Raw genomic sequence first — 71,192 nt, 5'->3', positions numbered from 1 at the left:
GATTGAAGGAAAAAGGTCCTTCATCTGAATATCATGTTTTTTACATACTTCATTTTCTCTTTTAATAGGAAGAAAATCTCAGGAGAGCCAAGAAGGGGGATCTGAAGGTCAGTATCCATCGAATGGAGATGGAGAGGATCCGCTATGTCCTTAGCAGCTACTTGCGGTGTCGGCTCATGAAGGTTTGACATGGAGATACCTGTAGGCATTAAGGCAATGCAGTTTGTAATATAGACTGAGTATTTTGGGGGGATGTTGGACTGGGGTTGGGAGAATCCGGGGCCTGAAGATGCCGCGAAGCCCCAATATCGGGGTAGCTAAACAATAAGGAGGGCAAGAGATTATTCTGGAGAAGCGTGGATGGAACATGTGTTGCACACCTCCGGGGACACGTTTGTAGCCTGTTTGTCTGCTGTGTGAAAGGTGCCCCCTGGAATTACAGCATGGCGGTGCCGAGGAGTCGTTTGCCTTGGTTGACTAGAGAACACTGACCAGAGGAGAACCAGTATCAGAAATTATTTTGCAACTATCATATAGCCAGTGTCAAATTGACCATGATAACTTGACATTCAGCCGTAGTGCTGAGGCCATCTAACTTACGAAAATGAAATTGCAAAGCATTCTTGTTTTATATGATGTCTATTTTAACCCAGAAAGTTCTTACTTCCTTGAAGTATCTTCCCATTAGGTTCCACTTGTCCCCTTAGTTATTACAAAATGAATACATCCTCTCTCCTACATGAGAATGCTCTCAGCTAAACATTTCAACCATTTATTTCCATTTACTCTCCTGGCCCTCGTTCTGACAAAGGTTCTAGTTTGTCGGTATCCTTAAATCATACCACCTGCAACTGAGTACAATATTCCAGTTGTAGTTTGGCCACTTTTGTGAAAAACAGGATGATCACTTCCCTTATTCTGGATATTAAACTAGGAGTAATGCCACCCAGTATCACATTAGCATATTACAGATACATCACGCTGTTCATTCTGCACTTGCCATGAACTCTAGCCTCTTTGAAGTTTTTGAGTTACTATTTTCCCATCTTGTCACTATCCTGTATTTGAATGGTTTGATTTTTCGACCTCTAAATGTGGGGTTTGATACTTACCCCTTTTTTCCTTCATCTTATTAAATTGGGCCATTTCCCTGCTCTCTGGATCCCGATCTTGTCATTTAATATATTAGCTATCTCTTAACATTTTATATCTTCACTTTATGTCAAGTTTGAGAAGTATGTCATCGAAGGTCTTATCTGATTCATTAATAGGACTGGGCCAATGACAGAATATTCTACCAGAGACTTCCCTACAGGTCAACATCTGTCTGTTGAATCAGTGTTTTTTGTTCAGCTCCTGAGTCTATACTGATCTATACTGGCACAGCCCTGGCTCTGCATTTTGCCAGCAAGGATGTCATAACAATGGTGTCACGTGTTTTGACAAAATGGAGATTTTTTTTTTTAAATATGCCTCTCCACCCCACCCTCAACTACCAGGCCACTCACTTTTTTTTTTCTTCTTAAGTTGGATAAATCCTCTTCATGTTAACCACTTAATTTTCTTTGAGTTCACAAACCATCTCTTAAGTGATCTATTCTAATATAATGCCACCTACCAATGTGAAGGACATTAATCTGTATTTGAAGGTTCCCCCGCCTTCTTTGTGTTTTTGAAAATTGGGAACCCGGCCCGTCTCCACTCTCTCAGCTCTTCTGAGCGCGGTGATTCTGAGAACACGAGACTGCCTGTGTCGGCAGCGCGCTAAGTGATGGAGGCCGTTCCCGCAGCAGTTTACGCGGGCTAGCGCAGAGCGCCTCGTGCACTGAAACTCCGTACGGATGTCCATTTATCCTGGAATGTAACCCACCCAAGCCCAAAGACGTGAACTCCTTTAAACAGATAAGTGCTCGCGTATCTTGGCCTCAGGTCCTCCTTCCCATAGTCATTTCCCTGCTTGTACTTCCTTCCACAGAGAACCCTAACAGCCCTGACTCTGAGCTAATCCCTATGCAGGTCCTGACCACATATCTTCATGTAACTTTTAGCTTTTTTTTTTTTTTTTTCTGTTTTGTTTTTGTTTTTTCCTGGTAGTTCTTATCATTTTTTCCTAGCCTTGCCTCACTGTGGACTTCATCCTTGCTGGTTATATTCTTATAATTAAGAGTCACTGTTCTCGGGTGCCTGGGTGACTCAGTTGGTTAAGCATCTGCCTTTGGCTCAGGTCATGATCCCAGGGTCCCAGGATTGAGTCCCACGTGGGGCTCCCTGCTCTGCTGGGAGTCTTCTCCCTCTCCCTCTGCCCCTGCCCCGGTTAATTCTCTCTTTCTCTCTCAAATAAATAAATAAAATACTTTTTAAAAAATGTCGCTGTTCTCTCCGCTTGTGTATTCTGTATTGCCTTCCCATCTTTTGTACACGCTTCATCTTGTAGAAGGACAACAGTAGCCTAGAAATGTTAAATGATATTTCTCTCCCTCATTAATATCACTTACAGCTGTATTTTCGTGTTTTCTTTTATGAAAGCCTCTCATCCTTGTTAAATGGTCTTCCTTTTTAGAGCCCGTATCTTTGCTCTGAATTCTTTGAAACCTGCCTTCTTGAAATCTTAGAAGTCTAGAAAGGGTCTTGACTATGAAGACTTGCCATTTTTTAAGTCAATTCTAGTTTAACCTCAACTTATTTCAGAAAATTAGTATATTTGACTCTCGAATCCTGACACATTTACACAATGCTTTTTTATTTATCCTTAGATAGAGAAGTTTTTCCCTCATATCCTTGAAAAGGAGAAAACACCCCACGAGGGGGAGCTGTCTAGCCTTTCTCCAGAGGAGCTGGTCTTTGCCAAACAGTGAGTAAGCAGCACGCATGGGGACTGCTTTTGTCCTCTGGCTTGTGAGCATGAGTTTTGGTGTTTGTCTCCATGAAGTTGATGGCTGGGCACTGTTGTGTGTCTGGGAGCCTGACCACTCCTGCCAGTCAGGTGGTCGCAGCGATTTGAATTCCTCTCTTTCAGGTACATGGCTAACACAGAGACCTACCTCAGGAATGTCGCCTTAAAGCATATGCCTCCTAACTTACAGACGGTGGACCTCCTGAGGTCAGGTGAGCAGACCTGTCTTCAGGTGCCTTAGGATAAGATCTTCATCTTTACTCTCTAACCTGGAAAAATAAATATGTAGATAAGCAGAAAAGAGAAGAGAGGAAGTCATTTGAGCTCAAAACAAAACAAAAAAAAATCATTGCGGCGCTTGGGTGGCTCAGTCGGTTAAGTGTCTGCCTTCAGCTCAGGTCATGATCTCAGGGGCCTGGGATCGAGTCCAATGTCGGGCTCTGCGCACAGCAGAGATTCTGCTTGTCCTCTGCCCACCCCTAATCCCTGCTGCTCATGCTCTCTCTCAAATAAATAAAATCTTTAAAAAATCATTAAAAGCAGGTATAAGGGTAGCCTTTTCAGCGTTACTTTTGTGGTATTTAGCTTAGGTTGAAATTCTTATGACAGCCGTTAAAAATGTAGACTCGTTCACATACGCAGTCATTCATTCCTTCAGCCGGTATCTACTGGGCATCCACCCTGGGCTAGGCCCTTCTGAGCACTGAAGAGGCAAAGTTCTCTGCTCTCAAGGGGCTAGCACGCTTTTCCTCACAGATTCCAGCCCGTGCAGGGATTGTCTAGCTATCCAGAAGGAGTTAAATCTGGGGCTAAAGAGACCCTCAGTGACTCCCAGTCACTTCCCAGCCATCTGAAGGAAGGGCTCCCAATATTTTTGTTGTGTGGGGCATCTTATGGAAAGAGGGGCAGGGCTAACTAAGAGCAGGAGGAAAAAGAAAAGGCAGTGGGGGAGGGGGGAGCAAAGCCAAAGCCACCTTTGTGCTAACCTGGCACAGTCCCCTTAACATCCTGCTGAGCCAAGGAAAGGGAGTTATGGTAGTCACTCTCAATCTCAGATTAGCCAGCTGGGGACCCCTGACATCTAGGTTAAAGTCCATACTCAGTCGTTCACAGCAAGCCCTATCCCAGCAGGACCTCATCAGGCAAAATTGCCAGATCAAGTCAAGTAGTTCTCCGGGGGACTGGGATCTACCTTGTTCACAATCTAAATGTAATGCACTGAGGGCACAAGTTCAAGTACAACTGAGCCCTGGGAATTCATCTCCCACCTACTCTGTGCTGGGGGCCACCTAGTGACCCTCCGTGGCAGGCAGAAGAGTTAGAACAGCTGGAGACGTGGTTCCCGGGTGTGTCGGGCAGCTCAGGCTGCTGTAACGAAGGCGCACAGACTGGAGGGCTTAAAGAACAAACATGTCCTTTCTGGAGGCCAGAAGTCTATGACCGAAGTGCTAGCAGGGTTGGTTTCCCCTGGGGCCTCTCCCGTGGTTGCCCCTCTGTGCACGTGCACCCCTCGTGTGTCTTCCTCTTCTTTATAAGGACACCAGTCAGATCGGACTGGGCCCTGCCCTAACAATCTCGTTTTGACTTCATTACCTCCTTAAAGGCCCTGTCTCCAAATACATTTCCATCCTGAAGTACTGGAGTTAGGGCGTCAAATACGCGTTTGTGGGGAAGGGGGCAAGTGCAGCCTGTAACACCAGGAGCAAACCCATAGCAGATTTGAGGGCCTCTGAGCTGCTCATTTTGGTGAACCTGCCCGAGGGAAACAAAGGGCCCGGTCTATGTCCAGTTCTGCCACTTTTTGTCTGCACCTCGGAAGACGAGGAATGAGGCAAGGACCGCACCCCTAATCACTGCCGCATCACCTAGTTGGTTAGAGCAGCCATGCGCACGCATCTAAACTCCTGAAGCTGAATCTAACTGAATCCCACTGATGCTGGCCGACACCTCCTAAAACACATGTCACTTGTCCCAGATCCCTTGCAAGGACTAGAGCCAAGCCCCTGGAATGGGAAGCTTGTGGAGGGGATCAACCTGACCCAGTGAAATCAGTCTTGCTTAGTTAGCCCAGGTGCCCTGAGTCCCCCTCAGGCCTCTGGAGCATTATAGACCCCGCGGGCAGAGTGAGGGAAGGCGTGTTGACATCTAAGCTGGGTTTCCTGGAATCAGCTGCCCAGCTGGGTCAACTGGCCCTGTGAGGTTGGAGGCTCTTTGGCAGGCTCCAAACCCTGAAGCGCCCAAGGGCCCCCCCTTAGACCTTTGGAACTGGTTATCTGAACCCCCACCTGTGGATGAGGGAATCAAGGGCAATAGGAATGCTGAGCTAGGCTCTTAGAACTGAGAGTTATCCAGGAGGTTCTGAGAACCTGCAGTTGATGGAGTCCTCTGGGTACACATGGAGCTCCAAGAAGTGAAGAGCTGTCGAGCAGCCCAGCCTGGGGCCCCTCCTTACATGCAGTGGTGGCTGGTGGTAGAAGAGGCAGCAGCCTCTCACCCTGGAATCAGCCAGTGAAGGACCACTTACGGTGAAAACCTGTGTTCCGTCATCTGACACTCAAGACTCTCCCCGTGTGACCCGATCTTTCTAATGCTCTCTCCTACTAGTGCTATATATAAAAACATTTTCTCACTGGATTTACACATATTTGTCCTCCCAACACGGTGTGCATATTTCTGACTTGGCCCTTGCCGTTAGCTCCCAGGCTCACTGAGTCTGCATTGACGTCTTCCTCCCCACTTCCCTGAGTGACTGTGCCACCAATGTGAGGCTTTATCAGATGCTGCCGGTAGCCCTTTTCAGAGTGACTCAGTGTCACGCTTGCTTCTCTCTTTCACAATGTGCTCCTTTCACGTACTCAGCGTCTGTTGAATGAGCCGTTGCTGTGAGACCCTAGATAGAAAGTGTGCTGTTTCTGTGAGGAGCCAGATCTCTCCTCAATTCACCCTCCCTGCAAAATACTGTCACATCAGGGGTCCTTTAGTGCTCGGGACAGTGAATCCCAGCAACTTTCCCAGATTGGTCTTGTTGGCTGAGCATTTTCTGACTGCATTATTGTTTCTCTGGCAGTTCCCAAACCAGATCTAGATTCATACGTGTTTCTGAGAGTGAAAGAACGACAGGAAAACATCCTGGTAGAACCAGAAACAGATGAGCAAAGGTGAGCGACATGTGACCTTGATGGTGGGACATACGCCTCCACTGGGGGCACCAGCTCAGCTCTGCATACATTTGTTCTTCCTTTTTCAGGGACTATGTGATTGACTTGGAGGAAGGCTCACAGCACTTGATCCGATACAAAACCATTGCACCCCTGGTCGCTTCTGGAGCAGTTCAGCTGATATAAAATCAAAAGTAAATACACAATGACGGCATGGGACCCTAAAGAAAATGTGTAAGAACGCCTTACCGCGCTGTGCCTGAGGACAGCCGGCATTCCCGGCAGTGCTGGGGGTTACTTGGGCATCGAGGAGGAGCTCAAGGCACCATTCCTAACTTGCCACACGTCTTCACTGCCTGCCATCTTAGCCACCATCAGCAGATGGCGCCATCGCTCTGTTGATTCCGCTCGCTCGCCGAGCCCTGGGAGAATCTCACTTTGTGGGCCTTTTTCCTTTGTGGTATTTCTTGAGCTAAGGGAAATGAGGCAACCGCAGTTCATAAAAAAAGCATCGCTGCCTATGATTAGGAGATGGTAGTTAGCCCTGACCTGAGAGTGACCGGGCAGTCCGTTCCCCTCCCCAGTAAGAAGACTACAAATGCAGGGGCGCCTGGGTGGAGCAGTCGTTAAGCGTCTGCCTTCGGCTCGGCGTGATCCCGGCATTCAGGGATCGAGTCCCACATCAGGCTCCTCTGCTGTGAGCCTGCTTCTTCCTCTCCCACTCCCCCTGCTTGTGTTCTCTCTCTCGCTGGCTCTGTCAAATAAATAAATAAAATCTTAAAAAAAAAAAAAAAAGTATAAATGCAGTAAAAAAACAGAAGATGAAATATCTTCTAGATTATCTCACTGGATTGTGTGAACTAACCTTCTGGAACCTCTAATATTGGACTTAAAACCGGTTTCTGCCCTGGTTAACTGAGAATCACAACTAAACCAAGAAACCATTACCGAGTTTCAGTTTTGTGCCAGATGGGGCCTCTGGCCAGTTCTCAGTTTGTAACCTCATGCGGTATGTGCTCCCTTCTGCTAACCTGCAGCCTTCCCTGAGACTCAGGCAGCTTTGCCAAGCCAACCTCCAGGCCATCTGGCCGTTCTTGGCCAGGGATCTGCTAACAGCAACATAAACTATCCTATCTTGTGACCTCAGTAACAGCGTTTCTGTTTTTAGCTCTACTTTCTCAAGGGAAGTGGATGAAGTTAACACGAGCAGAGAGTGTCACAGTGATGCCTGAAGGAAGGATGTAGACAGTGAATGAATCGTCTTTCCCTGAAACGTGGTAAAAAGGAACCTGCATTCCAGTCTTTCTTGCTGATGAGAAGGCAGCAGATTTTCGTTTATGTGATACAGGCTGTTAGAGTAATCAATGTCATATGGCCACCATTTCCAAGAGAAATCACTAAGTAAAAGCAAGGAGGGTTTATTTGTTAATAAAAGCATTTTATATTTCATGCAGTGCTTTATTTTTTCCAGTGTTTTTACCCTCTTCAGCTATTTATAAAGCAAATATGTATTGAGCATGTAGGGGACCAGGCACAGTTCAAGGCACTGAGGCTCCAACCCAGAATAAGACACAGAACTGGAACAGGGAGACTCACTGAAGAGTAACTAGAGTGGGAGTTTGAGAGATTCTCACCTCATTCAGTGAATCTCACTAAATTGGGCCAAGATCTGAATACCAAGGAGCCAGACACAGATCAAAAGGAAGGTCATTCCAGACAGAGAAGACGGCTTATACAAAGGCCCTGAAGCAGAGATGAGCTCCGCCCACAGTCATAAAACACAATGGGTGAAATGGAAAGTGGTACACAGTAGGGTCTGAGAGGCAGTCTGGGCCCAGATCACATAGGGCTTTGTTAGCAAGGATCCCATTTGGTCCCCACAGCAGTCCTGAGAAGCAGACAGGGCTGGCAGTAATAGGTGGGAAATGGGTGTTAAAGTGGACGTTTAGTGGTAAGTCTGAGACCAGAACCCACAGCTCCCTCCTAATCACGCGTATGCGAGCTCCCTCCCCAATGTCTCCCTTGTGCTGAGCAGCCCGAGGAGGGATGTGGGCTATCACACTGTTATCTAGAACAGTGCCTCCAGAGCCTTGATATGAACACTGATTGCCCAGAGATCTTGTTAAGATGCCCATTCTGATTCAGGAAGACGATGACGGGGCCCAGGATTCTGCATTTCTGAGGAGCTCCCAGGCTGTGCCGTCGCTAGTGACCCAGGAACCACACTTTGAGTGGTAGAGCTCTATGTCATCACCGGCTCCTTCCGTGTACATGCCAGGCCGCACAGAAGACTGAAAGGTCTCTACAAAAGCCACAGAGCGCATTGCTGTATTTCCTAGGCTGCCTCTTTAAAGGAAGACTAGTTTAAATCAGTCGTTTTAAGATAAAGGGGAAGTTCAATTTCAAAACCAAGTAGGAAAGGAAATGAAGTGGCTTAGTGTGACATTGACTTCAACTTTTCCAGTTTGTGGTATTTCTCTCTAACGATAAGAACTCATCATGGAAGCATGATAGATGGTTTTTCAAATAATTGCATCATACTTCATCATAAGCTTGTTGCTAGCAAGATGGCCATTCCTGAGAAGTGCTGGCAGGTCCGTATCTGGGTTTTTCCAGCCACAGCGATCATGATTCAGCTGTGACCTTCCAGCAAGGTCAGCTGTATTTACTATGTGCTCAGGCTCTGGCAGGCAACGGGACCTTAGTGCCCTCCTCGAATGCATCAGACTGCCTTCTGTGACGTGCACGAGTTAACCATAGAGCTTTCGGAGTAAACTGTCAAGCACATTATCAATTCTTAATGTAATGTTCTTGAATTTTTCATGGGAAGCTAAAATTTCAAACATTTGGAATTCTTCAAGAATTGATGTTTTTATATATTGTGGTAAAATACACATAACATAAAATCTACCATCTTAACCATTTCTAAGCGTACCGTTCGGCGTATTAGAGACATCCACATTGTGCAGCTCTCACCACCGTCCATCTCCATAACTTCTCATCTTCTGAACCTGGAACTCTATACCCCCTTAACAATAGCTCCCATTTACCTCCCTCCCTGCCCCTGGAAGCCACCATTCTACTTACAGTCTTTATGATTTTGACTACTCAAGTACCTCATGTAAGTGGAATCATACAATATTTCTCTTTTTTGTAACCAACTTATTTCACTTAGCATAGTATCCTTGAGGTTCATCCATGTTGTACCATGTGTCAAAATTTCTTTCCTTTGTTTAAAGATTTTATTAGTTTATTTGAGAGAGAGCACAAGCAGAGGGGAAGGCAGAGGGAGGGAGAGAGAAAGGGAGAAGCAGACTCTCCTCGGAGCAGGGAGCCCAACAAGGGGCTTGATCCCCGGATCATGACCTGAGCTGAAGGCAGAAGCTTAACTGACTGAGCCACCCAGGAGCCCCAGAATTTCTTTCCTTTTTAAGGCGAATAATATTCCATTGTATATGTATAGATCACATTTGCTTACTCATTCATATATCATTGAACGCTGGGTTGCCGCCACATTTCAGCTATTAAGAATAGTACTATAGGGGCACCTGGGTGGCTCAGTCAGTTAAAATCTGCCTTCAGCTCAGATCATGATCCTGGGGTCCTGGGATCGAGCCCCACATTGGGTTCCCTGCTCAGCAGGGAGCCTGCTTCTCCTTCTCTTTGCCCTTCCACCCCCTCAATGCTCTCAATAATAATAATAATAATAATAATAATAATAATAATACCAACATGGATGTACAAATATCTCTTTGAGACCCTGCTTTCAATTCTGTAGACCCAGAGGTGGAATTGCCAGATCATATGGTAATTCTGTTTAACATTTTGGAACCATTCTACTCTTTTCCACAGCCACTATACCATTTTACATTCTCACCAACAGTGCAGAAGAGTTCCAGTCTCCAGTTTCTCTACATCCTCACACTGTTTTCTATTGTTTTATAATGGCCATCCAAATGTGTGTGAGGTGGTATCTCGTGGTTTTTAGTTGCATTTCCCTAATTATTGGTGATGTTGAGCATCTTCTGTGTGTTTACTGGCCATTCCTCTATCTTCTTTGGAGAAATGTCTATTCAAGTTCTTTACACATTTTTTAATTGGGTTGTTGGTTTTTTTGTTGAGTTGTCAGAGTTCTCTATACATTCTGGTTATTAACCCCTTATCGGATTTATGATCTGCAAACATTTTCTCCCATTCTGTGGGTTGCCTTTTTACTCTGTGAATAGTGTCTTTTGATGCACACAATTTTTAAATTTTCGTGAAGTCCAATTTGTCAATTTTTTCTTTTGTTACCTGTGCCTCTGGTGTCGTAGCCAACAAATCATCATGAAAGCCAATGTCATAAGCTTTTGTTGTATGTTTTCTTCTCAGAGTTTTATTGTTTTAGGTCTTACATTCAGGTCCTTGATTCATTTTGAGTTAAATTTTATATATGGTGTTAGGTAAGGGTTCGACTTTTTTTTTTTTTTTTTTTGCATGTGGATATCCAGTTTCTCCCCCCCCCCCCCCCCAACACACACACCATTTGTTGAAAAGACTGTCCTTTTCCCATTGAATGGTCTTGGTACCCTTGTCAAAAATCATTTGACCACTTATGTCAGGGCTTATTTCTGGGCACCATATTCTGTTCATTGGTCTATATGTCTGGCTTTATGCCAATACCACACTATTTTGATTACTGTAACTTTATAGTAAGTTTATCATCAAGGAAGTGTAAATCCTTCAGTTTTGTTCTGTCTCAAGACTATTTCGGTTATTCGAGGTTTTCTTGAGATTACATATGGGTTTTAGGATATATTTTTTCTATTTTTGCAAAAAAATGTCCTTGGGATTTTGATAGAGATTGCACTGAATCCGTAGATCACTTTAGGTAGTAATGACATTTTCACAATCTTAACTATTCTATTCCATGAACACGGAGTGTGTTTTCATTTACTTATGCCTTTAATTTCTTACCGCAATACTGCATAGTTTTCATTGTACAGAACTTTCACCTCTTTGGTTAATTCCTAAGTATTTTATTCTTTACGATGCTATTGTAAATGGAACTGTCTTTATAACTTTTCATTGGTCAAGTATAGAAATGTAACTGATTTTTGTGTGTTTGACTTTGTATCCTGCTACTTTGCTGAATTTATGTATTCTAGCAGCTTTCTGGTGAAGTCTAAGGTTTTCTACTTTTAAGATCATATCATCTGCAAGCAGAGATAATTTGACTTCTTCCTTTCCGATCTTGCTACCTTTTATTTCTTTTTCTTGCCTAATTGCTCTGACCAGAACGTCCAGTACTGTGTTAAATACAAGTGGTAGACATGGGCGTCCTTGTCTAGTTCCTGATCTTAGAGAAGCTTTCAGCCTTTCACCATTGAATATGGTGTTTGCCGTGGCTTTTATTACGTGAAGGTAGTTTACTTCTCTTCCTATTTTGTTGAGTGTTTTTATCCTGAAAGGGTGTTGAATTTTGTCAGATGCTTTTTCTGCACAACTGAGATGACCTTGTGATGACCTTGTGGGTTTTTTCCGTCATTTTGTTGATGTGGCCTATTACATTGATCAAGTGTCATATTTTGACCCATCCTTGCATCCCAGGAACAAATCCCACTTGGTCACTGTGTATAATCCTTTTCGCATCAGTGTTCATAGGGGGTATTGGTCTGTACTTTTCTTGTAGTGTCTTTGTCTGGCTCTGGTATCAGGGTTATACTGGCCTCATTGAATGAGTGAGGAAGTGTTCTCTCCTCTTTCATATTTTGGAAAAATTTGAGAAGGATTGGTATCACTTCTTCTTTGATTTTTTGGTAGGATTCACCAGTGAAGCCATCAAGTTCAGGGCTTTTTTTGGGTGAAATATTTTTTATTACATATTCAGTCACCTTAGTAGTTATAAGTCTGTTCAGATTTTCTATTTCTTTGTGATTTAGCCTTGGTAGGGTTCTGTGTTTCTAAGCATGTGTCCATTTCATGTGGGTTAACCAATTTTTGTTCATGTACTTTCTTATAATCCTTTTTTCCTCTGGAATCAGTAGTAATGTCCCCACTTTTATTTCTGATTTTGGTAATCTGAGTCTTCTGTCTTTTTTTAGTCCATCTAGGCAAAGGTTTGTCAATTTTGTTGATCTTTTTGAAGCACCAACTTTTGGCTTTATTGCTTTCCTCTGTTGTTTTTCTATTCTATATTTCATTGATCTCTTCTCCAATCCTTACTATTTCCTTCCTTTTGCTAGGTTTGGGTTTTAGTTTGTTCTTTGTTTCCCTAGTTTCCGAAGTTGTAAAGTTAGGTTGTTGATTTGAGACTTTTCTTGTTTTTTTAATATAAAACATTCATGGCTATAAATTTTCCCATTAGCACCGCTCTTGCTACATCTAATAAGATTTTCGTATGTTGTGTTCTCATTTTCCTTTGCATCTGTTTTCTAATTTCCTTTGTGAATTTCTTCTTTGAGGTTGTTAAAAAGTATATTGTTTAACTTACACAATTTTGTGAATTTTTCAGCTTTTTTATGGATTTCTAACTTCATCCTGCTGTGATCAGAGAAAATGCTTTGTATGGTATCTTTTTAAATCTGTTGAGACTTAATTTGTGGCCTAAAATGTGATCTATCCTGGAAAATGTTCCATGTGCACTTGAGAAGACTGTGTATGCTGCCGTTGGATAGAGTGTTCTGTTATGTCTGTTAGATCCAGTTGCTTTACTGTGTTAAGTCCTCTGTTTCCTTACTTAACTCGTTTGTTCCATTCATTGTTATGAGGGGGTATCGAAGTCTTCAACCGTTATTGTAAAACTAGTTGTCTATTTCTTCCTTCAGTTCTGTCAGTTTTTGCTTCATATATTTTTGATGGTCTGTCATTAGATGCATAAATGTTATAATTATTATATCTTCTTGCTGTATTAAACCTTTTATTAATATATAATGTTATTCTTTGTCTCTTCTAACCTTTTTTGATTTAAAGTCTATTTTGTCTGATATTAGCATAAGCTTCCTGTGCTCTCTTTTGGTTACTGTTTACATGGAATATCTTTTTCCATCCTTATCTTTCCACCTGTTTGTGTCCTTGGACCTCAAGTGAGCTTTTGTGGACAGCATATAGTTGGGTCATATGGTTTTATCCATTCTGCTGATCTTTTGATTGAAGAGTTTATGTACAAATTTAAAGTAATTACTGATTAGGAGAGACTTAGTTCTGTCATTGTGCAGCTTGTTTTCTATATGCCCTATGGCCACTCTGTTCTGTATTTCCTGCATTTCTGTTCTTTCTTTGTGTTTAGTTGATATTTTTTTTCAGTGAAATGTTTAAATTCCTTTATTATTTCCTTTTGTGTATACTGTCTAGCTACTTTGTGGTCACTGTGTGGATTACATTTAATAAGCTAAAGTTATAACACTCTAATTTTAATTCATAGCAGCTTAACTTCAGTAACATGAAAGCTTTGCTTATTTGCAGCTCTGTCCCACCCCTTTCAGTTGTTGGTATCCCAGAATTACATCTGTATACACTGTGTTCCTAAAAACATAAACTCATGATTCATCTAAATTCATGATAGTCTCCTTAATTATGTAGAAAGCAAGATTTGTAGTTACAAACCAAAGTTACAGTAATACTAGCTTTGACATTATAAAATTGAGGGTTTTTTTTTTCTTAAAATACATGTCTATTAAATCATGTAGAAAACAAAAGGGACGGTTGCAATAATACTAGCTTTTATAATTGCCTGTGTGTTTACCTTTATTAGATTTTTATCTCTTCATATGATTTTGATTTACTGACTAGTGTAATTTCATTTCACCTTGCTGGACTCCTTTGAGCATTTCTTACGGGGCTAGGTCTAGTGGTCACGGATTCCTTAGTTTTTATTTATCTGGGAGTATCGTAATTTCTTCCTCACTTTTGAAAAACAGTTTTATTGCATAGTTTTTTTGTTGATGGTTTTTTTCTTTTAGCACTTTGAATATATCGACCCACTGTCTTCTGGCCTCCAAAGTTTCTGATGAGAAAACTACTCATAATCTTATCGAAGATCCCCTGTTATGTGATGATTCACTTCTCTCTTGCAGCTCTCAAGATTCTCTATTTTTGGCTTTTGAAAGTTTGATTATAGTGAGTCTTTGTGTGGGTCTCTTTGAATTCATCTTGAAGTTTGTTGAACTTCCTGGATATTTATATTTGTGTCTTTCATCAAATTTGGGAAGTTTTCAGCCATTATTTCTTCAAATGTTCTCTCTGTCCCTTTCTGTCTCTCTTTTCTTTCTGGGACTCCCATGATGCATACGTTAGTCCCCTCGATGGTGTTATGTCCCACAGGTCCCTTAGGTTTTGTTTGCTTTTCTTCAATTTTTTTTCTGTTCTTTGGCTTAAATAATTTCCATTGGCCTGTCTTCAATTCGCTGAATTTTTCTTCTATTGTTCAAATCTGCCTTTGAATCTGCCAGTGAATTTTTCATTTCAGTTATTGAATTTTTTGGCTCCAGAGTTTCTTTTTGGTTTCTTTTTAAGTTTTCTGTATCTTCAATATTTCCATTCTGTTCACAAATCATTTTCTTGACTTTCTACACATCTTCTTTTAGTTCTTTGAGCACCTTTAAGACAGTTCTTAAAAATCTTTGCTGGATTACTATTAGGTCTTTTTCAGGGACTGTTTCTATTGATTTATTTTTTCCTTTGAATAGGTCATAATTTCCAGTTTCTTTGTATACCTTGTGATTTTTGCATTGAACACTGGACTTTTGAAACTAATAATGTGGTAACTGTGTAAATCAGACACTCCCTTTTCCCCAGAGTTTGCTGTTTTTTGTTATTGTTTGTGTTTATTGGTTTTGGGGTTTTGTTTGTTGTAGGCTGTCTCAGTGCCAAGGAGAGACCTGAGGTCTAAACTTACTGTCTTCTCGGTCTTTTTGGAGCTTTTTCCCTGGGCATGGACTGTCACTTTCTAGTATTCCCAGCATATGCAATTATTTTTGAATGTCCTAGTCTTTAAGTCTGGCTCCTGAATAGGGAAAAAATGAAAAATAAATGGAGAAAGAAAAGGTACCAGCCCTTTAAATCCCTTGGAAGTCACCTTAACCAGAGAGAAAGGGGGTTGCAACAATGAGGGGAGGTTCAATAATGGCTGCCTGCCTCTTTGCACCTCTGAGATCAGAAGCACCAGTCGGCAATCAGAGCACAGAACCCTCTATATTTAGAGGATTGGGTTCCTTTTTGCCCACCCTAGCTCCCACAAGCTGAGTGTAAGCTGCTCCAGGAACACTTGGACAACCACCTACCACATGGCCAGGAGTGAAGGATGGGTAGCTGCTACTGAGCTAAGAGCTGAAACTGACCAAATCAACTGGGATTTACCATCCAACTCTTCCCCTAGAAGTTGAAAGCCTGCAACAGACTCCAGCATTCCAAAATAGTTACAAAAGACCGATTCTGCCAGTGTAATTATTGTCTAGGCAGAGAGACGGATTCCTGATGCTTCCTACTCTACCATCTTCCCAGAATCCTCTGAGATTTTATTTTTTTAATGTATCTAATAAACTAGCTCTGAAAATACTCTCACTTATCAAAACAACTTCATTTTTTAAAAAGCAAAATCAGTAGCCTTTATTTACAGCTTGGTTTCAAATACCATAGCTGTTTCTAAAAACTTGAACATCCCTTCCATGGCTGAAAAACAATTACTGAGTGTTGTGAAAATTAATGAAGGGAAACCTCATTGAAGTGCAGTTGGGAGGCCAGAAGAGAGGACAGTACTATGCAACATCAATTAAAAGACACCAGCGGAAGAATCATCAATTCCAAGTCCCAATAGGGAAAGATGTACATCGCATCTCCAACAAGACCTCCACTACCCCTGCAACTCACCCAATGAGAAACTGTCATCACCCTGGACTTTTACTTTTCTCCAATAGACTTTCGTTCAAAACCACCCCTCCCAGCCTTCTCCTTCTCCATAATATAACATTCCTCTCCTTCCTTTGTTGGACAGGCCTATGGTTTTACCGTAGCTTGCATGTTCCTAAATTGCAATTTTCTGTTATTCATGAGTAAACCCATTTTCACTGGTAAAATAACTGTTTCAGTTTTTTAAGATTGACAGGGTATTCAAAGGAATGTACTACAGACTCTGACGGCAATACTGTTGATCAAGTAGTTACTATGAGTCATACTATTCTATGCCTTCAGGAGGATAAACTTGTAACTCTTCACGGCAACTTTATTATTTTTTTCACAGCAACTTTATTTGCTTACAAATTCTTCTAGCTTGTTAAGGAAAACTATTCAAAATAAATTCACACAATTAATTACCTAAGCCTTGCTTTTTGTCCCAGTTCTGTTAGTTTCTATGAGAATAAAAGTAAATGACTATTTCTGCCCCCAAGGAATTTACAATGAATCCTAAGAGAACCCCCTAAGTGTAAACCTGAAAATATGAGATTGTTCAACTCAAGAAAAAGATTGTCTTAAGAGCCGGGACTATGACGTTTGAAAGGCAATGATTTGCTTGGGTTCAAAGCTTAGTATATGAGAGGATGTTTTAAGCCCCTTAGGTGGGGTATTCTTTAGGATCCAAAGTTGTTCCCAGCTCAAATGTAAATTTTTTTAACTTCAAGTTGCTGCTTCTGTTATCTCTGAAGCTGCAATTTTCCTCAAGTATAATTCTGACCATTTCATTGCTTCTCTTAAAAAGCATCAGTGGCTACCCACTCCCTACAGAAAAGGAAGGAGTAAAGGAGGTTAATACTTTTTGTGCACCTGTGTCCAGGGCAATGCACGAATTGCCCTCCACAAATTACCTTGTTTAATCCTCATACTCACATTGTCTCCCAGCTTCCTGGTTAAATCACCCTTTCTCTTTCCCTAAATGGTTACTAATCTTTTACAGTTTTAGTATTTTCTGTTCATTAAAATCCCACCAAAATTCTTTGGAGAATTAGGTAAGGTATAAATAATTTCATATTAGGAACACTGGAACAAACAAGATGATTTAAGCATGACTGCAATCTAATTTCCTGAATAGATCATGAAAAATAACATAATGAGAAATGGCATATGCCTCATCTAATTTCATTTGACAGCAAACACGGCGTGTGTGCACCCACTTGGCTGTGTTTGCAGGCATGGCTGCCATCAACCTCCAGACATGGCAGCTGGCCTTCAGTCTCAGTGAGACTGCAGTCCACCTCCATCATGTTTATAACAGATCATCAACTTTGCCATCTCCTGGTATCTAAAGCTTTCCGACTGGCAGTCACCAGCACCACATGTCTACACTTGCGTGAACTCAGTCGTGAGTAATAGACTGCCAACCATGGCGCATCAACAGTTTAATAAACAAAACAAGAGAAATACTAATACTAATACTGATACCATAGTATTAGTCTCTTTTTCCTGGTTCCACAAGTTTTATTTCTGTATCATACTTGGTCCCAGAAAGCAGTTACCCTGGGCTAATGGGAATGTATTCCTTGATTTCAGCACAGAAATAGCTGTGTGAATAACATTTCCATGTCTTCCAAAAATTATAATCAAAGTCAATTACGTTAACTTTTCTTATCTTTTTTTAAATGATTTTATTTATTTATTTGACAGAGAGAGACAGCCAGTGAAAGAGGGAACACAAGCAGGGGGAGTGGGAGAGGAAGAAGCAGGCTCCTAACGGAGAAGCCTGATGTGGGGCTCGATCCCAGAACGCTGGGATCACGCCCTGAGCCGAAGGCAGATGCTGAATGACTGCGCCACCCAGGCGCCCCACCTTTTGTTATCTTTATAAGGATCCATGTAAGAAATTTTTCTCAAAATTTAGTACAAGTAAAAATTTTTCTCTTCAAACTTCTATGATTCATTGTATCAGAGGAGTCCTACTGGTTCTCATTTTTAGCCTTCCTACCAGGGAGCTCAGAGCCAATTCCTGTGTCCATTGCCTCACCATGGCTTCCCATAACATTGCCCTGGGTCCCTCCTTAAATACTTTCTGGTCTTTTTATACCTACAATTTTACTATTTTGTCTTAATTTTAAAAGCTATGCCAAATCTTGAGGAGAATTAAGAATAAATAAGTACACAGTAGTAACTTGGACAAATATTAGTAACCTGGTCTACCCAATTTTTAAAACACGTAGGAATGAGCCATTTCATGGAATACAAATTCCTAGGCGAGGGGCATAAACAAAAGTGGTAATGAAGGCAAGAGTCGTAGTGTCCTGTCTAGAACTTTACAGAGTGACTAGATCACGTAAATGACACGATAAAAGTAGTAGTATGCTTTGTGCTTCATCTAAAATTCAATAGCAAAAAAAAAGGTGTGAAGTTGAAAAAATTAAAATTAGAAAAAAATAGTAGTATGCCAAGTATAACTCCTCTCAATTTGATAAACAAATGTAAGGTCAGACACTGTGGTGTGTAACCTGCATGTAACCTGTGCATCAGAGGAAGAAAGTGTATCACCCAGTGAGGGAGACCAGGAAGAACACAATCACAGAATAATATGATTCTGCAAAAGTTGGAATGGGCAGGAAGTGGTACAAAAGAACACAGGAAGAACTCCAAGGACAAGAAATCACACAAGGTTCCTGGAAAGGGTGCCCTAAGTCAAGACTTGAAACACTAGAGCAGTTAGCCAGGCCAAGGAAGGAAGAGGAGATGGCTATTTTGGGTAGACATACCATGAGCAAGGCACAAAGCCGTGGGGCACATACAGCACTATGGGCACTCCAAGAAGCTGGGCATGGTAATACCTTAGGATGAGAGTGGGTTGTGGGAGGAGGGCAGTCTTACAGGGTCCCATAGGAGACACCTGGGAGCTTCTGGAGGACTCGAAGGTAAGTTCTGAAATGATTAGAATTGTATTTTAAAATCTGATTTGCATTTAGAAAAATGCTTCTGGTGACTATGGAGAATGGAGGCCACACCACAGGGTTAGAAATCAGTGGCTGTAAATAAAACTTAAAAATAAAATAAAAATTAGAAAAGGGGGGGCACCTGGGTGGCTCATTCGTTAAGTGTCTGCCTTCGGCTCAGGTCATGATCTCAGGGTCCCGGGATCGAGTCCCACATCGGGCTCCCTGCTCAGCAGGGAGTCTGCTTCTCTCTCTCCCTCTCCCTCAGCTTGTGCTCTCTCTCACTCTCAAATAAATAAATAAAACTTAAAAATAAAATTAAAATTAAAAAAAAAGAAATCAGTGGCTGTGTTGGTAGTCCAAATGAGAAGAAACAAGGAGCCTATGGCACATAAATGCGGGGATGGCATGGCAGTGCACAGGCAGCTCTGCTTGCTGTAATGGTCCGAGTAAGTAATTTGGGTCAATTCACACTGAAGACAATTTAAAAATTGGATAAAATACAAAAACATTTTTCTGAAGACATCAAATTTCTAACGAACTAGTGAGGAATTGTTGCATCAAGATCTAGGATCATACAGAAGTCCGGAGAAGTGGGTTCAGCATTTGCCCAGGCCAGGTGTAAGCCAAGAGACTGAACAGCACTGCCAACAGCCAAATGCAGTGATTCTAAATCTGAGGTTCACAGACCATTCGATTCAGGGCGTCTATGACCTTGGTTAAGAAAAAAACGACATCTTTCTTTTTCTTACCCACTAAACGAAACTTAACTTTTCTTCTATTACTAATCTAGGCCACAAACCGTAGTAATAGTCACAGTACTTGTGACTTTGTCATCAATAGAAATCAGGTATTTTCATGCCACACTTACAGTTGTTGCAGATTCCTCAAAATGTCATTTACGTTCATCACTATTCTAAATTACACTTGGTATTAGACCACTGCTAGAACCTGCTATTTAGTACATTAATAGAGAAGCACATATATTACCATATCACCAATTTTTAACCAGTCTTTTGATAACTTTATTTCAATATAATAGGTTTCCTTTGTAATACTATTTATTTTATGATTTTAGGGGCACCTGGCTGGCTCAGTCAGTTAGGTGTCTGACTGTTGATATCAGGTCAGTTTTAGATCTCAGGGTCATGAGCTCAGGCCCTGTGTTGGGCTCCACACCTACTTAAAAAACTTAAAACAAAACATTATTCCAAGGAGCCATTAGCTCCATCAAATTGTCAAAAGATGAAAAAGGTTAAGCGCCTCTTACCTAGTGGAACCAGTGGCACAAAAGTTAGAGTTCAGCGCCTGCGAAGGTTGAGAGTTCTAGTAAATCACCCTCCTGTGGGATTAGGACTCAGGGAGTAAAAGAGAATTAGGAATAAACCAAGCCCTCGCACACGAGATTTTAGGTCCACTTTGAATCATGTGGATGGTCCTGAAAATTTCAAACTTGTAAATTGGATTAAAGCAATCCAGGCTGCTGGTGAACAGAACTAAAATCATCTCTGAGGAAAGAGAACATCCTAGGCCTCAAATGATTTCTATAAATAATTTTTCAAATGCAATGTCTAGCATAAGTTAACTAGGCATGTAAAGAGAAAAGATAATATGTGTGAGAACCAATAGAAGGAAAAGATAACAGAAAGTCAGGTATTCCAAATGTGGAATTACTAGACACAGGTTATAAAACAACCATATCCGTGGGGGTAAAAGATGAACTAAAAAATTTCAGTGAGGAACTAGAAGCAATACAAAATAACATTGCAGATTTGGAAAAAAAAAAAAAGGTTAGCAATGAGCAAGTCTAAAGAAGGAGATGACCATTTAGATTAGAGGTGAGTGGAAATTACAACAGAAGAGAGAGAAGTCTAGAATGACATCCAATCTGGGTAACTGTGAAAACAAAAATTACACGAATTGGTATAGGAGAATATAGAAAAATTTTGTTAGCTAGAAGTAGAATGAAGGAAATGATGATGTCATGGACATATGGAGCTTAATGTATTCATGGAACAAGAAAGTGGAAATTCCTGCAGGAATCTGACTGGCTGGAGCTCAGAAAGGAGGTCTGACATGGAATATGACATGGAAGTCATCAGTACTCAGGTGAAGTTGAAGTCCTAGGAGCAGATGAGATAACCGAAGGACAAGTAGACTAGAGGGTGTGAAGAGAGTTCCATAGATCAGAGATTCTGGTTACAAGCGATGAAACTCAACCTGAGTTAACTGCAGGAAAAGGAATTTACTGCCTCCTATAACCCAAAATGGCAGCTGGCCTCTAATGACCAACAAGGTCCACAGATTCTAACACCACTTTGAGAGGGATATGCGTGTGTGTGTGTGTGTGTGTGTGTGTGTGTGTGTGTGTGTGTACAAGTCTCTATCTCTTCTCCTGCGTCTCCATGTCTTTTGACCTTATTCTCTCCTGCAGTTGGGGTTTCTCCTGAGCAGGAAATAGAACTGCAGGCAGCTTCATCGTTACTCCACTCCAGCTTAGCAAATTCACATGTTAAAGTCCCACCCCTCCAAGGTGATGCTATTTGGAGGTGGGGTCTTTGAGAGGTAATAAGGTGTAGATGAAGTCATGAGGGTGAGGCTTCAATTATGGGATCAGTGCCCTTATAAGAAGAGGAGGAGATCAGAGATACCTCCCTTTCCACCATGGGAGGACACAGCAAGGAGGTAACCAACTACAAGCCGGGAGGTGGACTCTCACTAGAATCCATCCATGCTGCACCTTGATCTCAGACTTCCAGCCTCCACACCTATGAGAAATAGTTGTCTGTTTTTGAAGCCTTCCAGATTACGGTATTTGTTTTGGCAGCCTGAACTAAAACAGGAGGCAAAAGTTCCATGGAATTTCCATCCTCGGAGTCTCTGAGAAAGATGTAGCTTTGTCCTCCATCAGTGGGAAATTGGGATTTCCTTGCTGTTTGTGATTCACAGCCAACCAAGTTGTTTTAGACTCCGGAGACCTCCAAAATGAAACTGCTTAATAATAAACTCTTGGGACTACATCAAGATAAAAAATTTCTGCGCAGCAAAGGGAACAATCAAAACTAGAAGACAACCTACTGAATGAGAGAAGATATTTGCAAATGATATCTCCAACAAAGGGTTAGTATCCAAAATGTATAAAGAACATGTACAACTCAACACCAAAACAAACAAACAAACAAACCAAACCCAAATAATCCAATTTAAAAACGGTCAGAAGACATGAACAGATATTTTTCCAACAAAGACATAAAGATGGGCCACGGATACATGAACAGATGCTCCACATCTTCAGGGAAATGCAAATCAAAAACACAACGAGCTATGACCTCACACCTGTTACAGCAGCTAAAATCAAAACCACAAGAAACAAGTGTCGGCAAGGATGCACTGCTGGTGGGGATGCAAACTGCTGCAGCCACTGTGGAAAACAGTGTGGAGTGGAGGGTCCTCAAAAAATTAAAAATGGAACTACCATACAATCCAATAATTCCATTACTGGGTATTTTCCCAAAGAATATGAAAATGCTAATTTGAAAAGATACATGCACCTTTATGTTTATTGCAGTGTTATTTACAGTAGCCAAATTATGGAAGCAACCTAAGTGTCCATCGAAGATGAATGGATAAAGAAGATGTGGTGTATATACACACAATGGAATATTACTCAGCCATAAAAAAGAATGAAGTCTTGCCATTTGCTACAAAATGTATAGATTTACAGGGTATAATGCTGAGGGAAATGAGTGAGTCAGAGAAAGACAAGTACTGTATGCATTCACTCATATGTGGAATCTAGGAAACAAAACAAACAATGGAAAAAAAGAGACAAAGTCTCTTTATAGAGAACAAACTGTTACTTGAGGGGTAGTGGATGGGGGATGGGTGAAAGAGGTGAAGGGAATTAAGAGCACACTTAGCATGATGAGCACTGAGCAACGTATAGAATCGTTGAATCCCTATATTGTACACCTGAAACTAATATACTACCACATGCTAATTACACTGGAATTAAAATTTTTTAAAAATGAAACTGCTTAATTTTAGTGAATTAAACAGAACAGACGGGAGTCTGGACATGATGACCAATGATGAGGCCATCAATTTGTATGTGGTAATTAGAGGCATAAACTGGATCTGATGACCAATTTGATCTTGGTTTTTAAGGGATAAATTAGTTTTATGGGATAAAAAATGCAGGAAGAAATGGTTGGAAAATTATTTAATTGAAAGGAAGAAGGAAGGAATTAAGCAGCTTTTAAAAAAATGAATGCTAAAAGACCAAAATTCTCTAACATTATGATTAGCAGGAGGAAAACAATGGAAAAGAAATGGAGACTCATGAAAATCAAGCCGCTTTTCTTTTTTTTTTTAAGATTTTATTTTATTTATTTGACAGAGACAGCCAGCGAGAGAGGGAACACAAGCAGGGGGAGTGGGAGAGGAAGAAGCAGGCTCCTAGCAGAGGAGCCCGATGTGGGGCTCGATCCCAGAACGCTGAGATCACGCCCTGAGCCAAAGGCAGACGCTTAACGACTGAGCCACCCAGGCGCCCCTCAAGCTGCTTTTCTAAAGTATAAGTCGGCACAATCAGGAACATATATAAAGAACAAAAGAATCAGAAAAGTGACAAGTGACAAAGAAAGCTAAACCTAGAACTTTTTACAAAGAGGAAAGAGACCTATATGGTATCACAAAGAAAAGGTTTTTTATCATCTAGATAAAAAAAAAAACACACACTGGATTTGTCTACCAAAGAAGGCTATAGAAGCTAAGATCTTGGAGATGCAAAAAAAAAAAAAAAAAAAAAAAAAGTCATAGATACTTTTCTGTTCCTGAAAGCTCTCAACACTTGCTTGCCTACTGCTTGCAAAGGATTGGACCAGAAAATCTCCCAAGTTCCCTTCCGCTTTTCAATCTGCCTGCAGCCCAGCAGTCTTCTGCAGATCCACACCCGGAGCCACCCATGCCTCTTGCAGAAAATTAACACAAAATCCTTACATTTGCAAGGTGCTTTTTGTTTATCAAAATGTTTTCACAAGGACCAGGTTACCATGAGATGATGCTGGGATTTGGAGTCAAAACTAGGCTCAAGTCCTGAACCTGCCTTTTTACCAACTCAGGAACCTGGAGAAATCACTTCCTTACATGTAAAATAGGGAGATTAGTAACACCGACTTAGCAGGGTTGTCATAAGGAAAAAGTGAGATGAGGTGTGAAAAGGTTTTAGAAAATTCTAAAATAGTAATGCATATATAAATTGTTCATTTATTGCTGTCTTCTTCTACAATACATTGTCGTAGGCAGAGATCCCTATCCCATTCGTAGACTATCATGGCTGTTCCTAATTACCAGTAAGTGGTTTGGCCAACACCAGAACCCAGCACTTCTGACGCAGAAAACCAGTTATCTTTCCTTGACCCTACATCCCTTGTCCAACAGAAGCATGTCCTAGCCTTGTGCTCTTCAGATGGCAGTCACACAGGCAGCGCCTACCCAACTCCCCAGTTTCCGTGTTCTGTGTTAAGGAGTAAGGTTGCTTATCTTGTGGTAGATTTTTTCCACTTCTAGCTTTGGTTCACTATGTTATTCCAACCCAACATGTCTTTGTGGCTGAAAGATTTTTAAAATCTTGGAGAATTTCACATGCCTGCATGCACGTGTCTGTTTCTGTTTTTACCAGATTTGGGAAATTTAGGGGTACAGGATAGATATACAGAATCCTGATAGAAGGAGGTCTGAATAATAGCCAGAAACTCCCCGTTCAGTTCATATTAGCTCTGATAGCAGCGCTAGGAGCTCATTGAACTAGGTGCTTGGCATTAGACAATGAGGATGGAGAAAAACCCACTCTTATGCAATGCAGGTCAATTGAAAACTTAGAGCTTATTGAAAGGACCAAGAGCAAGAGGAAAAGAAGAGAAATCTAGAAAAACACAGTCCCACTATTTCTGTTCCTCCCAAACAACCTCACACTTAAAATAACCGAAAAGTGGATTTAATAAGTACTAAATACAGCTATAACAGGCTGATATTAATGAAGCAAAATAGGGGTACTGATAGAATTATGAATGTAGACTGCAAGGCAAAAAGATTAAATAAGATAAAGAGGATTCGTTGATATAACATAGACTCGCTAAGAAGGTATAATAGCGCTGAGCTTTCACGCGCCACCAAGGCGGTATTGCAATACTATAAAGCATAGTTACCAGAGTATATGAATTCGAGAAAAAACTATCATCATAGAAGATTTGAACACTCGTTTCTCAGAATTTGAATTCAAGCGAGGGAATTTTATTTTAACAAAAGAAGGAAACACTTCTTTTTTTTAAAAGAAAATTTGTTCACATTTTGGCCAACAAAGAAAATCTCAATAAATTCCCCAAAATAAAGGTAATAAAGACCACATTTTCTGAATACTGGAAATTAAACCCCATGTGGTCAGCAACCTTGCCACTTCTGTTCACCTTTGTACCTCAGCACCTAACACATCCTTACCACGTTGTAGGGATCCAGAGCCTTGGCGCATAAGAAAGAAAGGAAAGGTGACCCACAATGTAACTCAAAATCAGCATGAAAAATATAGCCTCCCCCAGGATCATCCCTTAGAAATTTCAATAACATGCTTAAGAATAATTCTCACAGGGGCGCCTGAGTAGCTCAGTTAGTTAAGCGTCTGCCTTCAGCTCAGGTCATGATCCCGGGGTCCTGGGATCCAGCCCCACTTTGGTAAGCTCCCTGCTCAGCAGGGAGTCCGCTTCTCCCTCTCCTCTCCCCTGGTGCTCTCTCTCCCTGTGTCTGTCGCTCTCTCTGTACTATCACTGTCTCTCTCAAATAAATAAATAAAATCTAAAAAAAAAAAAAGAGCCCACTGCGCCATTGTTATTTATTAACCCAAGAACTACTACTTGGTTTAAAAATATACAAATGGCTTACTATAAAACTTGGCAAAAGATTTGACTATGCATTTCACTGAGAAGAAAATGGAAATGGCAGAAAATATATGAAAACAATACTACATGCCGTTTTCATTTAAAAATATAATCAGGGTGCCTGGGTGGCTCAGTCAGTTAAGTGTCTGACTCTTGATTACGGCTCAGGTCCTGATCTCAAGGTCATGAGATTGAGCCCCACATGGGGCTCTGCTCTGGATAAGGAACCTGCTTAAGATTCTCTCTCTCCCTCTGCCCCGCCCCACACCATTCTTGCTCTCTCTAAAATAAATAAATAAAGATTTAAAAAAAGAAGCAGAATCAAAACAATTATGAGATAGTTTTTCACCTATCATATTGGAAAATATTTTAAAGTGTGATCATTCTAGTGATGGTGAAGTTATGGAAATAGGGCATCTCTTGAAGGTTATCGGTGAAATTATAAACTTACGCAGCATTTCAGGAGGCAATATGTGGGTACCCTTCGAACTAACAGTCCTCATTCTAAATATCTGTCATGGAGAAATTCTCACACGTGTGCACAAATGTATGTATGCAAGAGTTTTTTTCAGGGGGTGGTTTTTTAAAGATTTTATTCATTTATTTGACAGAGAGAGCACAAGCAGGGGGAGCTGCAGAGGGAGAAGGAGAAGCAGGCTCCCCACTGAGCAGGGACCCCCCCCCAATGTGGGGCTCAATCCCAGACCCCAGCCGAAGGCAGATGCTTAACTGACTGAATTACTCAGGCACCCCAGTAGGCAACAGTTTTAGTTGCACTATTTTATTAGCAAAAATTTGAGAATCACCTATGGGGTGCCTTGGGTGGCTCAGTCGGTTAGGCATCCAACTCTTGGTTTCAGCACAAGTCAGGATCTCAGGGTGGTGAGATCGAGCCCCATCTCAGGCTCTGCACTCAGTGGGGAGTCTGCTTCTCTCCCTCTCCCTCTGCCCCTTCCCCCGCTCGTGCTCATGCTCTCTCTCTCTAAATTAAATTAATTAATCTTTTAAAAATATTCAAAATCACCTAAATGTGTTGTAGAGTATGGTGGACCCATACGACAGACTACCATGCACCATGGGTGAAAAATGAGCCGCATTTGTAATATGAAATGAGGTTCACTGCTGCACAGATTAAGTGTAAAATACATATTGCCTTCATATATATTCATTCTGAGGCCATTCTTGTAAGAATAAAATCTTCAAACCACTATATAATTAACAGTTTTACCTCCTTGCTGGTTTTTTCTTTATTTTTTAGAAGATTTTCTTCATTTATTTGAGAGAGAGAGAGCGCAGAAGCAAGGGAGAAGGGCAGAGGGAGAGGGAGAAGCAGCCTCCCCACTAAGCAGGGAACTGGACTAGGGGTTCCATCCAGGACCCTAGGATCATGACCTGAGCAGAAGGCAGACACTTTACTGACTGAGCCACCCAGGCGCCCCTGTTTTTTTTCTTTAAATAAACCTTCGACTGATTGAAGTAAAACACACATAGAGAAAATTACACAGGGAACTCACCCGCGGTACCACCCCCCAGATCAAGAAGTAGAACCATGATCTAGGAGTCTGGAGTGCGACAAGAGAAAGGTCTAAGCTAGTTCCAGATGCGCGAGTTAGCATATGAAAGTAATTGAATAATTGTCAAATTGGATCAGGATCTTGGAGGAAAAGGTCTAAAGCAAAAAATGCAGAGGGCTGAGGACGTGGGGAGCGTTAAGCTTGAAGGGACAGAGACAGTACAGTGGTTTACAGAGGAGACTTGAGGACACCAGAGGTGAGAACACAAGGGCAGCTGTCCAGCTCCTGAGGCAGTCTGATCCTACCAGGCACAGGAGTGCCATCCCCCCACCCCGTGGGATTCCTTATGGGGGCACTTTGTAGCCTGTGACCCTGTCACTCTGGCCACAACTGACTGAACCAGAGATCCAAGCCCCAGGACCCATAGGCACGATATTGGTCAATAAGTGCCTCACCCAGTGACCCTCCTCTCTCTTTGGAGGTCGAACACACACACACACACACACACACACACACACACACACACACACGGGGTACAGAGTAATAAATCGACACAGAAACAGAAATTCAGAAAGAAGGCAGTGGTGAAATGTGATTGGGAAGAAACCGTGAGGGAGAGAGAAGCGAAGCCAAAAAGTGGGCAGCAGGTGACTGCACAGGGAAGAGCCGCAAAGCCGACTCTGTCAAGGGAGAGGCAGAGAAAAGTAATGAGCTGCAGAGCGTCGTCGGAAACCCTCTCCTCCCTGGAAGCCTGGATCTGTGTCCTTGCCCTGCCTCTCCTCGTACTCGACCACAACCACAGATAACCGCAGCGTGACCCCCGGGGCCGTCTGCTCAGGGGTGGAGTGCTGGTGGCCCAGGGCAAAGTGTCTGAGTCACACTTCTTGTCATCTCCACACTTCTTGTCATCTCCTTCCACTTCCCCAAGCGGTCCCGACGCGAAAGGCCTTTCTGATTGGCTGCCTCCAGGGGCCAGTGCCCCGCTGCGGCGGGCGGCCCGGGGTCAGCAGCACATAAATACCTCCCGCTGGGGAGCGTGGCTCAGACTCCGGGAGCTGCCGCGCGCTGCTGCCTGGAGCCGCGTGGGTTAAGTGCTCCCACCTTCAGGAATCGCCTGGCTCCCTCTTGGCGACCAGCCCGCGGCCACTGCTTGCCTGAGCTTACTTTTACCCAGTTTCACCAGACTTTTGCGGGCAGGGGACCCCAGGGAGGGAGAAGCGCAGCGATGGGGCAGGAAGGAGGGGCAGGCTGGGCTGCAGGGGAGAATTCCAGGTCCTTGTTCCCTGTCATCAGGACGTCCTTGCCCTCTCGTCGAAGGTCCCAGTGCTGCCAGCCCGTCTCCAGTGCACCGCTCCATGCACCTCTGCCTCAACCACAGCGCGGCCCCGCAGCCGCTCCTGCGGTCTGGCCGAGCCCAGCCGGGGCCCCTGCGGTCCTTACGCTCCTGCCTGGCACGACCTCCTAAACCCCAGGGCCCCAGGAAGCAGGTGGTGTTTGCAGACACGAAGGGGCTCTCGTTGACGTCTGTGCACATGTTTGAGGACGCTGTGGGCGGAGACTCTCAGAGCTGCTGGTGCCCCCTGTCCGGCTTCCCGCGCCCCGCGCCACCCCCAGCCCCCTGCGCCCCGGGCCCCCGGGCACTCGGGGCGGACTCGGGGTTTCCAGAGGCGCCTGCAGATCCGGAGCATGTGCCCAGAGCAGAGGGCGGGTCAAGGGGGCTGCCTGCGATGCACCGTGCGGGGGCGCACTCTGGCTTTCCAGAAGGCAGTGTAGATGGCACGACCTTTGATGCCGGAGACTCGTTCGAGAAGCGCCCTGTGTTTGCAGAGGAGAGACTGACAGCTTCGGCTTCCAGGTGGCAAGGCCACGAGGGTCGCCGGGTCCTGAGGACACCATCCCGTTCTGCTTCTCTTTAGGGTGTGTTCAGCAGCTTTTGGGGGACAACAATCAAGGACAAAACTGTTGCGCGGTGTTCAGTTCACAGTTCTGCTCAACAGACTGAAATTGAACTCCTTTGAGGGCTCACAGGCTGAGCCCTCTGCGATTACTTTTTCTGCACGGGCAGAGCTTGGTTTTCTTGCCCAGGCGGTGCGTGTTTCCTCTCTCTCCAGACTAATTTTGCTCGGGAATTCACAGTGGGAAAACGGGACTGAGGCCACTCCTGGCCACGCCCCGCTCCCCGGGCGCCGGGCCCTGAATGCCTTGCATTCTTCTCCCTGGAGGGCAGGCTCACTTCCTGACCGAAGGGATGAGATTTCCTTTAGGAAGATGCTGGGAATGGCACCCTTTACCCTTTGCAGGGAAGGAAACCTTTGGAATGTGGAACAGAAGAAACATAAATAAAGCTTTTACGTGTAATTTTAAAAAGCCTTGCAGAGAGTGTCTCTCAGGGCCGTGCCGGTGTGTGGGAGAGGTCAGGAGGAGTTCTTTACATTGAAGATAGAGATGCAGCCCAGAAATGTGCTCTTTTACTTTCCTCTCTATCCAGAAAGGGCTAGTCTTCTGGTAACTCAATATCGTCTTGCGTCTTCAACTTTTGCCAAAAAAAAAAAAAAAAAAAAAGTTTGTTAAAGCATCTGCAGGAGTTCATCTTGTATTGTCTACCAACACCTGACCTTTCCCCTCTTCCAGCAGAAAAAGTCTGAGAAAACTGTCTACCTCAAAATAAATGTACTTTAAAAACAAACATTTTTAACTGTTTAGCATGTTCTTTTAAGTGTAATTTCCCTAGACCCAGAAGCCAGATCTTTGTTCCTATCCGCCCCCCTCCCCGCAATTTCCCTGTTGCGCGTGTCCCCCTGTATTGAAACTGCTTATTGAATTGTTTGCTCCCGTCAGGGCCTGGGAAGGCTCGGACAGGCCCAATCATGGCTGGCCCATAGGCTGGCCACCCTGAGACACTCAAGACAAATGGGTTGAAATAATGCATGAGTATCCGTGCCAAGTATGCCCCCAGCTTCCATTTATAATGTTCTGAGATCCTTAGTCTTTGGAAGATTTTAGCCTCTTTTCAGAGATTGTTCATTCTCTAAGATTATCATTCGTAGATGATAAATTTCTAACAAAAGCGTTGATTTGTTGTTTTTTTTTTTTCTAAATCTTTATCTCTTCTGATCCTTGACTTCTTGGGCTATATTTGTTTGTGCCAGTGGCAGGCTAATACATGCAATCATAATGGTTGAGCAAGCAACATTCGCCTTATTTATTTTTGTCCCTTAGTGGGCCTGCCCCCAGCAGACTCCCTCTGTGTGTAAAACAGCCAGGTGGTCAACAGGGTAAAGATAGAAGGAGCCGAACATGAAAGCTTCCAGGGACAGGGAGAACACAGCTGCAACTTCCTTGTCTGATAAGGGGTGCCACTGTTTCCTCCAGCCCCCCACCCCAGGCTTCTAGTCTTGACTCATTAAGAGAAGATCTCGAGTAGGGTAGGCGGTCCCCACAAGCTAGGCTGTCAGGATTGGGAGTCAGTCTCTGAAATTAAAGCTGGTAAGAATCAACAGAAAAAATAAGCAGTCGGCTGTAAAGGTGGCTTACCCCTAGAATGTGTTGTGATATAGTTCTCATGAAACTAGGGTTTTCTGAAATCTCACTGAAACTTGTAAGAAAATACAGTTGAGGTTAAGGCCCACCACTGGAGAAGGGAAGTCTTGGAGGACCATGTAGGTCAGGTCTCACAGTTTAGGGGAGCTGAGGAATCTGTACTTAGGATATTATCTCCAATGACGTTACTCCTGCAACCACAGAGACAGCTAACAGGATTGAAAAGAGATGCTGCTCGTTGGTCATCTTTGAATTTCAAGTGTTTCAATGCCAGATCACAAAGTATACTATTGAATTAATATTTGATATTTTTATAAAGCCTTATCTTATAAATAGCATAACAGTGTTTAATTGTGAATTTTGGAAATACACACATGTACTATATGCCACAGCTATAATCATGTAATTCTGTATTTTCTTTTTTATAGTGATAATCTCAGAAAAACAAAAGTGGCCCAGGACTCTTGACCTCTCAAACGTCAGACTAAGATAAATTGGTTTAATTTATGACAACCTTTCCTATGTAGGTAATTTTTCCATTGTGACCCCTTTTACTGTCTTTCCCACACACACCCTGTATTATCTACCAAATTTCATGCATTAAGTACTAGTTCATTCATGATTTTATGAAACACATGCATACTTTTTCAAGTTTCTGGTAGTCATGGTTTAGTTTTGAGTCATTCAACAAACATTTACTGAGCAACCACGATGTGCCAGACATCATGTTAACTATTGGGGCTAGAAAGATGAATAAAACAAAATTCACAGTCCAGTGAAGGGAGCCAGACATATAGATGGTCAATAAGAATAATGTTAGAGACACCAGGCAGTGTTAGAAACACCTGGAGGACAAAAAAAGGGGGGGGGGGACACAGAGAGAGAATGAGCACCTAGGAAGAAATCAGAGAAAATGTCTTGTTGGAGTTGACCCCCAAAGTGAGTGCCCAAAAGATGAGTGGATGTTTGCCAAAATTACATTTCAGTTAGCCTAAGTGGCCTTATTCATATATGGGATTTCCACAAGACTTTTGAATTACCGTTACACTAATTGGAAATTTCCCTCTTCTTCCCCTGAGGATCCCAGGAAGGCAGCCATTGTTTTAATGGAGGTGATAATGGCAGGCAGGAGTGAATTTTGGAAAATGGAGAGCTGGGCAAAGAGGAGGGGATGGCTGTATTCATCCAAGAGGACGTACTGCTCAGGAAAGTGTTTTTGGCTGTTTGGCAGGTAGAACCCCATACAAGCACAACTTCAGGGGTATATCAAGTTTTTAGAGTCATACATTTGCCTTTCTCTTTTTTAAAAAACTTTATCATCAACCTAGTGATGCTGATTTGGTTTCCCAAGTAGATGTTGCTATAAGGGTATGAAATGACCTATGGATTCTATTATTCCCATTAATTTTGCATTTTCAATTATCCACCTACTTCAGTAAATAAGGCCCCCAGAACCCGATCATCTTACTGTGAATTGACAAAGTTGTGCCTGTGAATTTTCCAGGTGAAGACCACAGCGTGGATGCAGACTGAAAACCTGTCTTCTTCATTTTGCTCTTAACCGCAAAGTCTCTACTTCTTAAGTCAGAGTGTTCTTGTATTGATCTGATCCAACAGGTGCACCAGCCGTATTCTGATGACTCTCTGATTTAAATCACTGGATCTCTCCTCCCAACTTCAGATTCCCATATCAAAGAAGAGTATCACAAATGGTGGTTCCCCCCAAAATTAAAAACAGAATTACAACCCGATCCAGCAATCCCACTTTGGGGAATAGATCCCAAAGAATGCAAGGCAGCGTCTCAAATACTTGTGTATCCACGATCGCAGCAGCCTTGTTCGTAACAGCCAAAAGGTGGAAGTAACGCAAATGGCCGTCAGTGGATGAGTGGATAAAGTTAATGTGGCACATACCTACAACACAACATTATTCAGCCTTCCAAAAGAAAGAAATTGTGACACCTGACAACATGGATGAACCTGGAAGGCATTAGGCTAAGTGAAATATGCCAGTCACAAAAAGACCAATGTTATATGATTTCACTTAGATATGAGTATGAGGTATGAGTAATGAAATTCAGAAACAGAAGTAGAGTGGTGGTTGCCTAGGGCTGCGGGGAGAGGGAATGGGGAGTTTGTGTTTCATGGGTATAAGTTTTCATTTTTCAAGATGAAAAATGTGTAAAACTGATCTCATAATAATGAGAATATACTTAACACTGCAGAACTGTACACTTAGAAATGGTTAAGATGGTAAATTTTATGTGTATTTTACCACAATGAAAAATTTTTAAATAAAGAACACATCTTGGGGCACTGGGTGGCTGTCAGTTAACATCTACCTTCAGCTTGGGTCATGATCCCAGGGTCCTGGGATGGAGCCTGGTCTGGGGCTCCCTGCTCAGTGGGGAGCCTGCTTCTCCCTCGCCCTCTGCCCCTACCCCTGCTTGTGCTTTCTCTCTATCAAATAAGTAAAATCTTTTAAAAATAAAAATAAAATAAAAAGAATACACCTTTTGCTTAATTCGTCTTTTTCTCTTGGCGCTTAGAAATGAACATTGGTAGTGCTGGTTGTTTAGTAAATAGTTGTGGTTCACCTCTTAATGTCAAAGGTATCCGTGGAAGAGAGAGAAGTTATGCAACACACACTTATGGGATTATTCTACTGGGGGAAGGAGTATCTTTTAAAAGGAGTACATTCCCAGGTTCATAGCACCATTTGCCATGCACACAGCAAACACAATGATTATAGAGGCACATTTTGGGAAATTAGCTCAAAGTCAGAATGACATAGGGGTTGTTAACACTGTGATCCCCTTTTTAAATTTTTTTATTTATATATTTTTAAAGATTTATTTATTTATTTATTTGAGAGAGAGAGGGAGTGTGTTAGCCAGGTTTGGCGGGGAGGAGCAGAGGGAGAGAGAGAATCTCAAGCAGACTCTTCTTGAGTGCAGAGCCCAGGCGGGGCTCCATCTCATGACCCCGAGATCATGACCTGAGCCCAAATCAAGAGCCGGACACTTAACCGACTAAACCACCCAGGTGCCCCAAGATCCTCCTTTCTTAATAGACTATCCTTCATCAGGTTTTTAAAGATTACTCACATAGTTTTTGTATTAAAGGAGTATTTTCATTCTAAAATGTGGAAATACCTCAACCATAATCTAAAGACAGTCCAAATTCAGAGTGACAAGGAATTTAGTACTGGATGTAAGCCTAGTCATGCTATAGGCCGCAGGCCTTCTCTATAGATAAACCCACTTTGTGTCTAACTTTTCAAGCATTGCTTGCTAATCTTCTCTCTCTCATTTGTATTCCTCTGCCTAGAAATGGGTATGACAGAGATGTGCCCAGCTCATTGACATTTGCGAACAAAATTCTGGAGCCTGAGGGAAATCTATTAACCCAGTTCCTATTGGCTCCCTCTTCAAAGGGAAGTTTGATTGCCTTCCCGCACTAAAGAAGTTTAGAGAATGTGCCAGGGACTATGTACATGCCGTGTGTGTGTGTGTGTGTGTGTGTGTGTGTGTGTATGTGTGTGTGCGCTTTGATACCCAACAACTGAGTCTACTATTTGGGCAAAGAATCAATGTCATTTGTGTTGAGTCTCTAAAATGTGTTAAACATCTTTTAATTTCAACATTATCATAGAGAAATAACGGTAATACATGGTGAGAATTGTAAGAAAATGTAAACACAAACACGCAAAAGCAGAGCACAGACTACCTCCGAGTTTTGACTGGGTCCGGGGGCAGGAAAGGAGACCAGATATCAGAATCCAAAAACCATTTAATATGGGGGTGACCACTTTAAAACTCTAGCCTTAGCACTGAGGAGAACACAAAAATGTACGATGTCCAGGTTCTTTTATGGAATTTAATAGAGTTGAAGATTGCCATGGCCATGCATTATTCAACTTTGTATTACCGTTTGGACAATGGCAAAAACTGGCCACATGGGAAGGACTTGGTGAAGATTTGTTAAATGAACAAATGATTGAGTTTAAAATATGTGTTAAGTCCCAAACAGGTCCGTGGTGATGAGTGGGGACGAGTGGTCCAGTGTTTTGGAGAAGAACCGTCATTCTTTTTTTTTTTTTTTTTTTTTTTTTAGAGTTCATTTATTTATTTGACAGAGAGACAGCCAGCGAGAGAGGGAACACAAGCAGGGGGAGTGGGAGAGGAAGAAGCAGGCTCCCAGCGGAGAAGCCTGACGTGGGGCTCAATCCCAGATCGCTGGTATCACACCCTGAGCGGAAGGCAGACGCTAAACGACTGCGCCACCCAGGTGCCTCAAGAACCATCATTCTTATAGTCAGACTTTGAGGCCTAAGAACGTGGACTTTACCCTGAAGATTTATTATCAAGTTATTTGGCATGGAATGGCAATCTGACACTAGTACGCAGAATAAACTTGGAGGGGAGGCTTGGTATTGGAGGTAAAAATGTCTTTTAAGAACAAGAAGGACTAACTTTTTTCCTAAGCAGAATCCATTTGAGGGAAGATGATATACTTGAGTTCTTGGGTTAGGCATTTGAAGTCTGAAGTGCTGGTGAGAAACATACAGGCAAACTCCAGCAGGCACCAGCTAGACTTTAGCAGAGAGATCCCTTTCGAGTCGAGGTGGACGTTGGAAAGTACCAGCTGCGAGGGAACACGGAGATCTGTCCACACAAACCCCTTGCACTCCCTGTCTTCATTAGTAAGACAAACGAGATTCAGGGATGATGACGATGGTTTCGATGATGATAATGATGATGATGATGATGTTGGTGGTGGCGGCAGTGATGGTGATGTGATAGCAGCTAATGTTTCTTGAGCGTGCCAGTCCTTGAGCTAGGTTCTTTATATACAGAACTGTATCTCACCGCATACTCACAACAACCCCAAGACGACGAGATAATTCAGTGACTCAAGCCTTTCTTGCTGATCAGGACTGATTTCACCCTCTCTAGAACCTACGCGAGCGCATCTTGGGGGAAGTAGCCAGTATTCGGGCCCGGGCACAGCTCAGAAACGTGGAGACCCCCTCTTTGGGAAGCGCTCCCCTTATCCGAGCAGGAATCCCGGGGTACGCGGGCCCTGTAAGCACAGTAGCAGCTTTCGCGGCGCTCGGCCAGCCGGAGGTAACGGCTCCTCGCTCGCCAGGGGGCGCCTCGGTCCGTTCCCGGCGAGCCCGACCTCGGGCAGGTGACGCGGCGCCCCGCCCCTCGGGGTCCCCGCCCGGCGCGCGCCCGGCGCGCGGGTGCCTGGCGAGGGATTAAACGGCGGGAGGGGTGGGGATGGGACGCGAGGGGTCACGTCAAAGCGGCGTAGACAAAGGGCGGGCACGCGCACGTCTTTACGCACGCCTCGGCCGGCGGCGGCGGCGGCCAAGGGCGGGAGGTATCGGCCACGGAGGCATTGGGAGCCCCGGAGCCTCGCGGTCGGTGAGTATGACCGAGTTCCCGCCGGTCCTGAGGGTCACTGGCCCCAGGGGAGCCGACAGCGGGCCTGGGGGTTCGGGGCCCAGGCAGCCGACGAGCGGCCTGCGGTCCGGGGACCCCCCTCCCAACGCCGCTCCGGCGTCAGGAGACACCATTGCCTCTTCCTGGGGTTTCCCGGCCGGTCGGAACGTACCGCCCCCTCGGCCGCAGTGGAACAGTCCGCGCCCCTCCCCGGGCGAGCGCTTGCCGCGCCACCCTCCGGTCCCGCCGCAGCGCCCCGGAGCCCGCGCCCCGCATTCCCGGAGGCCGGTGCCGGGCGGCTGCCGCCACTCCCTGCTCTGTCCGGTCCCACTCCGGATGGGCTCTCCGGGCTTCTCCCGCATCCCAGGTGCTCCGCAGCCCGCCCTCCCCGAGCGTGGAGGATTGGAGCTTGGGAGGGTTGAGGGGTTATTAGAGATCACGGGGAGGCGCCTTCACCTGTAATTTCTTTTCTTATGTCCTTTGGCTTCACGGGGATGTAGATTTTCCTCGCTTGTTCTCCAGAGGAACCCATTTTTCTTTCTTTAGAATTTCTTAAACCCCGAAATCCCTTATCTGTCCGTTTTGATTTCACGCCCTGCAAGGCATCCTCCTGCCACAGGGTCTTGTTTATTTATTCACTTCCGTTTCACGTAGGGTTTTAACTTTTGCAGTTTCAAAGTTAGGGAAAATATAGCGTATGAAACATATGGAATAGCTCTATGGAAATAAGTTCTGTACTAGATATAAGTGCCTGTCACTGCTCATGCCCTCAGTGCCATGGATCTTCTCAGTGATAACCTTCTTGAGAGCAGTTCCTTTCTGGTTCATTTTCCATAATTTTGACTTAACTTTGAGTGCCTCTGCTTAGTTTCATCTCCTGTAGATTCTATCTCAACCCAAGGGAAATGGTGTGAAAGCAGTTATCCATGTGCCAGAGACTGGAGAAATGAGTCCTGTAATAATGCCAGTCTGGTATTCTCCTCTCAACTTTGGTAGTGTTTTTGTTTTGTTTTGCTTTTTTACCAACTTTGTATTATGGAGACTTTCAGACATAGCAAAATAGATAAAATAGTGAGCCAGCATGTGTCCATCATCCTGCCTCAACAACTGACCTTCAGGTTGAGCCTGTCCCATCCATTTCCGCCTCTCCGAAGCTCTGTGATAAGTACTTGCTGTCAAAAGTAGCATGAGATTCAAAATAAAAAACGTACTGGTGTGTAAAGTCATAATGTACTTTTTTGGGACATAGTCTACTATTGGAAGTTCTTCAACTAAGAAATATGTAATAGCATTGGAGAAGGGCCAGAAGAGGGCACCTAAAATGATCAAGGGTTGAAACGAAAAGTCTTTTGGATGTGGATGAGAACTTCCAGATCATCTTTCTAACTTTTTCATTTTTGATGCACCCTCAGGGTCCTTAGAGGTTCAGTGACTTGTCCAGATTAACCGGGAATAAGAGTCCAACTGAGGCTGGAAACCTCTCCCAACTCCACGTTCAGTCTTCTTTCTCCTGTACCATAGTACTGTCTTTAAGTTGTTTCTTTCAGGAAAGGGAAATGTCTTGAAGAGCTATAACTGAAGACTTTTACAATGAAAGGTTTGGATGGGTATTATTAATAGGAACTTTTCCATCAAATTCTGGAATAGTAAAACTAGGGGATATGTCTTAAAGTATTTCTTAAGCCAGATATGGGACAAATGAGAAATTCGAATCACAGCTTTTAGTAAACATGGGAAAATTGTGACCTTAGAAGGGGAATACCAGACTGAGAATAATTACTGACTTTAAAAGATGTAGATAACATTCACAGCTATTTAAGAAAGAGTAAGGGAAACTGGGATGATTTGGCATGCACTGCTGAAGTTTTGCTCTTGATAGCAGAGGGAACGATAGTACCGAAAGGAAAACATAGAACATCCTTTCTTACCATCAAGAGATAAAAATCCTAGACTGGATGTAACATGAATTAGGTGTTTGCTTTCTTTTCTTTTTTTGTTTTTTTCCAAAACCATAGTACGTATTTCTTAGCACACTTTGTGCTGTTAAGTTTCCTTATCTCAGGAAAGACGGGTAAATTCAGCCCTTGTACCTCAGTCTTTGCCCTTGAAATTGGAGGGGATATTGTACCTCCAGGGAATGCTGTGAGCAAAAGAATCTTTGTATATAGAGTTCATTGAGTTTGTTTTTAAGCTTGGTTTATATGATGTGACATAGTTGTTTATAAATTATTTTCAGGATGAACTTTGTTAGCTTGTGACTTAAATACAGTGGTCGTCACATGCATCCAGCTTATGGAAATAACTGCTGAGATAACAGCATCGGGGTGTCTTCGTAAATCATTACCCTAAAGACATGGGTGCAGGGAGAACTTTTATGTTTTGTGTGGGTTTTGTGGGTTTTTTGTTTTTGGGGTTTTTTGGGGGGGGGAAGGGAGAAGGAGGAAGAAAGGGGGGAGAGAGAATCTTAAGCAGGCTCCACACCAAATACAGAGCCTTACACTCAGGACCCTAAGATCATGACCTGAGCTGAAATCAAGAGTCAGCACTTAACCGACAGAGCCACCCAGGCACCCCTTGTGTGGGTTTTGTGTGTGTGTGTGTTTGTGGTATCAGAAAGAGTGCAGTGGTTAGCTAGGATTCTAGCGTGGTAACTGGTTTCTGCTGAAGAATAAACCACTTCTCTTATCTGTAGGCACATCACAAAATGGTACTTTTTATTAAAAATCTCTTGCTTTCTGGAGGTAGAAGCTAGAGATCATGTGACCCTGGTCGAACTGTACTCCAAAATTGTTTCTTCAAGTAAAGTCGAACCTCATTACGGTGTGGCGTTTACTTCTTTCTGTATCATGATGCTCAAGGGAGGACTTGACCAAGTATCATCAAGTCCGTGTATCACTAAACTACAAAATACTTAGGATAGCATGATGAATGCTTCTTAAAAGCACTGAATTTTAGAATTAGTAGGAATATTATAAAGCTTGCAGTTTTTCCTAACTCCTTGAAAGGTACTGTCTCTCCTTTAAAACATGCATACCCATGCACCTGCCACCCAGTCACAGGACCTTCCCTCCTTTCTTTGAGCACTGTTTTAGTTTGCCTTGTGTTTGCATTGCACCTCCTATAAAATAAGCCCAAGATCTGCAATATTAGAATAATGCATTGTAAAAAGTAGAAGCATGATAAATTGTTGTTGACGTTTTGAATTAAAATACCAAAAAACTGGTGTGGAAATTGAAATCCAGGGAAGCTGAATGACTTGCGCAGACCAGATGGTAACAAAATTGTGCCTGAACTCTTAACTAAGGAGACGCCTGAGTTCCAACTCTAAGCTCCTCTCTGATAACATTTTCTTCACACAGCAGAATGAAGAGGAAAAAAATATTTATGTATATTTTTTTTCTTTACCAGTTACACATATTTTATTTTCAGTGTCTGCTTTCAGAGTTTGTGATCAGGCGCACCTGGGTGGCTCAGTCAGTTAAACATCTGACTCTTGATCTCAGCTCAGGTCTTGATCTCGGATTCATGAGTTGGAGCCCATTGTTGAGCTCCATGCAGGGTGTGGAGCCTACTTAAAGAAAATGAATAAATAAAAAATAAACGTTTTTGATCAGTGCTATCCAATAGAAATACAATACACACCATATATATAACTTTACATTTCATAATAACCACTTTCTTTAAATTTTTTTTTTCCCCTCAAAGATTTTATTTGTCAGAGAGAGAGAGAGAGCACAAGCGGGATGAGGGGGCGGGTAGTGGCAGGCAGAGAAAGAAGCAGGCTCCCCAGTGAGCAAGGAGCCTGATGTGGGACTTGATCCCAGGAGTCTGGGATCATGATCTGAGCCGAAGGCAGATGCTTAACCAGCTGAGCCACCCAGGCATCCCGTGTAAGAGCCACTTTTAAAAAAGTACAAAGAGACACATGAAAATAATTTTAATCATGTATTTTATTTAACCCAAATTATCCAGAATATCACTTCAACATGTAATCAATATACAGATTATTAATGAGGTCTTTTATATTCAGTTTTTCATAGAACATTTAAATCCAGTGTGTATCTTATTTACATTTACAGCATATTTCAGTTTGGACTACCCACATTTCAAGTGCTCAAGAGTTATATGTGGTTAATGGCTGCTGTGTTGGACAACATGGAATCTCTGTCAGCTGAGCATAAAGATAAAGGAGCATTTTAGGTTCTTAGTAATACTCAATTCTGAGGTTAAAATAGAGTTTGTGGTTGTGATCATTGGTTTTTTTGTTTCATGTCTTAGTGATTTTTCTTTGCATAATTAGGATTGTTTCAAGTTTGTAGCAAGTTGAACAAAGAAGTCTGATGGTCTACAAATTTGTACCTTTGTGATGAAATGCTTTCTCTCTCTCTCTCTTTTTTAGCCATCTTGACCATTTTTAAGTGTGTAGTCCAGTAATAATGCTTTCTCATTTTAAATAACACTATTTAGTCGTTGGGGGGGGGAAAGGCTTGATTTTTAAAAAAACAGCAGTAGCAAAACTAAGTAATAAAATAACCTAATAAAAAATGGTAAAGATTTGAACACTTTACCAAAGAAGATAGATGGATGGCAAATAAGCATAAAGATATTCACTATCATTGGTCACTGGGGATATGCAAATTAAAACTATGAGATACAACTTCACATTGATTAGTGTGTCTAAAATTAGAAAGACTGATCCTATCAAGTGTTGGCAAGGTTGTAGAGCAAATGGAACTTTCATATACTGCTGGTGAGGATGCAAGATGATGGTACAACCAGTTTAGAAAGCAGTTTGGCGGGATGCCTGGGGGGCTCAGTTGATTAAGCGCATGCCTTTGGCTCAGGTCATGATCCTAAGGTCCTGGGATTGAGTCCCACATCAGCCTTCCTGCTCAGCGGGGAGCCTGCTTCTCACTTTGCCTACTGCACCTCCTGTTTGTGCTCTTTCTGTCTCTGACAGATAAATAAAATCTTTAATTTTTTTTTCAAAGATTTTATTTATTTATTTGAGAGAGAAGGAAAGAGAGAGTGAGAGAGCACTAGCAGGGCCAGGGGTAGAGGGAGAAGCAGACTCCCCACTGAGCGGGGAGCCAGACATGGGGCTTGATCCCAGGACACTGGGATCATGACCTGAGCTGAAGGCAGACCCTTAACCGCTGAGCCACCCAGGTGCCCCTAAATAAAATTTTTAAAAAAAAAGAAAGAAAGAAAGAAAGCAGTTTGGCAGGTAAACATACAGCTGTTTTAGACTCTGTCGTTCCACTCCTAGGTATTTACCCAAGAGAAATAAAAATATATGTCTATATGAAGACTTGCAGATAGCAGCTTTATTTATAACAGTCCCAAACTCAGCCCAGTTGTTCCTCAGTAGGTGAATGCATAGGTGAATGTGGTATATCCACACATTGGACTACAGCTCAGCAGTGAAAGGAATGAACTTGTGACATGTGCAGCAACATGAATGACTCTCAGAATAATTATGCTGAGTGAGATAGGCCAGACCAAAAAAAAAAAAGGCCAGGAGGTTGCTTCCAGTTACATATACAGTACTCCGATGTAAAAGCACTGTTTCCGAGATGGAGCTCTGGGAGCAGCATTCAAGTTGGGTAATGAAACGTCTTGGGTCTTAAAACCCCCGTGAGTCAAATTGTCCTTTCTTAGGCCAGTTGCCCGCGAATATCAAAATATCCGGTGTCCTTTGTCCTTTTTTTCTTTTCCAGCTTTGAAGACTTCATATTGCTTTGGGGGAACTTGATGCCAGGTTTCTTATTACCCAGTTCTAACTCAGGTTAGTCCCTTGTAGGCAAGGGGAAAGTTACATGAGGTCAGAGCGACCTTAGTTAAGACCAAGACCCCGAAACTGACCATATTACGGTCTTCTTTCTGGTGAGTTGACTTATCCTTCAGCTTATTGTATCTTGACTTTGTTTTAAACCATTTATTTTATCTAGAATTGATGTCAGCTCTGTGTATAGTCCTGGTTTTTTAGCACTTCAGGTTCACTTCAGCCTAGTAGTGCTGAGTGCTGCCCTGTTTCCTTGGAAACACTGTATACTTCCTCCTAAGCACCAGTATTTCATTCAAGCAAATTTCTTATACTCCACTACTCTGATATACTTGACATTCAATTCACCCAGCACTATTACCTATTCAAAATGGTAAATAAAAATTTAAAGGTAGCAAAAAGATAAAGTGACCTCTCCCTCACACTCCTAGGGGCAGCAGCTATAGCCATTCTTGTATCTTTCCAGAAATCTGGATCTTTGCAAATACATTTAAACTGTGTATATTTTTCCTTTTCCTCCCTCTCAATTCGTATTTACTGTGGACATTGTTCTGCATCTAACTGGTAGATTGTTTCTTTATCAGTGCACAAGTAAATGTCTTTTTCCATTTAACAGATGAATAGCACTCCATTGTATCTTCTGTTCATTGTGGTGGTTGATGTTTCTTTGGATATTACAAAGAGTGCTGCGGTCAGTAACCGTGCACATACATCATCTAGTATATGCATCAGTACAGGGTTTCTCAGCCTTAGCACCATTGTCATTTGGGGCTGGATGATTCTTTGCTGTCAGAGGTGACCTGCGTATTACAGGATGTTTAGCAGTATCTCTGTCTTTGCACTCGTTACCAGTAGCTCCCCATCCCAAGTCCTGACAACTAAAAATGTCTGCAAACATTACCAAATGGTGGGGGGAATGTTGGGGGAGAGGGGAGAAGTTGGGGGGTGGAAATGGCCCCTGGTTGAAAACTACTGTTCTAATTTATCTGTTTTTGTTTGTTTGTTTTGTTTCTTAGAGAGCGTGTGTGCGAGTGGGGTGGGGGCAGAGAGAGGAGGAGAAAGAGAATCTTAAAACAGGCTCCACGCCCATGGTGGAGCCTGATGGGGGCGGCTTGATCCCGGGACCCTGAGATCATGACCTGAGCCGAAATCAAGAGTTAGATGGTCAACTGACTGAGCCACTCAGGGACCCCTCTAATTTATCTTTAGGATACATTTGTAGAGGCAGAGTTGCTGGAGCTAAGGTTATGTGCATTCAAAATTCTGATGGCTTTTACTGAGTTGTTCTCTAAAGAGGTTGTACCATTTTTACACTCCAGCCAGCAGTATTTGAGAATATTTTCTCATCATCACCAGTACGGTGGTTTCTAAAAGAAATTGTTTTTTTGCTGTCTCACTAGTTTTAATTCACATTCCTGTGCTTTACAACTAACCTTTTTATTGAGCACCTAGTGCGTGTTAGGCATGTAGTATTTTTTGGCCTGTGGGTTTTGTGACATACTTTAAAATGCTTTCCTCTCTATCTAGCTCTCTTAAAGTTTGGTATTTGGAACTGAAGACAGGCACCTGGGTGGGTCAGTCAGTTGAGTGGCTGACTCTTGATTTTGGCTCAGGTCATGATCTCAGGGTCCTGGGATTGAGCCCCACATTGGACTCTGGGCTCAGCAGGGAGTCTGCTTGGGGTTCTCTCTCTCCCTCTGCCCTGCCCCCCCCCCCCCACTCACACATGTACTCTTGCTCTCTCTTGCACGCAGGCATGCTCTCTCTAAAATAAATAAATAAATCTTTAAAGAAAAAAACTGAAGACAGTAACCTGGGTGTTTTCTGATCCTAGTGGAATGATGACGGTACATACCATTTATTGAGATTTAATATGTGACAGATATTGTGCTTGGGTGTGCTTAAAAAATGCATTATCCCTGTGTTGCCTAAGCGTTGATGTTTAATAAAATGGTAATATTTTCTTCCTTTGAATTGGTATGTGGCATCTCTCTGGACGTATCCTGGTAGTCATGGTCACCTGAAGTAGGATGTGTCACAGAGAGCTAGCTGAAAAGAAATGCAGTTGGCCCTTGAACAACATGGTTCTTAAAAAGACACCAACTCCCTATACAGTCGAAGATCTGCGTGTAACTTTTTACCCTCCTAAAACTTAATAGCTTACTGTTGACCAGGAGCCTTACTGATACAGTAGGTTAGATTAATAGTATTTTGTATATGTATCATATGCTGTATTTTTATTTAAAAAGTAAGCTAGAAAAAGAAAATGTTACTAAGAAAATCATAATGAGGGCTGCCCTGGTGGCTCATTGGGTTGGTTAAGTGTCTGACTCTTGGTTCTGGCTCAGGTGATGATCTCAGGTTTGTGAGATTGAGCCCTGTGTTGGGCTCCGCACTGAGCATGGAGTCTGCTTGAGACTCTCTTCTCTTCCTTTCCCTCCCCTCTGCCCCCTCGCTTGCGTGTGCGTGCCTTTAGACTCTTGTTTCAAAATAAATAAAATTTTTTAAAAATCATAAGGAAGAGAAAATACATATATGGTACTGTATTTATGAAAAAAATCCATGTATTAGTGGACCTGACAGTTCAAACCTGTATTGCTGTTCAGGGGTCAGATGTATTTGATTCTGCAGTTAGGAATCATAATAGTCCCTGTCTTGTGATTGGGTCCGAATTGGTTTACATGACCTATTTAAATGAAGTTTTCTCTGTTATTTTCTCTTCCAGGATCCTCTTTTTCTTGCTAACAATTATCAGCGTGTGAAATTACAATTTTGTGTATGCTTATTTGCTTAACACTTGCCTCTAGGCATATTTGTTCATCACTAAATACCGCCTGACATAATGTGTGGCAGCACATAGTATGTGCCCAGTGAATATTTGTTGTATGAACGAACTCGTCACTCTGAGAACTGAGGAGCACTGGAAATTGGGTCATTTGGGGGCTTAAAGGCCCAGATTTTTGCCATTCAGTGGGTTGAAGAGTTTAGTTGGCTTAGTGATGGGTTCTGTCACATTCCCTTCTAAAATCCTCAGAACTACTTGGTTCTTCGGTTTTTTTCTCTGGACCTTTTGGGCTGTTAGGGGAACTTTGGTCCAAATTAACTTTCCATAAGTTTGGCTGAGAGCTATGGAAATTAAGAGAATGAGCAAATACTACCTCATGCTTATGGAATCATGGTTATATTTTACCTGAAGCAAAGTGATAGCCTCTCCTAAATGAGCAGTTATCTGGAAATTGTGGTGTGGTAGAGCTCCTCTGTGACTAATTTTCTGATATTATTTTCAGAGATTAAAGTTTGTGTTAAGGGGGGGGGCGCCTGGGTGGCACAGCGGTTAAGCGTCTGCCTTCGGCTCAGGGCGTGATCCCAGCGTTATGGGATCGAGCCCCACATCAGGCTCTTCCGCTGTGAGCCTGCTTCTTCCTCTCCCACTCCCCCTGCTTGTGTTCCCTCTCTCGCTGGCTATCTCTGTCAAATAAATAAATAAAATCTTTAAAAAAAAAAAATAAAGTTTGTGTTAAGGGGGCCTAAGATACCACTCTTCAGGCTTTAATGGCTGCTCTGCTGAGCCAGCAGGATGTTTGGAACTCTGTTTGGTAACTGCAGTTTGCTTGCTTTTTCTCTTTACTTCTAAGAATTTATGTGAGGATTGTTTAGTGCTGGCCGGATAACTTGTTTGGCTAGGTTACTGTTCTCTCTGTTCTGGAGTCTGGCACTAATAAACATGAACTTAAGGGGTGGGACAGGACCTTAGAGCGGTGGTCAGTGCCTCGGGGGCGGGGGAGGGGGGAGGAGTGGCTGGGTCATGGGTGGGCAAACTGTAGGGTCAGATAGTAAGTATTTTAGGCTTTGCTGGCTGTGGTCTCTGTCACAAATTATTCTTTGTTTTTTACAATTCTTTAAAGATGTAAAAACCATTCCTAGCTTATGAGTCTTAGAAAAACAGGCCAAAGCCAGATTCGGCCCACAGGCCATGGTTTGCCAACCTCTGAACTAAGTGAAGAAACTAGTTTATTGCCAAATGTGTTTAATGATTTGGGGACATGAACCTGGAATAACCTTGGGAATTCTCAGTTGATTGTGATTCAAAGAAAAGAGATCTAAACCTTGGCATGGGAAGTCACAGTGACCCCAGGGTCCGTCATCTTGAGGCCGTGGAGCTCAGGGTAACCATGGCCGGTGGGATGGAGGGATTTTGCTGCTACTTTCCCATGGGAATGCTGGACAAGGGGGACAGGGATGGAAGAGTGGAACAGAGATGTGACCCTAGAATTAGGCTTGAATTAGGTTTAAAGGATACAGTGACTCAGCAAATTAAGTCTCAGAAATTGTATCTAATTTCCTCAACCTCTGCTGGGATGTTGTTAGAAATCTGGCATGTAGAGTCAGTTTGGCCAGTTTATAACAATGAAAGAGCAGGTTTGTACCTTGGATTCTAAGAACACCAAATTCTGATACATGAATCCAGATTGGCCTTGTGGTTTTTCCTCCGACCACAGGAAGTTCTGTAGAGCAGGCCTGGCATGAAGGAAGTATTAATGTATTTCAGGGTTGTTTGGGAGCTAGGAGGGCATAGTGGTTAAAGAGCTTGGGCTCTGAGACAGATCCCCTGCTCCACATTCCTACTCTGCTACATAGTCGCTGTGTCATTCTGGATAACGTACTTAATCCTCTAAGCCTCCATTTCGTCCTGCGTCAAATAGCAATGGTAGTAAGACCTCCACCATAGGGTTGTGAGACTTACCTGAGGGCCATATGTGTAAAATACTTGTTATGTGAGCTCGGGGTCACATGTTGCTGTTAGCATTCAGTAAATGTTAGCAGTGATGATGATCACGTGAAAGTGGAAGAACTAGAGGATCCAAAATAGGAACTAGTGTTTGTGACTCAGTGCCATGAAATAGCAGGTCCTTTTGATCTAATCACTAAATGTGTGGGAATGTAATGGGAGCGGTACTGGGTTAGGAGTCAGAAGAATTGGATCTGTCTCTGTCTGCCTTCGTTTCCTAATTGGTAAATGGAAATAATACTGTTGACAGGTTATGAAAGAACCCGTGAAAGGGCTCTAAGAGTTCTGAAAAGACACTGGACAAAATTTAAGGTAAAGGTAGTAACCTGCTTATTTGTTCAATTTCTTGACCTTCTAAATGTATAGGAACGGAGCCAGGAGGTGATTGGGGTGAAGCCGCAGTGTTTGCCAGAGATTTGAAAGGACGTTCCCAAGTGCAGGACTTGCATTGGTAACTTGTGGTTAGGGATAAGTAATACAAAATTGAAATACTTTGTAAGATACTTAAAATAGTGGAGTTCAGGAGTGGCTGTGTTAAGTGGAAAAAGCCAGTCTGAAAATACAATTCCAATTGGAAAAGGCAAAACTCTCCAGACAGTAAAATATCAGTGGCCAGGGGTTCAGGAAAGGGAGGAATGAATAATCAGAACCCAGGGGATTTTTAGGGCAATGAAAATACTGAATGATACTGTAATGATGGGTACATGTCGTTATACATTTGCCCAGGCTTCTAAAATGTGCAGCACCCAGGGTGAACCCTGATGTGAGCTGTGGACTTCGGGTGACTCTGATGTGTCAGTGTAGGTTCATCAGCACTTGTAACAGATGTACCTTTCTGGTGGGGCTGTTGGTAATGGCTGTACATATAATAGGGACAGTGGGTATGTGGGAAATCTCTGTATCTTCCTTTCAGTTTTGGTGTGCTGTGAGCCCAAAACTGTTCTAAGGAGAATAGTCTTTAAAACAAAAAAGAGTGACCAGTGTGGGAGGATAAGACAACTGGAGGAGTTTGATCTCCATGTGGAAAATGTGACAGTATCTTATAAAATTAAAACTGTGTTTCCTTTCCCCCTGCAATTCCATTTCTAGGAATTTATCCTGAAAATATATTTATATTGCCTGTGCATTTTGTGTGCTAAATCATGTATGCACATGGTTATTCATTACATTATTTATAATAACAAAAAAGTGGAAGCATTGGTGTCCAACCTAAGGAAACCAGTTAACTAACTTATGCTACAGTCTTTTTTTTTGTTTAAGATTTATTTATTTATTTGAGTGAGAGCGAGAAAGAGAGTGTACAGTGTGCCCGTGCACGCGAACAGGGGGAGGGTCGGAGGGAGAGAGAATCTCAAGCAGACTCCCCACTGAGTGTGGACCCTGACACAAGGTTCGCTCCCACGACCCTGAGATCACGACCTGAGCCGAAACCAGGAGTTGGCCGCTTTACCGACTGAGCCACCCAGGCGCCCCTATGGTATAGTCTTAAAGTTGAAAGCTGTGCACCTGTAAAGAGTGAGGGAGCCCTGCATGTGCTGGTGGAATACTCTTCCAAGGTATGGTAAGCTAAATATGCAAAATAAAACACAAGTTGAAGAACAGTGCACAGAATATGGCACCATTGTTGTTGCCAGGGTGAGGGAGTGAGTAGAAAAGGTAAGTTATCATTTCCTCATGTAACGCACAGAATAAATACCTTGGGAAGAATATGAAGCTGGTAACATGGTTGCATCTGCAGACAAGAACTCTCGGTAGGTGGGGACAAGTAGGAGGGAAATCTTTTCATAGTATAAATGAAATGTGGCATATATCCATATATGATGGATCTTTTGCCCAGACTTCTAAAATGTGGCATATATCCATATATTTTCTCTTTAAAAAGCTGGCCACAGATTATATCATTGAAATTGAAAGCTATACGAAACATCTCCGTTTTCGTTCTGCATCTGCGTCTGCCACCTGTTGCTGTGCCTGCTCCCTTTGACCTTGATGGCTCGAGAAGCTGGCACTGACTCTAGGCTTACTCTAAAACAGCCCCCCCCACCCCCAAAGCATATTGATGTTTCTCCTCTTGATTTGTGTGACTGATGGTGTTTCTGTTTCCATCCCCAGCTTTGGCAGCATGTAAGCAGCTTCTTGCCAAGAACCCAGGTCACCGCTGAGAAGGGGGCCTTAGGGAGAAGAATATCCAGAGGAAACCAATGCCAGACACGTCTGGAGTTACACTCAACGCAGGCAGCATGAGACATTCTGTGCCAGCATCTGTGTTCTGCTGGCAAAGACTGTAGCTCTCCAGGTTGGAGGGTCCTGGAAGCAGCACGCACCAGGAACCTCTCTAGAGGAAGAATGGGGCCAGATGTGAACTCTCTACAATGAATACAGTTTTCAGCTTATGAAGGAGTTTTAAGTAAAACAATTATTTAATTTCCACATATTCAAGTTCAATAGCCTTCTGTGTGAAGTGCCAGCAGTCACCCCCCCTTCCACAGAAGTTATCAGGATTGTTCTGGCACCACGTCGAACTCTTCTTGGTACTTCTGGCAATGACAGATCTTCAGGACAGATTTATCTGCTAAATGCTCTTGAACAGGAAAGAAAAAGTCAAACTTCTGGAGGGAGTGGAAGGGTAGCAGAGCAGAGATCCCTCCCTCACTACTCACTTTCACAGAAACTCTGCCTGGACTCGGATGTTTGTACTGAAGATTGGTCCTGCTTCATTCACCTCAAAAGTCCATCTATTCTGGGGAGAGCTGACATTTTCGGGCTGCCTCCTCTGGCCCTTTTTACTGTCCTTCTGTCCCCAGGCAGTCGAACGATGTGAACTCGCAACGGGGTTTGCTATCCTATGGGGACTTGCTTTCTTTCCCAGAGTGCTGTCTAACAGGACCATCTGAAGACGGTGGTTTGTTCTTGGGGTGGAGGGCACTGGCCTTGCCTGGATCCTCCACCATGTTCCTGTTGCTGCCCTTTGATAGCCTGATTGTCAACCTTCTGGGCATCTCCCTGACTGTCCTCTTCACGCTCCTTCTTGTTTTCATCATAGTCCCTGCCATTTTTGGAGTCTCCTTTGGCATTCGAAAGCTCTACATGAAAACTTTGTTAAAGATCTTTGCGGTAAGTTGTGCCGTTTACAAATAGTTGCTTCACAGAGGACGGAAGAAATGCTATTAGTAAAGAGTCGTTCTTATCTGGCAGGTTATTATCTCTTCATTGCATAAAGAGAAAGTTGGGAGAATGGGAAGTGGCATTTTTAGTAAAAACAAAACAAAACTTCCCTAAATGTGTGCTTGTGAAAGCCTTTAGCACACTTTCTTTTCGAGCTAAGGTGCTTGTATACTTGATTCTTCTGAGCAAAGGAACCTATTCATAACTCCACACCTTGCCTATTTATTTCAAAGAGAGGGGCTTAGAATTTAAGAAAAAAAATCACTGCTAGATTCTGTCTCTTCTTATGTAACAGATAATGAAACACGGAGCTGCTACTCACATATTCCCTCACTAATAAGTTTGGGAGAGACTTTTCTCTTGTTTAGACTTAAATATCTTTAGTAGGTTCTTACATTTCAGATAGAAGAAATTAACAGGGCAGGACATTTGATGAATTGTTTTATTTTCTTAAAGATAGAGGAGAAGGACAATCAATTTCTTAACATATGTCAGAACTTAGCTAAGGAACCGTTCCTGGAAGTTGATCTTTGCCACGGGACTTTTAATATCTATCCAGAGATTTGGTACTTTATTAGCAGTATCTGTTTTCAGTAGTCACCAAATCTTTAGGTATTCTCTCTCATAGCTGAGACCATATATAATCTGAGAAACCAAAATTTGAGAAGTTACGTGTTCATATTGTAGCTTATGGTTCAGAATAAATTCTCTCATTTTCCTTTGGTTCCTTATAATTTTTCAGTGGACAGGGTGTCTACATTTTGTCAGTGAAAAAATAGAGACTCTGAAAGATTGAGCTATGTGAAATGTTACTTTATACTGGGAAATATTTTTTATGTGTATTATTGAATATTGGGTTTTGGTATTTAATATTCCTGTAAGAATATGATTTGTGTCACATTTAAGAGTGGCATTTATTATATTCACAGTGTTGTACAGCCATCACCTCTGCCCAGTTCCCTAACACTTTCATCACTACAGAGGGAAACCCCACACTCTTGAAGCAGTTGCCCCCCATTTTCCCCTCCCCTGACCACCAGGAGTTTATGTTCTAGCTCTGGATTTGCCTATGCTGGATATTCCGGATTTGAGGAATCATATAAAATTTGCTCTCTTGTGACTGCCTTCTTTCATTTAGCATATTTTTGAGATTCATCCACATTATAACATATTTCAGTACTTTTATTCTTTTAATGGCTGAATAATATTCCAGTGTGTGTACCATGATTTGCTTATCCGTTCATCCACTGGTGGACATGGCAGAGCTATGTCCACCTTCTGGCTGTTGTCAGTAGTGTTGCTAGAGTGTACCTGTTCGTGTTTGAGTACCTGTTTTCAGTGGTGTGATTTTGGAGCCCTACGGATGGTCTCTGAGGTTATCAAGTTACTTGCTACTCGGGGAGTAGTATGCAGTGTCACCTAAGAGCTGGTTAGAAGTGGAAGTGTCAGGCCCACTCCACACCTACTAAATTAGAGTCTGCATTTCCACAAGAGCCAGGTGTTTCACATGCACACTGAAGTTTGAGAAGCAGTGATCTAGTCACTAGTCTTTGGACCAGCTACTTTGCTTATGTGTATTATTTATTTTAATTAATCAGGAAATGTAATTTTCTTAAATTTCAGTCCAGGAAAATCTTCATTCGAGCCCAGGATTCCAGAGGACCATATAACTTACTATTCATGCCCTTTTGCCACTGTGGTAAACCAGTAGAGGGTCAGTAGAACAGCTGGAAAAATTTTAGGAGACAACATTGAGTGATGGCTAGCTTTCATTCAAGTTTAGAAGCAAGTGGTTAACTCACATATCTATGGAAATCCTTAATTTTAAAACATAGAAATCATAGAGTTACCAGCCTTTGAATTATTCTGTAGTAGCTAAAATTTTCTAACTTGGATCACTTTGGGCCGCAGAAAGCCTAAAATCTATGTATATTCTGTATTCTATTTTGAATTGTCCCCCCAAATTAATATTTTAAAGTTCATAGTCAATGAAAATCCTTCTGATTGTGACTATATTTTTAAATGTATGTTCTTGTGACTTTTAATGCAGATTATAATTAATTACATAACTGAAATTGATTAGATATATATTGTTGGCCAATCCATGGGATAAGTAATCTTGGGCCGTCAGAGACTTTCTTTGCTGATCACACATCTTGAAAATCACTAGCTTGAGGCACAGTGATTTAGAAGTGATTATGGAAATAATGTGTGTATATGTATATATGTTTATGTATGTACCCATTTTTGACCTCAAGTCTTAGGATTTCAGGAATCGGATTTGTGCTTCTTCATTTCCTAGAGACGTGTCTATCAGCCACTGCAAGGGTTCTGGGTACTCTGGGTGCTATCCTGTTGAGCTGCATGGGTAATTACAACTTGGCTATAAGCTAGAGGCAGGGGTGGGCTAGAAAGGACTGCTACCATTCCAGCAAGGTTATGTATAGGTGGCTCTGCAGGAATGTCTGGTCTTTTCTGACTGTTACTGTTCTGAGTTGACCTTAATGGACAGTAAGAACTGAATGCTTTATATATCAGCATTAGTATTAGACACAAGTTGGATTTGGCCAAACTGGTTTTGTTTTATTTTATTTTTTAAGATTTTATTTATTTATCTGTCAGAGAGCACAAGCAGGGGAAGTGGCAGGCAGAGGGAGAAGCAGGCTCCCCGCCGAGCAAGGAGCCCAATGATGCGGGACTCGATCCCAGGAGCCTGGGATCATGACCTGAGCTGAAAGCAGACACTAAACCAACTGAGCCACCCAGGCGCCCCACTTGTGGGTGTTTTTTAATAGACTTTTATTTTACCTTTTTTAGCCTGTTCATCCTTCCTAAATTGGGTTGCTATGTATATAATTTTGGAGCTGGAAGAAAGCTTAGAGATCATCTTAATTCTGTGGGTCTACACATTTGAATTACCTGGGGAAGCATTCTAAAGTACTTAGTTGGGAGCACTAGAATCTCCCCAGAGATTCTGATTTAATTGGTCTGGATGGGTATATTTTTAAAACTTCCCAAGTGATCTTGAGGTCTGCCATCAAAAGGTGGAGTCTGATTGACTTCTTGTGAATAGGGGGGCCTGCTTTATGACTTGGTTCTAACAAATAGAATGTAGTGGACATGAATTATACTGTGTAATAGGTTAGATTAGGTTAGAAATGGCAGTGTAACTTCTGACTTTTGGGATGCTTGCCCCTGGCACCCAGCCACCATGTTGTGAGGAAGCCCAGGCCACGTGGTGTTAGGTATTCCAACTCACAGCCCCAGGGAGGCCCTGACAACCAGCATGACTGCCACCCACAGGAGCGAGCAAGTCTGCAGAGGATCCCAGTCCTTAGCCTTTGAGCCACCCAGCTGATGTCAGACCTCGTGCAGTTTGCAAGATTCTTGAGCAAGATAAATGGTGGTGGTGTTTTAAGCCTCTAAGCTAGGCGTTGGTTTGTTATGTAGCAATAATCAGACAAGTAATATAATAGTAAAGAATGTTAAACATACATTCATGTTTACACAGCTTCTAATCCCTTAACATTTTTGTATGTATATTACCCTTCAGTCTTTAGCAACTGCATTCATATTTAATGGTTGTGTTAATAGCATGTATATCTAATTTTGTATCCATATTTTCTTTTGGGATTTTATCAGCCATTTTTAATAGGTAATCTTCATAAAGATGATTAAAACTGCATACCCTATTGGTCCATGCAGTACCTATACCTGTGCTTTTGGCAGAATTAAGCAAACCCTGGCTTAACAGCTAGCTTCCCATAATTAGCGCATCCTTTTATATAAAGGTACCTCGGTATCCCTGCCAAGGGGAGAATGTGGGTGGGTCAGTGTCTTCTCGGTTCCCTGTCCTGGAAGATTTAACTCAGTGTAGGTCCTGTCAATGCTGAGTTGCAGAAGATTTTCTTGTGCAGAGGGCAGCAGTGTTCTTTAAAAGTGTTTTTGTTTTCTTAATGTTTGTGCTTCAGATTTACTCTCAGTACAGCGACAATGATGTTATTTGAGGTAGAAGTCCTGGGAGTGGTTTTCCACTGAGTTGAGAATGATTTGGAAAAGGAGAAAGTAGGAAGCCTGGAAATAGAAAGAAATGACCTGGGTGATTTTGCCTCATGGGCAAAGGCTTGATCAGGTCAGGTCAGAGACCGTTGTAAATGTTACAACAATTGTAAACATGAAACTCCAGCACGGAAAGGGCTGATGGAGAGTCCTAGAAAGCCAGTGGCGGTTGTGAGGAAATTGAAGTCTGTACAATGGGAGTGTATAGTGGGATGGGCAAGAGTTTTTAAGTCAGTGGCCCTTAGCTTGAAATCCAGGGCTCTTCGATGAGCTCTGAAACTTGACCCAAGTCATCAGACTTTGCCGTGTGCTTCCTCATCTACAGAGTGGAAGTCACAACCCCTGCTTCATGTGCATGTCCTCCCTACCCCAGCGAGAAGGGTGACTTTAACATAACCCTGACTAGCTGAGAGGATGAACTGAAGAAGGTGAGAATGTGACCGTGGCAGGGAAGGTGATGGGAAGTAGTTGTCGGTTGTATCATTTCAGCTCTATCTTTTCACGTGGAGACCTTGACGGAGAGAAATAGTGGGAGTTAAATGCAGCCTTTAGCGACTGCCTACTAAGTGCAGGACCCTCTATCAGACTCCGCTGGAGTGAGAGCATGGGTAGGTTCTGCCTCCTTTGCTCAAGATATCTATAGTCCAGTAAGAAAGACAAGTATATGCATACATAACTAATTCACAATTGGGTGCTAATTCAAATACCCCGGGAGAGAAGAACTCCACAGGAATTGGCTAGCTAACATTTCATAGAAGAGTTGGCATTCGAACTGGATCTTAAAAAGGAAAAGGCATTTTAGAAGCGCAGATGAGAAAGTACAGTCTTGTTTAGAGACTGTATATAGCTTAGTGGAGCAAAAACATTGGTGCATGGAGGGAGTGGGGTCGATTATAAAAGCAAATGTTTCTTTAGGCATTGAAAAGCCAGTGAAGATTTTTGTGCAAGGAAGTGACAAGATCCGACTGGCAGCGTGTGTTTGGGTGGCTTGAAGGGAGGAAAGAGCAATTGGATTGCCCTTGCATTAATACAAGCAGGAGAATAAGCTAGGGAGTGAAGGTAATGACATCACACAGGAGGCAGCTGTGAAAGAGCGCCCTTTCAGGGGAGGATCGATAGGACTTGGTGACGGATGGGAAGCTTCAAAGCTTGGATGACCAGAGGGATAGTGATCCCAGTGCCTCAGGAGGAGGGCCGGGGTGGGGGGGAGCACTTTCCGGGTTGGGAGGAGGTGTGCTGTCTTTAATTTGCTACATGCTGGTGAGGGCTGGTTGGACTTGCATGGGGAGACGACCAGCAGGCCATCGGGAATGTGAGGTTGGCACTTCAGTGAAGTAAAGATTTGCAGATTCGCTGGTAGCCACTTAGGGGTTACAGCTGAAGCAGGGAGAAAAGAGAGTTGTTAAAAGAGGTGGTGTTTGCAGGGGAATAGATGTGCTGGATGATGCGAGCCTGAATTTTCCAAGGGTCTCGTTCTTTGGGTATATATGGTTAGTTCATGGGACAGTGCAGTGGAGGCTGACTGAAAAGGAGGCGGTTTCTGCTGAGATTAGGTTGCAAAGTCTGCTGGATGTGACTTGTGATTAATTCCTAAAGTGTAGTGTTCAATAGAATGAACGGCTAGCGAAGTACAGCACTGCACCCTCTCCCTTTCTAGGAGCTGGGCCTGCCGTTCACCTGCCAAGGTCTGCCTTGGGTTTAATGTTACCTAAGCGTGCAGCGTTGTTAATGCCCTTAAATGGTCTCTTCTCTGTCCGGGAGAACCTGAGACAGGAATAATTTCGTAATCTGATGCTGAATAGCACGGTAAATGGCATCTCACGTCAGGGGAAGGAGAGGAGGTTTATGGGAATGAACTCTGAACCTAGGATTCTCAGTTTTATTCTGGATCTCTGCACACTGTACTTCTGAAAGTGACCACTCAGAGAAGCCAGTTGTGGAGTTAGCGGACTTTGCTCACATGCAGTGCCCCTTTCCTTCAGTCTCCTGCACCGGGCCGAAGCAATCCAGTTCACTGATCAGCTTCTCCTGAACAGACTTCCCAGCCAACAGCCAGGTTCCTCCACCCTTGTGACTGGACAGTTCTCTCCTAAACACAGAAGCATTTTGTAATGTACCTGAAGGGGGGAAAAAGCGAAGCTAGATGTACAAAGCAGGAGGGCAAGGCGATGTTGACAGCTCTGTGATAGAGCTAGGAGATGTAGGGTCTCATTTAACCTGTACCTTTCCGGTTAAAACACCACAGCCATCTTGAATTTTGCAGAGTGAAGCAGTCCTCACAGACTTAAATTCTAGTGCTCAAGAGGCTTGATGTCATATATTAACTGCCTGTTGCAGCCTCATCTGAGTATCAGAATTGTCAGTACAGAACCACGTTTTTCTGATTCTGACTATGCTTGCTGTACTAATGCAGTCTTGGCCAAAATGGAAAACCGTCAACTCCAGTTGAGTGGCCTGTGTTTGTATGTCACGCTTGCTATAAGCTCCCTTGCCCCTATTCCCATCTTCCCTAGATGGAATTCCCAGGGGGAGTCTACCTTCCTCCATTGTAGGTGTTTCATTTACATTTTCTTCTAGAAAAAAAGGTCATGCATGCATAGAGCCAGAAAGCATCAGTGCTAAATATCCGAAGTATAGAAAATGAGCTGTGTGGGGTTTTTTGCCCTAGACCTCTTCTGAGTGGGTGACTCAAAGCTGTCTTTTGTTCTAGACAGCGGTATTTGAAGAAATTTCCAGATGAGGTCAGACCAGTGATTAAACTCGTGTCCTGCTTTTGGCTCTGCTAGAGCATCCAGAGCAGTCTTGCCGATACTTGAGGCTTTGGCAGCAGAATCTACACCAGATGCTTTGGGCTGTGTGGGTTTTGCTGCATCACAGAATGATAGGTTTCTCTCTCACCTTGCGTAACTGTGGAAACAAGTTTGAAAAGATACCTTTCAAAATATCGATTCTATTTCTTTGACTTCCACGGACATAACTTTCTATGCATATTTTCTATACATATTCCAGTTAGCGATCAGTGAGCTCGTTTTCACCTCTCGTTATGGGATAGTGGGAGAGACCCTGGCTCACTTACTGTAGTTAGATGGATGTTAAGGAAGGGAGGCTCTAGGAAGAGGCTTCTTTTCTAGATCTCTTCTAGAGTTCATTATTATTTCAGTCACAGTGAGGACAATTAGGGTGTTTTGCAGTTTCCCAAGTTCTGTCACATGTATATGGTCTCATTTGATCCTGAGCGACCTCATGAAGCAGGAGGCTGACGTGCCACCAGTCCTATTTTGTAGATAGAAAAGAGTGTTGGGATGAGTTGCTTAAGGGACTTAGCGTAAGTATCCAGTTAGATTTTTTTTTTTAAATCTCCAAATGGTGGGGCGGCTGCGTGGCTCAGTCGTTAAATGTCTGCCTTCGGCTCCGGTCATGATCCCAGGGTCCTGGAATCGAGCCCTGCATCGGTCTCTGTGCTCAGTGGGGGGTCTGCTTCTCCCTCTCCCTCTGCCTACTGCTCCCCCTACTTGGGCTGTTTCTCTCTCTGTCAAATAAATAAATAAAACCTAAAAGACAAAAAACAAATCTCCAAATGGTGTTTTTTTGTGTTTTTGTTTAACACTAAGCCCTTCTATATCAGCTTGTGGGGTCCGCACATTACAAGGCTACTCAGAGGAGGATGGACAGTTTAGACATGTATATTATTTAAATACTCAAAAACTAAAATTGTTGCTTCTGGAGTAATTGGGAGGTAGGCAGCATCAGGTGGTGGGCAGCTGTGTAAAGGTGCTTGATTTTGCTGTTTGTGCAGAGCTGCCGTTCGGCAGTGACGAAGAGACATGAGAGGTCTGTGTACCGTCAGCTAGGGAATTCCTTAGGTGCCCTGAAGACAGAAAGATTTAGGCAGAGAGAACCTAGGCCCAAGAAATTTCTCCAAGCTTCTTGAGTCTCCAGGCCTTTACTATAGGTGACTCATCTTTTGTTCCTTGTCATCAAGGAGGGGGACTGCTTAGAAGGAGAAGGCTTTGACTTTCCTTCTGGAGTGGGTGCTTTCTCAGCTACGGTCCAATCTCAGAAGACTGGGATTAAGGCTTTTCTAGAATGGAAATGGAGTCATTCGCTGTATGAAGAAGGATCTCATTCTGTGTGTTGCCATTTCTCCCCACAGTGGGCCACGTTGAGGATGGAGAGAGGTGCCAAGGAGAAGAACCACCAACTTTACAAGCCCTATACCAATGGTAAGACTGGCTTTTGCTCCTTATCCCAAACAGTCCCTTTGAAATATGTTCCTAAGTGCTTTTAATTCCATACATACTCTTCAAAGGGAGGATATGGACTCTGAATATTTTTAAAGATTTTTACTTATTCATTTATTCACTTGAGAGAGAGAGTGAGAGAGCATGCGAGCAGGGGAGGACCAGGGAGAGAGCAACAAGCAGACTCTGTGCTGAGCACAGACACCAACGAGGGGCTCATCCCAGGACCACAAGATCATGACCTGAGCTGAAACCAAAGAGTTGAATGCTTAGCTGACTGAGCCACCCAGGCGCCCCTGGACTCGGAATATTTTTAACATGCTTCCTGCCAGCATGCTGCTTGACACGGGTGTTCTCTTTTGCAGGAATCATTGCAAAAGATCCCACTTCGCTAGAAGAAGAGATCAAAGAAATTCGTCGAAGTGGTAGTAGTAAGGCTCTGGATAATACTCCAGAGTTTGAGCTCTCTGACATTTTCTACTTTTGCCGGAAAGGAATGGAGACCATTATGGATGATGAGGTGACAAAAAGATTCTCGGCAGAGGAATTGGAGTCCTGGAACCTGCTGAGCAGAACCAACTATAACTTCCAGTACATCAGCCTTCGGCTCACTGTCTTATGGGGGTTAGGAGTGCTGGTTCGCTATTGCTTCCTTCTGCCGCTCAGGTGAGGGCAGGCCTGATGGGGACAAAAGGCCAGAGCTGCTGCTGCCTAAGCCTGAGGCGTGGTTGACCGCCCTGTGTCGCTCTGCTTTGCTTTCTCCCGTCTTAGAAAGGAGCGTAGTATGATTCTGTCACCGGCCAGTCCTTCCGACTCTTGGAAGGGTACACTGGGGGTTATCTTTTAAAGGCCCTTGGATTCTCTGCACAGCAGACAGAAATCGTTGGGTTTCTTAAATCAGACTGCTCGTCTAGATGGCCTGAACACAGGGACAGGGAACATGGCATACTTTCTGGCCACTCCTCCCTGGGCATGGCTGGTTCTTTCCTGAAGTTTGCCTCTCTAATACAGAGGCGATATTGAGCTCTCAGGTTTTCTGTACCGTGTGCAATTCTGAGTCCGCCTTGCCGGCTGCCGGTACCTTCAGGTTCTACTTCCTGTTGCTCCACAGAGAAGCTCTGCTTCCGCCAGGGTGTGGAGCCAAAGGGAAGGGTAAGACGGCAGGGACAGCAGGTGTCCGAGGGCAGAGCAGCCAACAGTAGGTTTTTCCATCGTTCTGGCTGCCTGATGTCTGAGGAGATAGCGTCTGCTGAGAGCCAAATCCATACCTCACTGTCAGTTTGGAATTAAAATGATCTCTGGTTATGCTAGACCTGCTCTCATTTCTAGATGAAACTCTTACCTGGATCCTATGATCAGATGGTCTTAGGGGTGGTTCTCGTGACGCCCACTTTCATCTTCATACGTTCCAGTCTATCTGTAGCACAAGGGTTTATTTGCTGTATTTTCACATGTCGTCTTCTTACAGGATAGCTCTTGCTTTTACTGGGATTAGCCTTCTGGTGGTAGGCACGACCATGGTGGGATACCTGCCAAACGGGAGGTGAGTGGTTTGCGAGAGTCCGCTTCTGGAGGGTACTTAGTTCTGTAGTAGTGGCTCCAACCAGGCCACTCCTTTGGGGACAGCCAGACCCATGGCATCTTAGAAAGATAAAATAACCCAGTGATAACAACAGCTTCAGCATTAAGGTTGTATTTTTCACCAGTCTTGATCTGTGACTGTGTTCTTTTCCCACTAACACTCACACTCTTCCCATTTTAAAGACAAGGGAGGAACCTCACAACCATGGAACTAGCAGATTTTACAGCATATCATTTAGTTTTAAGCATTCTGCTGTGTTGGTAAATTGGTAAAAGGAAAAGAAGTGTAGGTAGGGCGTGTGTGTGTGTGTGTGTGTGTGTGTGTGTGTGTGTGTGTTTTAAAGAGAAATTTGTTCCTTCTGGAAGTTCTGGGGCTAGCTGTCTTCTTCCCTGGGCTGGTGAGGTTAGACTCTCTGTCCTTTGCCCTGCCTCTAGGCATTGACTGGGAAGGAAAAGAATTGAGGAGGCTCACCTTTGCTGGAAATTTGAGGGCTATAAATTCTAAACCCGGTCACTTCAGTGAATTTAAGCAATTCTCATCCTTTCTCTGTTTCCTCATTCGTAGGCATAAAGACACTCGTACACTGTAGAGTTTAACCGGTATAAAAATACTCTGCAGTCATAAAGGGCTGTAGGCAGTGATAGTTATGCTGTTAGAGGCCGTAACTTTTCCCGACTTCCTATGTGTAAAGTAATAATAAAAATCTTTGTCGTGTCATACCAGGTTTAAGGAGTTCCTGAGTAAACATGTTCACCTAATGTGTTACCGGATCTGCGTGCGAGCCCTGACAGCCATCATTACCTACCACGACAGGTGAGGGCACTTTGCATGACATGGGGAAGTGGCGCTGGCTAACCGCGACTCACCTGCAGCTGGCCAGCGAGCGCTCTTCTGAGCTCTCAGAGCCCATGAGGCGGGTGAGGTAAGGGCTGAGTTCCAGATCAGTTGTCTCACATGGATTTTGTTGCTTTGCATTCTTTTTAAACACAGGGAAAACAGGCCTAGAAACGGGGGCATCTGTGTGGCCAATCACACCTCTCCAATCGACGTCATCATTTTGGCCAGTGATGGCTATTATGCCATGGTAAGACCTTTCTCTGTTGCATTCTTGGGCAAGTAAGAGCTTTAGAACGCTCAGGGCTGGGATGCTTCTGACCCTTCAGAGAGCTCTTACTGAAGAATGTTAAACATGGAAACATGTTTTTACACACGGGCCCCAACCTAGATTGTCGCCTCTGTTTCTATTGCTTCTCACTCCTTGGGACTTTGATAGGAGGTATTCTGAGAGAGTAGTAACTAAGAGTGTGGTTGGAGATTAGACTTTGGATGTTTAGGCAGGCCACAGAAGGGGGTGAAGGACAGGGAAGGAGGATTTGAAAGGACGGGGTTCAAGGGCATTAGAGAATCTGTCCAGTAAAAGCATTTTTACACAAGGTATTACTCAGCTTCATTGTTTCTTTTTTAGGTTTTCAGCTACGTTTTTAATGATGTATCTTTGATATCACTGAATAAAAGGCAAAATTTTAAGATTCACAGTCTAATTTTCTAAATAGTGAGAAACCTATGCTTGTCAACAAAATGTTTAGAGGCTGAGAGGTTGGGGTACTTTTGGGACCTGGGGCTGTCTCCATATAGTGGGGGTTTGTTTGAGGATGTCTTCACTCCCAGTTATTCCTTTGTGTGAGATTAGGTGGGTCAAGTGCACGGGGGACTCATGGGTGTGATTCAGAGAGCCATGGTGAAGGCCTGCCCACACGTCTGGTTTGAGCGTTCTGAAGTGAAAGATCGCCACCTGGTGGCTAAAAGGTAAATCCACAAAATGCCGTTGCTCTGTACGACCAGTTAGAGAGAATGAGTGAGTTTTAGGGGTGGTTATCTTTTCACAGTAGAATCATAGTGTCTTCTACGCTGAGCCTGTACTGCTTTCATAATAAAACATTTTCCCCTAAAATATGGAATATAAAAAATACAGAAACCTTGGTAGTATTTGCCAAGTTAGTAATCTCTTAACCTTTTTTATTCGTTGTACTCATTATAATAAGCCACATATGAACTTTCAATGCTATTTGAAATCTCCAGGTGAATTCGTTACCACAAATAAAAACAAACTTAAGGCAATGGAAAAAAGGTAGAGCTGGTATACGTGATAGCAAGAGCTTTGCAGGAAACTGGGAGGAATGAAGACTCAGCTGAGACCATCTTCTACAGGGACCAATGAACCTGCCCCCAGATCCCTTTACTGCATCTCTCAGGGACAGTATTAAGCCAGGTGGACTGCAGGTTCAGCCCCTAACATGGCTGTCAGGAAGTCCAGAAGTCCAGTAACAAGTCTTTATTGAGGGTGCTGTTAGCAAGTCCCTGTGGCAGGCACGTCCTTGAGGTCGTCCCAGGTCTGAGCAGTGTCCTCTAAATAGGCCTTAATGCTTAACTGAACAGCTCGTATGGGTTCAATAGTAGCCATCTGACTTTCCCTGTCTTTATAAGTTTTGTCTTTACGAGATTCAGGCTGGGGGTTTATAGAAGATTGTTGTGTTTGTTAACTTGCTTTCATACGCCATCCAGTGTGACATCTGCATAGTTTATTTATAAGTGCATTTTGATGATGATGAATATAAAGCTGTCTGAACCTTTGTTTTCTTTTTCCTTTCCAAAGACTGACTGAGCATGTGCAGGATAAAAGCAAGCTACCCATCCTCATCTTCCCAGAGGGTGAGAAGGGGTCGATCCCCGCAGAGAGCTTCTGTGTGGGAGGGTGGGGAGGCCATGCAGGATGGTGACTCTGGTGTTGCCGCAGAACCAAGTCCCTCAACCCTGGCTGGGGTTATCTGCTTTCACTGAATGATGTTCAGTCCCCCACTAAATTGGTTGTGGGACTAAAAACTCAGGGAAGTTCAGCATTTGACTGAGAGTGCCAGAGTGTGACCTTCTCAGTACAGGAGTCCTTTCTGTCATATGCCCGTGGGGTCTCAGCGTCTTGTAGAGTTCTTCCTGAAAACGCAAGTCTCCTGAGTGGCTCTGGCCTTTCATCAAGGCTGAGTGTGTTCATTGGGGAAGGTGATCCTGTAACAGCAGAATAGGAAACAGTACAGCGTTTTCTTTATCCCTATTCAGTATTCATTCCTAAGCCAGGGAGATGACAGATTTATCCTGTTTGAAGAATTTTTCTTATTATATTGAGTTCTTAAACTCCTAATCTCTGAGGTAAGGACCAAAAGAAAGCGCATTTTATTCTCTTCTGCATTTTAGGAACCTGCATCAATAATACATCAGTGATGATGTTCAAAAAGGGAAGTTTTGAAATTGGAGCCACGGTTTACCCTGTTGCTATCAAGGTACAAGACCTCTGAGGGCACATGTGGTCATTGTCGCAGCTGCCATGAGTGGGACATAGCAAGAGAAAGGGGAGGAAGAAGATGGTGTCAGCGGTCGGTCCTCCGGTGGAGCAGCTTGGGCTGGGCTAGTGTGGGTAGAATGTGCTAGAGGAAGAGAAGGGACTTGTTCACGGTTCATAACCCGCTACGTTAGAAGGGACGGGGGAGTGGCCGAATGAGGACCGGCCGTTTCCAGCCCATACCTCGCTGCCATCACCAGATTCAGGAAATGGCAAACTCTTCACAAACTTTGCGTGTTGTCGCCCACTCACGACCTCTTCATAAACCTCCCTGGAGTGGAAGGTGCTCCGCTTGAAAAGGAGGCTTGCTGCAGGGAGTAGATGTGTGCATTTGGTGGAGAGGTGAGCATAGATGGCTGCAGATGTGTCCTTAATCCTGAAGGAAGAAACAGCTCCACTGCTTTGGGTTGTGTTATCATCGTAAATACCAGGAACTACTCATAAAAATGAAATGCAGCTTGTCCAGGCTGTCCCCCACCTTTCAGGAGCTTGTACTTCAAACTCACTTTGAAGATGGGATTCAGTTAGTCAGTTTCTTCTTTTTTTCTCCCTCCTCTCTCCGCCTTTACATCCATCTGGTTTTATAAATCCGTACATTGTACTGTTTCTAAAAGAATGTTATTACTCATGTTATTACTTCTTTTTTTTTTTTTCATGTTATTACTTCTAAATGCCACAGGCTGTTGTCAGTGTGTTTAGTGCTTAAGTTGAAATCTCAGATCAGGGTAGAACAGCAAGTGCATCCGTGCCTGTTTTACTTAAAATTTAGTCTCCATCCTTTCCCAGGGTCTGCGTGTTGTGTGCAGAGCGTTCTGTTGAGAGAGTCGGTGTCACTCGGCCAGCACAGCCAGTGCAGTGGAGGAAGCGCTGTTTCTCCTGGGGAAGCAAGTGCTCCCAGCATTCCCCTTTACCAGGGAGGCAGAGCACCGGGGCAGGAGTGGCCTGTGCACAGTGGCTGGAGGAGAACCGACTGATCCGCGGGTTAGGGCTGCCTAAGCCACCTGTGGAGGGTGCTGTCTCTGGGAACAGCAGGAAAGAAAACAGTCTGTCAGCGGTTTCTGCCATGGGAGGAGAACCTGGGGAGTGGTGTCCGTGTCACCTGCAACCCATCCTGCATTTCAATATCCAGGGCTCCCCATACATGTACAGTAAAAACATTACTAGAAGAGGCCCTTCCTTATTGTTCACTCCAGAACATCAGTACTTTGTAGCTGTATCAGCATCACCTGGAGGGACTGGGAAAATGCAGATTGCTGGGTGTTTTTGAACTTGATTTCTAGCCCTTTCCTGGGTGCTCCGGATGGGCTGGTTGGGAACCACACTTGGGGAGCCCTGTTGTGGAGCAGTGGTTCTTAAACAGTTTTGAGACATGGACCTTTAGGACAGTTAGGGCTCCTCTCCAAAGAAAAAGGCATGTCAGTTTTACATATAATTTCATTCTGTCCACAGATTGATTAAAGCCCATTTAGGATTAAGAACTTCTGCTCTACAACAACTTTGCTAGTTTTTATAAAGCCTTCATTGGTAACCCAATTTGGATAACCGTAGCAGTTTCAAGGCTCTTATTATTATTTCCACCAAAGTTAAGTCATTATTTGATGTTGAAATTTATTGCAATTTGGGTTTTTGCCTTGTTTTTCTCTCTACAACATCAGCCCAGCATGGAACAGAGATTCAGCTCTGAACAAAGGGCTCTCACATTCGATGTCAACTATGTTATCCATATAGTGCTTCGTAAGTGTAAGACTTTCTCTCAAACATAAGCATTAGTTTCTATTTAAAACTCCTTCTTCTTCCTTATTTCCCTTTGCTGTTACAATGTCAACTCCTGAAGCTTTCTGTAGTTAAATCTAAATTTCTTAGTGTAGTCTGTAATTTATTTTTTATTTATTTTTTTTTTTATTTTTTAAGATTTTAAGCGAAAGAGGGAACACAAGCAGGGGGACTGGGAGAGGAAGAAGCAGGCTCCCAGCAGAATAGGGAGCCCAGTGCGGGGCTCGATCCCAGCACCCTAGGATCGCGCCCTGAGCTGAAAGCAGTTAGTTTGTAATTTAATCTAAATCTAAGTGTCTTCCTTCCTGTGTAGTCAGGTCCATGGCTAGGCATAATTATCCAGTTTGTTCTGAGAGTCATAAAATCTAGGCTTGAAGAGCCTAAAAGATCCTCTGGTTCACACCCAGCCCCCCACAGTGTCGCATCTCTGTCCGTGTTCCTCTCGATTTTCTCCAGGGAGAGGGCACTCCTGACACCAGTGGCAGCCTGCTCTGCGCGGTCACTCTTGCAATTCCATCCCCTTTTCTTTTTCCACACTCTGGTCCTCGTGTTTGCTCCATAGTCACAGCCTGAGGGCGTCTGTGATAGCCCCTCAGACATTGCTAGCAGGGGCAGGACTCTCCCGGCGTTCTGTTCAAGGACTCAGTTCCTTTTGTGGCTTCTTACAGAACTTCCTCCCGCACCTCTCCCCCCCTGCTTACCTGCCACTTAAATTTCTTTTCTGTTGGGTGAGACTGCAGGTCACAGCTTCAGCCCCATTTCCCACAAAATGCCACTGAAGTACAGCCTTCGCTTCCATTACAGTCATTGGCAAAGAGCGTATCTGGGGAGCCTGCTGTGTGGTGGGAAGCGCAGCAGCCGCGTGGCGGAGGCCTGGTGCGCTGTCGTGCGTGCCTGGTTGCCGAGGGGCGTGGGTGTTGCCATCAGCCAGACCTCCTGCTCACGCAGTTAGCTTGCTTAGTGGTGTCGTCCCAGAGGCCTATCAGAAGCTTTGGCAGTGTTCTCTCCTTGGTGGGGGGCACCAGAAATATTAAAAAGTGGGTGTCTTTGGGTGAGGTACGTGTAGAGTGTGGATGAGTGAATGACGCAGTGCTGGGGATAGGCAAAGCTCGTGCGGTGGAATGTTCTAACGGTTAAATCTGGGGCATGGAGGTATGAGAGTATCTGTTCTCTCTGGTTTTGGATATGCTTGAACACGTTAAGAATTACATACACCTATGAGTGAGGAAGACGTGAATTGGGTCAAAGAGAGAGCTCACTTGTTTGAGGAAAGCAGTTGGGGGAGTCCTCCCTAGTGGTCTACAGCAGAAGCTTGAGCCCATCGGGAGGTTCGTGTTGCTAGAGGTCGGAACTGCCCGGGCATAGAATTACTTCAGCAGTGTTTGTGGAGGGGGTCTGAGAGCGGCTTTCTGGAACTGGTACTGCACCATGTGAGGCAGTCTCAAAAGCTGCTGTCGACACCCACATTTTGTTAGAACTGACTTCTTACCACCCGGTTTTCCACTGCTTTTCAGTATGACCCTCAATTTGGTGATGCCTTCTGGAATAGCAGCAAATATGGGATGGTGACGTACCTGCTGAGAATGATGACCAGCTGGGCCATTGTCTGCAGTGTTTGGTACCTGCCTCCCATGACCAGAGAGGTGGGTGCTCACACCGTGCCGAGGTCTTCGCCTCCTTCCGTATGACGCCAGCCTGTATTGAGTGGTCTCATTTGTTCTTTCTTACAGACAGATGAAGATGCCGTCCAGTTTGCAAATAGGGTGAAATCCGCCATTGCCAGGCAGGGGGGGCTCGTGGACCTGCTGTGGTGAGTCAGAGCCAGGTTTTATCAGCAGAGTCTAGCAGGATGTGAATTTCCTAAGTGGATGCTGAATTGTTGACTCCTTTTATGAGGAATCTGCCTGTCCCTGGTGTGGAGAATTAAGCTTGCCAGCCTTGGAGAGTGAGCAATGTGACTCCTTTCTCCTAGCTCCAGCTCAGAAGTGCCCCATGCTGCCTTGACCTTGGGGACACAGAGCACAGCATGCTTGGGCTGAAGCAGTTGGTTCTCTGTACCTTCTGGGGTTTGTACCCATCTGCCAGGGCTCCCAGACAGTCCTTGTCTCTTTAGGTAGGGGGGACCTAATGCTGGTCTGGAAACTGCATTAACTGGGCTTTCTAATCTTGTATATTTGGTAAAACTGGACCGTCCTTAGAAAGGCAGAAGTTTCATTTATTACATTTAGTTTGTTACCTACTAAAGCAAGAGTTGGCAAACGCTGTGAAGAGTCAGTAAATATTTTAGACCTTGTGGATCATGTTGCCGTTGTTGTAACTGCTTCAGTCTGCCACCGGTGTGACAGCAACCAGAGACCATATAGAAACACATGAGCATGCGTGGGTTCCAGTAAAACGTTCTCAGAACAGGTGTCAGGCTAGATTTGGCCCGCGGGCCATAACTGCGGACCCTTACACTAGAGTATGAGATAGTTATACTCCAAATAAGAGGAGCTGAATAGGGAAATCCTTCTACCCTCTAGGACCCTTCGTTTTAAGCACAAAGGTCATCTGTGTTGGGCATTTGACTAAAGTGGGCATTATGGGAAAAGGATGTAGAGATTCAAATTTTAAACTGACATGTGGATTCTTTGATAATGGCACGGTCCTCAGGTGTGGCCTTTTAAAAAAGGCTCATGTTTATCGGCACTCATTGTGAGCCAGGCATGTGCTGCTGGCGCCGGAGATGATGACCTTACCCCATCCACACAGTAAACCCACGCAGTATAAGGAAGGAGTGTTACTCCCATTTCACAGATGAGACACCAGAACTCAAAAAGGTCAGGTACCTGTTTTTCAGAGTCACAGAGTATCAGTAGAGGCAGATTTTGAACTCCGGTGTGACAGGCTGCTAGAGCTGGAATGTTTAACCACTGCTGCACATTCCCCGTCCACGGGGCCTTAGAAAGACAAGCATGGCTACCTTTAAAAAGGCGCTTTTGCTGTGGATCGTAAAGGGCATCCCACATATAAGAGTGTTTGGTGTAAGGTCTGTCCAGCGATGGGGGCCGGGGAGGGGGTGCGGGCTTCATCAGACTTTTTCTGCCACCGCCACCTGCATAACTCAGAGGGGAAGTATAGGTGTAGCAGAAAGCCTGAAGGTGGACTGGGGTTTCCGTTAGTCACTGAAGGTAAGGGATGCTAATTCTAGGGTGTAGGCGAGCAGTTGGAGTGCCAGGTAGGAATGGGACTTTGAAGAAGCAAATCCAAGTGCAGGGATAGCAGAGGGAGGTGCCGGGGTCATCAGCACAGGAGTCTGAGAGTGACTTGGATTCCTGTCCAGCACCATCCCTCAGGCACGGAAGAAGGATTCGCAGGTCCCCCCTTGTGTTTGTTGTCGGCATGAATCTCTAGGTCTGAATTTTACAGATTTTATTTCACAGATGAGGTTTATAGATTCATTATAGTCTCAGTAGTTCTTAAAGCTTGGCTCACCTTCATGATGCCAGAGTACCTCCTTTGCCTTTCGTCAGGTGAGGGTGAATTTTGAGTAGAAAGCATTGTAAACTCCTTGGTAGGTAGGTTTGAGTGACTGTGAAGTACCTTGAACGTGAGTAGTGACTTCTGACCCCAGGGCAAGAGAGAGATTTAAGGTAGAAATGGTGAAATTGGGGAGTGCCGGCTCAGTACCTGAGGTCACCCTTAGGAGTGGGAGAGCCATAGAGTGCTTCTGTTTCTGACAGGTTCTTCTGGGGTTTTGAGCAGTGCGGCCCCGTGATATAAGGGTGGATAGGAGGCCGTCTTTGCCACTACACCAGACTTTCTCTCATCAGGGATGGTGGTCTGAAGAGGGAGAAGGTGAAGGACACGTTCAAAGAGGAGCAGCAGAAGCTGTACAGCAAGATGATCGTTGGGAACCACGAGGACAGGAGCCGGTCCTGAGCCCGCGCCTCGCGCTGCCTGGAGCCACCACTCACAGATCCTGACCCGCGAGCCAGCTGGAGTTGCTGCTGCCGCCGCCCCCGCCGCCCCCACTGCTGCATCCTTTCCAACTCTGGGGCTCTTCGGGCCAGTCCGGATCCCAGGACTCCAGCTTCTTCAGAACCGCCCCAGGGATCCCTGGGTGCACCGTCTGAAGTGGACGCTACTGGGGGTTGCTACCCAGGATGAGATGCCTTCTTGTTTCTTTTACACTAAGTCTGTTGGAGGAATGCCATTAAAGTCCCCTCCCCACCTGTACACGTGTGGGGCTGAGTGGTTGGGAAGAGTCGGCCACATCCCGTGTTCAGGACGTTAGGGTGTCAGTCTGTTATGGATGCCACATGCCAGGGACTTTGCTGGGGAAAGGCCCCCCGGCACTTGTGAGGAGGGCACTGCTGAGGCAGTGTGACTCGCTTCAGCCTACGCATCACCCCCCAGCCTCGGAGCTGTGCAGACTGGATAAGAGGAAGACCGTTGTCTGCGGGGCCTTTCGGCAAAAAGAAATTTTAATTCCTATGCTTCTGCCCATGGGCAGTCACCAAAGGGGAGGCAAGAAGCAAGGTGGACCAGTGACTAGGGTGTGGTGGGAACCAAGAGTCATTTTGTGTTCAAACTCCAGTGCTAACCCTGAACTCCCATGTGACTTGCTCTTTGTTAACTCGTGCCTCAGTTTCCCCATCTGTAACCTGGATCAGGAGGGGAAGGGTGGTGATACCTACCTCACAGGGTTGTTGTGGGGATTGAAGTGCTACTTTGAAGGACAAGTTGCTCAGTGTTACAAGTATAGGTCCATGAAACGTGGCAGGAAAAGGTCTGAGCTCAGAGCTGCTGCAAAGGGCTTTGAGTTTGTTTTTGTGAGTAAATAAAATTGTCTGATGGTCAATTAATTGAGGGGTTTTCCCTTCACTCTTTGCCCCCTGGATGTAGCCTAAGCAACATGCTTCATATAGCAGTTACAGTTCTCTGACTTGACCATAACCCCGAGACCGTAGGGAATCCCCTTGACTTCTGGAATTGAGAACTAGTATTGTTCAGAAGAAGCTGCTCCTCCTATCAACTGTTGACCTATTCCTCTGATTAACTTAGAATTTCCAGCACAGACTGAGATGTGGACTTTTCCACCGGTGGGTGCCTGGGGTTAGAGGCGTGTGGAGGGGCACCATTTGTCAGGGTTGGGAAGAGTGGACAAGAGGGCAGGGCAGTCTGGATGTAAGGAGAGTGGGAAGCAGCAAGGAAATAGGGGGGCAAGGCAGGAACAGAGGCTCTGGAAGGCTTAGGGAGGGGACAGGATGGGCAGGTGGCTCTTGGGTGCACTGTGGGCTTCCACACAGCCGGAGGAAAACTGTGGGCTTCATGGGTCTCCTGCGCCCACCTACAGTCACTGTGAAGGCGGATCCAGAGCCAAGCAACCCTTACTAATTCTGGCTCTTGGGGTGCACCAGTTTCACATCCCTAACAAGAGAGAGTTGCCTCCCCCCACCACTTACCCGTCTGTCCATCTCTCCCCGTTCCGTCCCCTGGCTCCAGCATGGCACAGCCATGACACCTTTCAGGATTTGCACCAGCCGTGGTAAGCGTCACCTCTGCAAGGCTGCCCTCTGGCCTGTGCCCAGGGGCTGCCGTGGCGGGGGGAGGGCAGCCCTGCTCCCGAGGCACTGACTTGATAGCACTTTGTCTTCCCTGCCCTGACTGCTTTCTGTTCCTATCCCTCCCTTACTAGCCCCCCATTTCTCTTACCTGCCCTATTGCTAACCAGTGAAAAACGATTTTTCCTTCCAATAAAAACCCTGTTTTGACTGTAAGGAACAGCCTCTTATGAACTGTTTTACAAAGAGTAAACAGTGGTTTTCAGCCTTTAGAGGAGGCAATATTAAACACCATCCGGAATGATCTTTAAAATTGGTTTTGAAGATCAAGTTCCCTTTTTTAAAGTTCTTTTTTAAAAAAAAACTCTTGTTTAGTACGTTTACATCATGATTTTCATAGGTGTGCTAAAAAGAATGTGAAAAAACTAAAAACAATATTAAAAATATGCCTGTCTGTTGATGACCTAGCAGCGTATTGCAAGAGCCGGGGTTAGAATCAGCTGCTGTGTAAAGAAATACTTGTGGAAACTAAGCAAGGGTTATTTTATGGTTT

The 71,192-nt window shown here is 43.8% G+C and overlaps 2 protein-coding genes across 3 annotated transcripts in view; both read left to right on the top strand.

The window, feature by feature from the left end:
- Nucleotides 1-7,497, top strand: part of GINS4 (GINS complex subunit 4) — a 12,854-nt gene extending 5,357 nt beyond the window's left edge. The window contains exons 4-9 of one of the 2 annotated variants that reach the window (XM_057303419.1): nt 69-182; nt 2,754-2,851; nt 3,017-3,105; nt 5,961-6,051; nt 6,141-6,245; nt 7,220-7,481. In XM_057303419.1, coding sequence (XP_057159402.1) covers nt 69-182; nt 2,754-2,851; nt 3,017-3,105; nt 5,961-6,051; nt 6,141-6,237 — 489 coding nt within the window. In that variant the 3' untranslated portion in view covers nt 6,238-6,245; nt 7,220-7,481. Of the gene's footprint in view, nt 1-68; nt 183-2,753; nt 2,852-3,016; nt 3,106-5,960; nt 6,052-6,140 lie in introns of both variants that reach the window. The other variant, XM_048226288.2, reaches the window with a different exon arrangement.
- A 28,569-nt stretch (nt 7,498-36,066) lies between these two features.
- Nucleotides 36,067-69,940, top strand: GPAT4 (glycerol-3-phosphate acyltransferase 4). Its single transcript, XM_026485678.4, has 13 exons — nt 36,067-36,290; nt 48,995-49,996; nt 58,260-58,329; nt 58,713-59,013; nt 59,816-59,890; nt 60,653-60,742; nt 60,920-61,013; nt 61,620-61,735; nt 62,583-62,638; nt 63,176-63,261; nt 66,608-66,736; nt 66,824-66,903; nt 68,906-69,940. The coding sequence occupies exons 2-13, from the start codon at nt 49,832-49,834 to the stop codon at nt 69,012-69,014; spliced, it is 1,371 nt and encodes a 456-aa protein (XP_026341463.1). The 5' UTR covers nt 36,067-36,290; nt 48,995-49,831; the 3' UTR covers nt 69,015-69,940.
- Nucleotides 69,941-71,192: the final 1,252 nt, after the last annotated feature.

The sequence above is a fragment of the Ursus arctos genome, unplaced genomic scaffold (assembly GCF_023065955.2).
Source record: "Ursus arctos isolate Adak ecotype North America unplaced genomic scaffold, UrsArc2.0 scaffold_27, whole genome shotgun sequence".
NCBI classification, from domain to species: Eukaryota; Metazoa; Chordata; class Mammalia; order Carnivora; family Ursidae; genus Ursus; species Ursus arctos.
The sequence above is the reverse complement of the archived record's forward strand: the minus strand, read 5'-3'. Positions and strand labels throughout refer to the sequence as shown.

Coding starts and splice junctions, on each gene's coding strand:
- GPAT4 (XM_026485678.4), top strand. CDS start 49,832: ATGTTCCTGTTGCTGCCCTTTGATAGCCTGATTGTCAACCTTCTGGGC. Junction 58,330..58,712: donor TTACAAGCCCTATACCAATG/GTAAGACTGGCT, acceptor TCTCTTTTGCAG/GAATCATTGCAAAAGATCCC. Junction 60,743..60,919: donor ATCATTACCTACCACGACAG/GTGAGGGCACTT, acceptor TTTTAAACACAG/GGAAAACAGGCCTAGAAACG.